Source organism: Crocodylus siamensis, chromosome 3 (genome assembly GCF_052110815.1).
Source record: "Crocodylus siamensis isolate JL-2025a chromosome 3, ASM5211081v1, whole genome shotgun sequence".
In the NCBI taxonomy this organism is placed as follows: Eukaryota; Metazoa; Chordata; order Crocodylia; family Crocodylidae; genus Crocodylus; species Crocodylus siamensis.
In genome coordinates, this window is record NC_143397.1 from 188,910,326 (window position 1) to 188,976,317 (window position 65,992).

Consider the following 65,992-nt stretch of genomic DNA (forward strand, 5'->3'; position numbering starts at 1 on the left):
ATCTGAGATGCTCAAAGATTTTTCTAAAGCAGCCCTTGCTGCCTTTTGTGGGTGTACCAAGCAAATCAGAGATGCAGTTGAATTTCTATGTCTGTAGGCTTATTTTTCTATCAGTATTTTCTGTTTTCCAAACAGGTGCTACTGTTGATGGTGCTGCTGCTCCTTAAATACCAGAAGGTAATTTTATATTCTGCTACTTCACCAGTGCTAGTCTCTGTTATAACACACACACTTTCCAAAGGAAATTAATGTATTGATTGTCCAAAGCTATTTTAGTTTGTAAATTCAACTGTGCTTTGCTCAGTTGCACCAGCAGCCCAAGCATACCGTGTTCCTAATACAGTATGAAGATGGATATATAGAACAGCACTTTCAATGCATACTGTCATACCCAGAGCTACAGGGAGCACAGGGCATGTCCCATCCTTAAGCATGACTTTTCTTGCTTTTATTGTCTTTTTAGTTGAGATTTGTTTTTCAAATGTTCTACCTAGCATGTGAATTCTTCCATTTCTTGGGGAGATGTATTATTTTGAGTTCAGAGACAACTTTGCTTTCGAAGTGATAAACTTATAAATGGCTAAAACTCCTTCCCTGAGCCATTCTGTGTCAAGATGACAAGTTGCTCATTGCTGTCAAGTCTGTGTAGGAAATCTACACAGCAACACTGAGAATGTTTATTGTAGAAAGGGAACTTTTGCCCTGTGAAGTCACCTCCTACTAGTCACCAGTAGGCTTCTGATATTCTATCACAGGAAATTCCTGGTGGACCACAAAAGCAGTCCCCTGAGTACAGCTGCCTAGAGGGGGGTGGGGAGGGGTGGAAAGTGCTGCACTAAATTGCAATGGCTGAAGCTCACTGTCCAACAAGGAACAGAGCACCTGTGCCCTGCAAACTGCAGTCTTCAAACAATGTTAAAATGAACTATACAGGGAGCAAAGGTCAAGTGAACCATTATTGTACTGCATTTTATGCAAACAAAAAAAATGTATTAGAGGATGTGCTTTGTATTCTAACAAGGTACTGTAAGATTATATTTAGGCTTTATGCCTTTGAAGCCCATGGTAACATTACTGTATAATCACAACTCTTGATGTTAATGAGGAAGTTATATTATAACATATTCCATCTATCTAGAACAGCATAGAAAGAATTAGAAACCTATAGGAAGGCAAATGACAGCAGTTGCAGAAGCCTTAAGATGTAGTTCTCTGAGACTGTTAGGCTTATTTTCAATATATGTACAGTATATTTTTGCAAATGAAAAGCCTCAGGAAGCAGAAGATTCTCTCTTCCAGTGTTTATCACAGGCTGGTCAGATCCAGTAGGTCCCCCTGGTAGGCTTCCCAGTGAACCCCCTCACTTCCACCTCCTCTGCTTATATACCATAGCTTCATGTACTTATTAGCCGGCCTTCTGGCTGAGGGGAGCTGGATGGACTCTTGAAGGTCTGTTCCTACAAGGTAACTAGCCTCTTCCAGGTCTGAGCATCCTTGATTTCCAGCAGAACAAGCTGGTGAAAAGGATACAAACCACTTTTCATAAGCTACTTGGCACTTCACAGATTATGCCCGTATCACCCAAAAAATAACTGCCAAGGTGTTGGCCTTTGCCCTTCAGGGCTATTTGTGCTACCTCTACAGCACTGCTTACTCCTGCTGGTTCAGAGTGTGATAAACCATATCTACAAATAAATCATAGATCTCCAAAGCATTATAATTTAGTTACTAAGCAAGGTCTGAACTTTGACGTTTAACTGGAAAACCCCCCAGTACCTTGACTAGGTTAAGGGGTCTAAATAAAATTCGAATTGACTCAAACAGTCCATTGCTCCAATACAATTGTAAACCATGTATTGTGTGGAAAAAATATTGTGTGAATCTTTTTTCCCCTTCTTGCTTTCTTTATTTTATTCAAAATACCTATTTCAACAGCATTTCTTATTTGGTTCAAAACCAAGGTGTATGATCTTTCAGAAGGGCCTTTTTTGTGAGTTAAGAGGCAAGACGGGTAGGGGAAAGTGTGCTGCAGGTGACATGGGTCACTCTGTGAAACAGGATTCAAGTCACGTTCGAGTCTAGGTATGTCATCCAAAACACTGTGATAGGATGACATTAACATGCTGCAACCTAAGCTAAAGCAGCATTGCTAGGGGCCCCATCTATAATTAGAGGGAAAGCTTTTCAAAAGTGCATAAGTAGCATTTCCAAAGATCATGTATAGGTGTCTAAGCCTCACTTGAAGTCAATGAACCATAAAGTCCCAAGTCATTTGGTTACTTTTGAAAACTTTACACGTTATCTAAAAGAAAGGAAAAGGTGTGAGGCAACTTTAGGCAATTCAGTGTCCGGCAGTTTCAGCCAAGCCACAATTTACCTCTTCCCTTCTCCCCACAAAACTTCCAGGAAAACCTGTAAAAGAAAAGACGCATATGGGTAGGAGGAGACCTGCTTTTAGTTTTTGTACCTCCTGTTCAACACAATGCCATACAATATACAGGATGCAAGGATCCCAAGGCACCTTACACAATAAGACCAATAAAAGCCTCAGAAAGAGAGAGAGTGCCAACACAGCAAAGCTATTAACCAAAATAAAAGTAAAACTGTTTTTAAAATGCTATGTAAGGGAGCATCTTAACAAAACTCTAGTTTGTAGACGGAGGGGGGGAAAGGGTATGCTGAGGAGGAACAAGAAGGGATTTTATTTTCATAAAGCACATTGAATTTATTGGCCAAATCCAGAGCAAAGGAGCATATGGCATATCTGAGCAGTCTGTGCTATTCCCAGTTCCTGTAGAAAAGCTGCAGTAGCTGGTCTACTAGTGCCGATAATGCAGCAAGAAGAACTGTACCAGCTCCAATGGACTATTATGGCACCTGGAAGATATTTCTCTATCTCAGAGCATTTGAGTCGGACCTTATTTCCCATGATGGCTTCTGTGAGGGAATAGTGTAGATGGCAACTCCGTATCACTTGAAGAATCCCCTGCTTAAGTGCGTTCATCCACAGATCAAACTGGAGACACACTGCCTTGTAAGCGTGAAAAGTGGCTGGGATGCCACCCAAGATGGAAACCACTGTCAACATTAAACATATTTTTAAAAAGCCCTGATCAAACATATCAAAAGTGTTCTTTAACCCCTTTTATGAACATTTCCACTGTATTTCCATTAGAACAGCTGCATTTTGGATGACATACCTAGACTCGAACGTGACTTGAATCCTGTTTCACACAGTGAGCAGCAACAGTAGCAGAGAAGGTTTGTGTAGCAGGTTCTACTCCAGGGGGGCCATGATGCCCTGGAGCCCCCTCTGCACATGAAGAGTCAGGCTGTCTCCCTTCTCCTCACCTGCTACACCTTGACAAAGTGATCCTTTCAGAAATAGGGAGGCCACCCAGGGCTTCCCAAATCAGACCACCTCAAGAGCACCAGTATTGCTGCTCATCACCTTAAAGGCCAATAACATAGGCTTCTTCCTCCCAGTACCCATGCTTATGCCTCTCAAATGTCACTCTTCCTTCTCTTCTCTCAAACTATGGCTCCCCTGGTCCTGACAACGTGTTCCCCTCCTGGGCTACAGGCTCCTTGGTCCCCCATAATCTCCAGCTGGGACCCTGGTCTTTGGTCCCTTTCTCTGATCTCTGTCTCTACTCCTAGGTCAGTTGAGATTAATGGGCTTCCCTGGCCTCTTTGGCTTTTGGCTCCCATCTCTGCCCTGGCCCTGCTCCTGGGCCAGTGAGACTCGAGGGCTGCCCGGCCCTCTTGATGCTCATCCCTCCCGGGGTCCTGTTCTCTCCCTCAGGTCCTCTATTCTGTGTTCCCAGGCCCCTTGGGACCTCCTCCTCTCCTTACTTCCATCCTCAAAGCTCCAGTTTTGCCTACCCCCAGCTCAGATATTAGCCAGGAACCCTGTTGCAGCTGTACTAGACAGGAGCTCCTCTCCCTAGCCTTCAGAACTAAACAGCCTTTCTCAGGCCCTAGGCTTCTATGCTTCAAATCTAGCTCCTTCTGATCTGGTGATTCTCTAATTTGCCCCTGTCATACCTGCAGGCTGGTTCTCACCCCCTCCTGCCTTCACTTAGAGTAGCAGGAACACCAAGCCTCCTGCTACATATTGCCTTAGGTATTTAGCACTGTCTAATTGGGTGAATTAAACAAGAAAATAGCAACACTGGAAAGGTTTTAGATGTTATAAATATGAATAAGAAGAAAAACAAAACCACAAGGATATAGGTATTATCCTTAACTGAACTAATTAGAAATAAATGCAGTACATTCTGGTTCTTTCACCAAATGTGATAATTTACCACTGTGTTTTAATTCACTGGTGTTTCAGTTCCCTGTAGGTGTCTGTCACTCTAAACTCCTGATAATGGGTCACCAGGACAATTTACCATTGTGTTAATTTGCCTATTGTGAGAAAAAGATTTGAACGCAATTAAAAAGTAAAGGCGGGTAGAACTGTGGAGTTAGATTTTTCTTCTGGAATATGTTCACTGGATAGACATCTACAAATTATGCATACATATAATGTTCTTGAGTTGTCCAAATCTTGAGTGTTCTTGAATGGCCATACATATCATTTGGATACCTTGATTGTAGTTTAATAGTTATCTGTGGTAAATCTGACCATTCTGAAAAATTTAAGTAGCCTCATTCCCAAGATCCTGAGTACACAGGATGTGCTGAAGGTTCATTGTAGAGTTCATAACACTAAATTTATTCCTACACCAACTTTACTGAAATCTATGGAATTACACACAGAATTTGTCCCAGTAGATCTCATTATAATTACAGCATAAACAAGAGTTTTAATTTTTATCTTAAGATGAGATATTACAGGACTGGACCAAAGATACAAAGTGACTTCAGAACCTTTGAGCATTGAGCCCCTTTACATCAAAAGGTAGAGTACAAAATCCATATACTTGTTCTGCTCACTGTTGATGCTAACCAGCAGCAGGCTAATTTTGTATATATTATGCCTATTTCCAGCATTCAAGGAGTGCTAATTTGGAGTTCAATGCAACCAGCAGCTTTATTTGAATATCTTTTATGTAAAAATGAAATCCCAAATTGTAGTTTGTGACTTGCATTATGTGGGTGATTTAACCCCCTTGCAAAAGAGTGTATAGAATAAAAATGTAATCCTTCTGCCAAGCACTGAATGGCAGTAAGAAGGGCTGGGTTCAAACTGAAGGGTGTAATACAAACTTTTAATACCTGACTAAAGTCCCTACTTTCAAATCTGGGAAAACAGTTTTTAATCGGGTGTCAATAGATTATAGAGAAGTAAGGCTGGAAGGGACCTCAAGAGATCATTTAGTCCAACCAGGAATCCAACCTGCAAACTTGGTGTTATTAACCACATGCTCTGAGCTAAGCTACTGAATACACTTCTCTACTCACAAGCAATGCTCAACTCAAACAGGATTTACAACAGGGCAAAAGGGAACCAACACAAACTTTAAAGAAAACCGTAACTACTGAAAGTTAGCTGAAATTCCAAACAATTGACAGATGTTTAGTCACAGGCCACCCAGCCCAGGGGAGCTACCACCTATTTTAGTCAATTGGGAACGGTGACTTACCTAGCGCTGCCATCTAATGCCTCAGCTACTTACATCAGCCAACCATGGCAGCAGCTAGGTAGGGAGGTGAACCATGGAGGACCCTGATGCTCTTTGCTGCCACAGCCTCTGTTCAGGTGCTTTGACCAAGTACATCCATCAAAGTAGCAGGTGCTGGGTAGGGATGGCTCACTTTAATCGCTGCCACTCTACTGCTGGGGAGGGCAGCTCTGGCCATCACCAAGGATACCACTATTCCCCCAAATGTCCTTTGGCTGCCTATGCAAGCCTAGTTTCAGACCCTAACCAACATCAACATCAGGTTAAAGGATTTTCAGCTCTTTTACCTACCGTAAATATCAGGTTTCTGTGCTTCGATCTGAACCCACTAAAGGGACTTGTGCTCTTTAGCACTTAGGGCACCTATACATTAGGAAATTTGTTTTGGAAGGGAGGGAAGGTAGACAAAAATCTGATCCACCTTCCCTTTACAATTGCATATTTTAATCCCAAATGGTATAACCCAGGTCCACAAACAATAAAAAACAAGAGTGAGTAGCCTCCAAACTTGTACGCTATGCTACTGAGGGCATGCAGAGAAAGAATACATAGCTACCATGATAGAACATAACTGTAGCCAAACATAAATAGGGTTATAAAAATGGATCTCCATTAGCAACATGGTATTTTTTATGAACAGATAAACTGAACAACTCATGCAGTCAACAACAATACATGGAAATTAATAAATGTATTTATTGGGAGAGGTCACTGGTGAAACAGGAAAATCATTCTCCCAGCTTCCAAGGCAAGTGTTCAAAGAGCAGCTTCTCTTGTTCGAGCCTGCAACATTTTCCCCTACCAGTAGATATGTAACAAGCAAAGGCAGCGCTTTTATCCAATTCAACAGGAATAACACAGTTGTTAGATAACCTGTCTCTTCTATAGATGGACATTGCAAATATAATCGCATCAAATTCAGCCATAAATTAAGACAGCAGTCTTGAGACATCCCTTAGCTCCAGGCAGCAGCATAGTTTTCTGCACAATATTTCTGAAGGGAAACTGTGCTGAAGACGCATTGTATCCCTGTGTAATTTCAATTCATGAGAGAACAACAATTGGAAGGAAATTACCTCTTAATTATTTTGCAGTCATTCTTATACCCTGGAACCTTCTTACAGAGCGTTTGAATTTTTGAAGCTTTTGATAGTAGAGTAGTTCCTGAACACAACAGGACAAGGCTTTCACCCCAGATCCAGTCTTGGAGGAAAATAAGACCTGTATCGAAACTCTGGTAAAAGATATAAACAAATAAAAGATCCACTAGCACCAGGGGGAGGGGGCTCCATCAGACTGTCATGGTCAGAACATACCACGCTCTGTAGTTAATAGCATACAGGAAGTGAGTAGAGAGTGAAGTGGCTAGCGTCACATCCATCCACGTACCATTTCCGAGCCCAAATAACTAGATATTCATTCACAGCTGAACTTTGAACTCATAACTCTGGATCTAGCGAGATGCTCTAACTGTTCCAAATGTTGGTCCTGGCCCTGCTAAAGATAAGACAGGACACTTTAGGAGGGCCCAAAACAGTGATTCTCAACCAGGGTGCCACAGCACCCTGGGCTACTGTGGGATCCTTTTAAGGATCATGTGCAAACATTGACACATGATTCACAAGACAAACCCAGGGATTTCAAATAGGAATCAATAGCATCAAGAACATTCTGACCTGCTGTGGTCTTTCCCTATTATTTTTCAAAGTTAAAAAACAAGCTAAAGCTAAGAGCTTGCATTTTCTGAATGTGTTGAGCAGAGGCATAACTTTACATTTTGGCACCCGGGGTGGTGGGGGGCAGGGATGGGAAAGCAAGCGTTTTCCTTTTTGTGTAGGGGCATTCCTTTGAACAAGGACCCAGGACTAGGGTCCTGCTCACTTCCTTCCAAGTTACACTGGTGACCTAACAAGGGGTATTCTTGAGTCTAAAACAGTTGAGAAGCTCCAGCCTAGAGACAATTGAACAATGATATGGTACTGACTTGGCAGGCTCAGTGGCTGTTTGAAGCTATTCAGAAGGTTTCCACTAGTGGCAAGCAGTCTAGCTTTTTCACACATTCAATTGAATCACTTGGAGCTTAGTGGGGAAACAGGTATAAACAGGGAGAATTGGATGTAGTCCTGTGGATCTGGCAACTAATAAGGGTGTGTGTAGATGAAACGGGGTCCCTAAATTGAAGTGGTGGGTTTTAAAAAACACTGCTTCAATTTAGGGTTGATTAAACCCCCATGTCTACTGATTTACCTGCCTCTCCAGCAGGGAGGGGAAGGTGAGCTGCCGGCAGGTGCAGCAGTCCCTGGATTGTGGGGGGGGCTGGTGCTTCCCTCCGTGGCAGCAGCAACCCCTGCCACCCCCAGGTGGCACCCGCTGGCTTCGGCAGTCCCAGGAGGCACCGCAGCTGTGGAGGGAAGCACCAGGCCCCCAGCTCAGGCAGCAGGCTGGCTTCAGGGGGTGGGAAAAAAAAGATCAGGCTCACCGCTTTTCTTGGGTGGAGCCTGCTTTCCCGGATTGCTGCACGGCAGCCTGCAGGGCTTCCTACAGAGCCCTGGAGCCGCACAGAGCCCAGTGCTTTGCTGCATGGCTGTAGGGGCTGCGCCCCAAGTCATTTAAAGTACATTATGCCGCCGAATTTCTGACAGAATTTCTGAGGCTAGAATTAATGTGCAATACATCGCTGAGACGTGTAAGTACTAACACCATTAAAGTGGTGCAACAGCATTTAGCCTGCTTTAAAGTGTTGTGCACACATGCCTCTCATTTCAGCATAATGAAGAAGTAAAGTGTGCCTGCTGTGAGAACTACCTTGCAGAACCTGGATCACTTTGGATCCAGACTGGAAGATTTGCCTGGAAGCTGAGGACATGGTTTGTATTTGACTCTGAGACTGGAATTGTATTGTAACGCACTCCACTTCAGGGTGTTGTGGTGCATCCTACCCCTGGTGCCTGGGAGCCAGCAGGGTAAACTACACATTTAGAGGCATTGGTGTAGGTATTCCAAAGTCTCTAGACCCAGATCCTCAAAGGCAATTAGGGACCCAGCATGGGGAGTGGAATTCACAAACCCAAGTTAGACACCCTATATAGTGAATGAGGTGACTTGGGATTTACAACATACAGCATGCTGAATGGGATGTCTAAAGTCAAAAGGAAACCCTGAAGAGAGAAGTGTATCCAAAATCCAGCCTCTCTGGTGGATTTAGGTGCCTACCTGCAGCCCTGAGTCGACATCTGTGAGAGGCTGGGATTTGTAGCCTGAAATCTACTCCTGCACTTAGGTGCTGGAATTGTCCTTGTGGGTACAGATGACTTGTTCATTCTTCTTATTCAAATATGTGAACCACCTTCCTTCATGTTCTCAAACTGCTAGGCCTGGCTGAGGCCCACCATCCCCTTTTCTTGTTGAAGCTGGGCCACGGTGGAGTCAAGATTGCATCGGGCCAGAGAGAAAACAAGCAAGAGGAAACCTAACCCTGTAGCTCACTGACAAGGGACCCAACAGCAGAGCAGGGTTCTGGGGTCTGGTTCCTGTTCCCAGGGCTGCTTATGCATTTTGTATGTAAACAGTCACTGAATAAAATATATAAACAGTCCTGGATTCAGAGTCTGTAATGCAGATTTTCTTCTAAGGCAGACAAAGTTCTTTGGGTAAATCTGATATCTCTTATTAGACCAACTCAAATATTTGGATTTTCTCCTAATGTGGTCTTGCCCCTCACTTGGTGGTTAGGTCATTCTTCTGGAAAGCAGGAAATCTAGGTTCAAGCCCTCTCTGGCTGAGGAGTACCTTGAACCAAGATCTCATACTACCTAGTTATAGACTCTAAGCACCATGCTATTACATAAAAGCTGTTGCTGCCTCTGTCTCTAGCCATGTTTCTGAATGAAAGTGAGCATAGCTGCTATGCTCTGTATTGTCAGAGTGCTCTTAGATCAAACTGAGTCCCTCAGAGCATTTAGGGAAAGAGATGTCTGCTTTGTAAATCTTAAATGGCCTTAGACATGAGTGAAGTTCCAAAATAATGACCGTAAGCATGCACAGAAGCAGAACTTCTGATGAAATATTAGGCTTCTATGAACTCTTCTGTGTTGTGTGCTCTTTTGGTTCTGGTCCTATATTCTTCCAGCTCAAGCCCTTGTTGAGTTCCCCAAAATATCTGTAGATAAGATAATTTCTTTTCCTAGGGCTATCACAATCAAACAGCACAAGTATCTTGGGCACCTTTTATTTACCAGCTACAAACTGTGAGAAATACACTTCTTTATCCAGCCCTGATGGCAGTCCAATATAAGATCTGATTCCTTTCTCACAATATTGTCCTTGAGCTATTGCCAATATTAGTCCCCTTCCAGGATGTCTTGACTCTCCTCCCAGTTCCTGCAAACCTCAGACTGCCTGCTATCCAGTCCTTTTTCCACAACTAGGCTGCTTTGGTTACTTTGGGGATGGTGTTCTTTAGGAATAAGGCTTGAGACCTTTCCTGCTTAACATTTTAATTAGCAATGCATGGCATTTGCAGATGGCACTAAACTGTGGCTGGGAATGCCTACATGAAGAACTAGATTATTTACCGGAAGATTTAGATAATCTTGCATAATGGAATACTAGACATGAAATGAAATTTGGCAATATGGACTTAAGTCCATACACTTAAGGATCTGTGAGGAAATGCTTGGAACCCAGATGCAGACGGTCAGTGGATAATAGTCTGCTTGGCTGGGAGGCCAGTAGCCCCCTGGATTTGATCAGTTAATGAGGAGTTGGTGGTTTGTTTTGTTGGGGGGAGAATTTCAGAGCCAAAACTATTCTTTTTCTTCTGTTTAGAAAGGAAAAAGGGTTTTGATTTGTTGTGAATTCAAGGTTGTTTTTGTGAAGTATAATATTGGGCTGAGAAAGGAGCTGATTTATCTGTTTAAGGCAGTAGGGTAAGGATCCTGCTTGCATATTGATAGCAAAGACTTCAGCTATAAAATGGGGATATGTAGGCTGTATGGCAACTAATGAAGAGAGAGACCACTGGTGCACCCCTGACAGGCTGTGCTCACTGCTTAGGTGACAGGCGGGGGGGTAGGTGGGAGTGCCAGTGCCCCCCTGTGAGAGCTGGCCAGGGAGTGGGATCTCCATGGACCCCCCCCATCAGCGAGATTGGCCACGGGGGACTCCCCCCCGGTTGGTGAGACTGGCCATGGGGAGACCCCTTCCCTGGTCACTGGGGGGACATGTGCTCCCCTGACTAAGGTGGCACCAGTTGCCCATGGACCTGAATCTGAACTCAAGTAGCAGAATTAAAACCTATCTCTGATTAAGTTTAGTTAGAACCAGACACTGAAACTCTCCATATTTCTGAGTCTTCAATATCTGGATCCAGACTTTTGTGACTTGAGCACAGATCCAGTCTTGACAAGTGCTTGTGTTTTCTGCTAATTGCCTTCAACTAACAAGCTCACTTCGCATTAGACATTGATATGGTAGCATGTAGGTCTGACAGGCTGTTCTAAAGACCCCCGTGCCCCCCATAGGGAATCACATGGACTTCTGCTGAAGAATAGCAAACAACACAGAGGGCTTCTTAATTCCTGCTATCCTGCTTATTACTAGGAAATAAGACATTTCACTATTGCACATTTTTATATCTGTCATGGATGCACAGGCAGGCACACTCTAGGTGATTCTCTTTCTCCCCTGAAGGTTGGTGGGGGCAGGGGAGGCTGGACAAAATGCTCTGGAGGTGGTGACCATCATGTGGTGGCTACAGAGCAGGGAATGGAGGTCCTTGTGTGAGGGAGCTAACTCTGATGGCTGACTCTGGGAAACTTTCACAGGGATATTTAGGAGGGCTAGGTGGTGGTCTGAATTTAAGGTAAAGAAGTAGTCAATATTGTTTTACTGTACTCTGTTATTAAGGCATTTGATCACTTTTTCATTTTTTTTCTTTTTTTTTATTACCATTTGCTTTTGTTTCTAATAAACCCTTTTGCTTTTCTGTTACACTACCAAAGTGCTCATGGTAAATCATGATTTCTGGCCAAATTAATTGCCTGGGCTGGGAATATCATTCAGCAGTGTGGGGGACCAACAAGTTTACACAAGCCCAGGGCACATCTCAGGGAGCACCCCGACACTTGAGGGTTTTGTCACAACCCCATTCTGGAATTCATCTCATTCAAAGCTAAACGATGGAACTACATTCTCCATGGTTACACATGTTGATAATTAACCTAGGGAATGTCATGGATAAGAATAGGAGAAATACCCCTTGTAACTTTCCATTATCAACTGAGGCCAGTCTACTTTTACTGCATATCTTCCAGTTTTGTAAGCTGCATCCTTTTTTCTATCCAACAAGTGCTGTAATATTTACATAGTTAAAAGAATAAAGTCAATCTACTGGTGTTTGAACAAGATGCATTGTACATTACTGTCTCAGTTATAAAATGACCTAATCTAATAGGAATGCCAGTTATGAAGATAGGAATCCTTTACATCCTACCCAAGGGAAAGAAGAAAAACCTCTAGCACATCCTTACACCCGGCTCAATAGGCCAGGGCTTCATGCAGCCGCCAGGGTCTAGTTTATGTAAAGGTAACCTGCACAGGACAGAAAAAGGGTGTGTGCTCTGTTTCTGGTGCTTTATAGTGTAGAAAGGAGAAGTGACAACTTTTTTTCAGAATGTTTTTCCCTGTTGGTTTTTTTATGTTAGAAAAATCAGGTCTTATCTGTCTTGGAAAACTGTGATTGAAGAACTAAAGTGAAATAATGACAACACAAAAGGGAAAGCTGAGAAACTGAGGGGAAGGGATTTTTGATTATTGTTTGTAACTTAATGGGTTTTTTAGTTTCTTTTGCTTAACACCTACTTAACTTAACAACTATTTAACAGGTTACAGGGGTGGGCGGATGAGAACAGGATGGGTTTCAACACTGACTAGTGCAAAGTGATGCACCTGGGGAGGAACAACCAGCACCATACCTACAGGCTGGGGAACGCCCTTCTCATCACTGCAGAGGCTGAAAAGGATCTTGGAGTCATCATTGATGCCAAGATGAACATGGGCCGGCAATATGGGGATGCGGTCAGGAAGGCCAAACATACCTTGTCACGCATCCACAGATGCATCTCGAGCAGGTCCAAGGAGGTGATCCTCCCCCTCTATGTGACACTGGTCAAGCCACAGCTAGAGTACTGCGTCCAGTTCAGGAGGGATGTGGACAGCATGGAAAGGGTCCAGAGGAGGGCCACTCGCATGATCAGGGGGCAGCAGGGCAGACCCTATGAGGAGAGGCTACAGGACCTGAACCTGTTCAGACAAGAGAAGGCTGAGGGGGAATCTAGTGGCCTGTTACAAACTAGTCAGAGGGGACCAGCAGGCATTGGGGGAGTCACTGTTCCCCCAAGCACTGCCAGGAGTGACTAGAAATAATGGTTGCAAGCTAGCAGAGGGTAAATTCAGATTAGACATCAGGAGGTGCTACTTCACTGTCAGGGCGGCTAGGATCTGGAACCAACTTCCAAGGGCCGTGGTGCTGGCTCCTACCCTGCTTGCCACACTACAAACACCAGTCTGCATCTGGGGAATCCACAGCAATGGCTACATGCCTGACCTCCTTTGTGAGGAACAACACCCCTCTCAAGGCTCAGAAACTTCTACTGCGATGCTGTCCCATTCCCTTTAACTTCTGTCTTACTGCAATAAATCTGTTGCTAAAAAGTAGGAATGGTTCATCTGCCTGGCTGGGTTGACAGCTTGGCACTGGCTGAAATGTAAGGAGTAAGGAACATGCAAAGCTGGAAGTGCTTACATATCTCCCATCCATCCAACATTGCAGGCCCATTCCAAACTGGAAATATTGGTAAGGCTGCTCTGGGCTTGTCCCTCTGTCTCTTTTATGAACACTTTGTTTCTAGCACACCTAAGAGGAGGCACAGAGCATGAGCCAAATAGCTTCTTAGGGGAACTTCTGGGACTGGACCATGCCTGTTGCCTCAGGGGCTAGAGACAGACATTACACATAAACTGATTTAAATGATCAGAAACTGGTTTAAACTGGTAACAGAACAGGTGTTCATTGCACATAAACCAGTTTGAAAATGGCTGAAACTGGTTTGAGATAAACCTGGCTGAATGTAGTATGAGCCTTAACTTATTTGGGTCAAACAGGTTTATGCAATATCTGTCCCAGACCCCTTCCTGGTTTAAGTTAAACCTGAGTCCCCCAGCATTCCAGATGCTTTGCCGTTCTGGGAGAGGCTCTGCTCCTTGCTCCCTGCTCCAGCACAGCATGGTTGGCCCCTCCCCTCTGCTCCCTGGCTGCAGCTCTGGCAGAGACTGCAGGTACAGTGGCAGCTGCCTGGCTTCCTCCTGCTCCCCCTCCCCACCAACCACTCCCTGCTAAATCAAGGATTGTCCCCTCCCCTCTGCCTTGCACAGACACCTCTCAGCATTAGGTAAAGGCAGACAGGACAGTGTCGGCTTAGGGCTTTTTGGAGCTAATCAACAGGTATCCAGTAATGTTTAAAAAAGCTTGAATTAATGAGAGAGGCTTTTGTTTTGTTTGATGGGCTAATATATGCTAATAACTCCCCATGTAACTCCTTGCTGTGTAACTCAATGCTCTGTTATTAATTGTGGGGGCTGGGGGGGAAGAACCACTCCCTAATCAGAGCATCGTGCTGGGGCCTGGCCCTCCTCAGCTCAGCAGTGTGGAAGGAAAAGGAGGGCTGCTCTAGTGCCCCCCCCAGCTTACAGCCTGAACCACTACAGGCTTCTTTACAACTAGGGTGTCCAGACTATGGAACAAGCTCCCTGCAGAGGTGGTGCAGTCATCTACCCTAGAGGTCTTCAAGAAAAGACTGGACAGTCACCTGGTTGGGGTTGTCTGACCCTAGATGTCTTTCCTGTTCATGCAGGGTGCTGGACCCAATGATCCTTCGGGGTCCCTACCAGCCCTATGATTCTATGTACCGTATTTTTCGGACCATAAGACGCACTTTTTTCCCCCCAAAAGTGGGGGGAAAACGAGGGTGCGTCTTATGGTCCGAAGGTGTGTGTCCTGGGGAGATGGGGCGGAGCTTGCCTGCGGAGGCGGCGGAGCCCGAGCGGGACACCCGCCGCTTGTTTATGCCGTGTCCCAGGGAGACGGGGTGGAGCTTGCCCGCGGAGGCGGCGGAGCCCGAGCGGGACATCCGCCGCTTGTTTACACTGGAAGCCGGCGCCCGTGCCAGTGGCCGGGAGCCGGCAATAAAAATGGCCGGCTGGAACAGACGGGGCAGGAGTCTGAAGGAGGGACTCGCTGCCGCGGAGACTGAGGCTCCAGGAGGGGTGCGTCTTATGGTCAGGTGCGTCTTATGGTCCGAAAAATACGGTACCTGCATTTCTGGAATGACAAGGGAATGTCTATCCACCTCCAAATCAGTTCAAGCTTTGCAGGTTAGTTTAACCTGCAAAGATTGAATCAATTTAGGTTCAGGCTTTTTGAATGTCAGGAGCATCAGATATGCTGGGATCCCCTTACTGAGCCATGCCTCTTCAGTGACGTAGACAAGCCAGCAGTAATTTGGAAAGAGAGACAAGTTTTTTTTCACAACCATAAAAATATTACTAGAGTAGCTCAAGATAATTAAGCATTAAGAGACCTCAGTATATTCCCCAGAATCTTAGTTCTGGCTTTAGGTACTGCACTTTCTAAGGTAAGTGGGCAGAGGAACCAGACGTAGCTGAGCTGCATCTGAAGGGGAAGCCCCCCGGATCCCTTTTAGCTGAGCCGGTAGGGTGCCGTGCTCCCAGGCCGTGCCATGCAAACAGAGCGTGCAAACAGGGGGAGTACTAGGGAGGACTGTCCCCCCAAGCCAGGTAGCACCCCCGGGTTTAACCCTTGGGAAGCAGGCTCAGGAGGCACCAGATCCCCGCAGTGGGGGAGCGTAGGGGGCAGCACTGCCGGCAGGCACTTCAGGGAAGACCGGATCACCTGATTGACTGTTGGGGCAGCTGTGGCAAATTCAAACCATGGCCCTTAAAAGCTGTGGTTTGACATAGCTCCTGGCACTTGGGAGCCAGAAGCAGGGAGGAGAGGAGGGATCCAGGCATACATGTGTCCCGCATGCACATGTGCCCCCTTACCCAACCCAAAGCAGAGGCAGACACAGCAGCAGCGGAGCCAGTGGCAGGGGCAGCAGCAGCTGATCCCCCTAAAGTAAGTGGGCAGAGGGACCGGACGCAGCGGAGCTGGATCCAGAGGGGAAGCCCCCTGGATCCCTTTTAGCTGAGCTGAGAGGGAGCCGCGCTCCCGAGCTGCGCAAACAGAGTGCGCAAAAAGGCACACTTCATAAGAGCGCACCTGTGTTTGCATCGGCTTTCATGCCGGCAGACAAGCAGAAAGGGCCAGGAGGGAGACTCCTGCTAGGGTAGGGTGAAAGCACAGCACTAAGTCATAAACAAGCAGCAACTCCTATGATGGTGTCAATATGGAGTGCTGCCAGGGCCCCTGCCCAGGGGGCGCAGCCTACCCGGGGCTTGTCTGAGGCCTCCACCCAGACAGAGCCCATGAGGGGGCTGGCCTCCCCTCACCCCCTGGCCTGTGGGAGTTGCCCAGCAAGACCTGGGGGGGCAGGGACCGGGGACCCCCCACACCTGTCCTGCAGGGGCCTGCCTTAGGGCCCTGGAGGCGCAGGTGAGGGAGCTTCAGGAGGATGTTAGCAGGCTGAGGGGAATCAGGGAGGTGGAGGATGAAATTGACAGCTATTTCCTTTCCCTGCAGGGCCACACACCGAAGGAAGAAGCACCTTGGGAAGTGCCCTCCACTGTAGAGTGGTAGACGGTCACCTCCAGAACCAGGGCTGCTCGTAACACAGCAGTACCAGTTCCTCCAGTCCAGCTGGAGAACAGGTATGAGGCCCTGGCGACTCTGAAGGAGAAGGAAGGAGAGTAGGCAAGCAGAGTGGAGGCAACTCCACGCTCTCCACGATCTGAGCAGGCCAAAGGAGCTAAGCAGTCCCAGAGGAAAAAGCGTTGAGTGATCATCATAGGCGACTCCATCCTGAGAGGGATAGAGGGCCCCATCTGTCGCCAGGACCCCTCAACATACAAGGTCTACTGCCTACCCGGAGCAAAGATTCAGGATGTGAAGAGGATGATCCAGGCCATGATCCAGCCCACCAATTACTACCCCATGGTCCTAATCCATGTGGGTACTAATGATGCGGCCAGGAGAAGCCATGATCAACTGATGGCGGATTATCATGCTCTGGGGGGCATGCTGAAGGAGATAGGCGCACAGGTGGTTTTCTCTTCTGTCCTACCAGTGAGCAGACGTGGAAGACAGCATACAATGTGCATTGCAGAGACCAACTGGTGGTTTTGGGAATGATGTCTTGAGGCAGGCTTTGATTTCCTCGACAATGACCCCCACATCACAACAAGAGACATGCTCGGATGGGATGGGCTCCACCTTTCCCCTAAAGGTAAGCGTATGTTTTTTTCTAGGTTGGTGGATCTCCTCCGGCAGGCTTTAAACTAGCCTCGTTGGGGGAAGGGGAAGTCAAGGGTGGAGGAAGCCTTGGATTGCCAAACCAAGCAACACCCACAAGTACAGCCCAGCCTAGACCAACGAGCGGAACATATACGCAGGTAAGCAGCAGGGTTCAGGGTAATACTGAAAGTAGGGGGCCAGTGCACATCCTCAGGAGACCTCAAAGCCTCTACACAAATGCTCGTAGTATGGGAAACAAGCAAGAAGAACTTACCCTCCTGCTAGCTGACACCAACCCAGACATAGCCAGGTCTGACTGCTCACATAGGTTCCTAGTCAGAATGCAGGACCTCCATCTAACCCAGGAGGTGCACAGCCCCACCAGGGGACACCTTGTCAGACCTGGTGCTGACCACGGGTGATGACCTGGTGAGGGGGTTGCAGGTGCTCAACCACCTGGGTGACAGTGATCATCACTTGCTGGAATTCACCATCCAGCGCAAGGTGGCAAAGGCCTACAGCAAGGCAGCAGCCCTAGATTTCAGGAGGGTGGATTTCAATGAGGTAAAGAGACTAGTCAGAGAGACACTGAGGTCCCGGAGGGGAAGGGAGCCAGATGTCCAAGAAGAGTAGCGCTCCTTAAGGAGACAATCCTCCAAGCCCAAAAGGAGGTAATCCCAACACGGATCAAAGGGGGCAGGAGGGCGCAAAAGCCCCAATGGCTCACCAAAAGCATCTGGGAGTGTCTCCTAGCTAAAAGGGAGGCGTACACCCAATGGAAGGGAGGGGCCATCACCAGGGAGGATTATACTGCGGTTGCTAGGCGATGCAGGGGGGCGGTCAGGAAGACCAAGGCGGAGATGAAACTGGGACTAGCTTCCCAGATCAAGGACAACAAGAAGTCCTTTTTTAAATACATAGGGGACAAAAAGAAGGTTCTGGATAACGTGGCGCCCCCTGCAGGACACGCTAGGAAATTTGGTCGTCACACCAGATGACAAAGCTAACATATTTAACAATTTCTTTCCCTCCATTTTACTGAGCAGGGGCCGGAACAGCCATACCCCCTCTGGGCCCCCCTTAGACCTCAGGGGAGGCGCACCAAGGCCAAGGGTTAGTGAGGAACTAGTTAGGGAACTTCTGGAGGGACTGTATGTATTCAAATCAGCTGGTCCGGACAATCTCCACTCTAGAGTACTAAGGGAATTAGCTGAGGTCATTGCGGGAGCCCTGGCACAGCTTTACGAGCACTCATGGTGCTCTGGTGTGGTGCCAGAGGACTGGAAGAGGGTCAATGTGGTTCCCATCTTCAAAAAGGGGAGGAAGGAGGACCCAGGAAACTATATGCCAGTTAGTCTTACCTCAATCCTGGGTAAGTTTTTTGAGAGAATTATTCCGGCACATGTCCACGAGGAGCCAGCAGGGGAGAATATGCTTAGGGGCAACCAACACAGGTTCATTAGCGGCAGGTCCTGTCAGACCAACCTGGTGGCCTTCTACAACCAGATCACCAAATCCTTAGATGCAGGGGCAGCAGCGGACATAGTCTTCCTGGACTTTCGGAAGGCCTTCGACACTGTCTCTCATCCCATTCTCATTAAGAAACTGGGGGACTGTGGTATCGACACCTGAACAGTCAATTGGGTCGCCAACTGGCTGGAGGGCTGCACCCAGAGAGTGGTGGTGGTCATTTTCGACCTGGAGGGATGTGGGCAGTGGGGGTCCGCAGGGCTTGGTCCTCGGGTCTGCACTGTTCAACATCTTCATCGGTGACTTGGACGAGGGGGTAAAAAGCACCCTGTTCAAATTCACTGATGACACTAAGATGTGGGAGGATGTGGGTATGCTAGAAGGGAGGAGTAGGCTGCAATTAGACCTAGACAGGTTACAGGGGTGGGTGGATAAGAATAGGATGGGATTCAACACAGACAAGTGCAAGGTGATGCACCTGGGGAGGAACAACTGGCACCATACCTACAGGTTGGGGAACTCCCTTCTTGTCAGTACAGAGGCAGAAAAGGATCTTGAAGTCATCATTGACTCCAAGATGAACATGAGCTGGCAGCATGGGGATGCAGTCAGGAAGGCCAACCACACCTTGTCACACATCCACAGATGCATCTCAAGCAGATCCAAGGAGGTGATCCTCCCCCTCTATGCGGCACTGGTCAGGCCACAGCTGGAGTACTGCATCCAGTTCTGGGCACCGCACTTCAAGAGGGATGTGGACAGCATGGAGAGGGTCCAGAGGAGGGCCACTCGCATGATCAGGGGGCAGCAGGGCAGGCCCTATGAGGAGAGGCTACGGGACCTGAACGTGTTTAGCTTCCACAAGAAAAGGCTGAGGGGGAATCTAGTGGCCTGTTACAAACTAGTCAGAGGGGACCAGCAGGCACTGGGGAAGTCCCTGTTTCCCCGAGCACTACCAGGAGTGACTAGAAATAACGGTCAAAAGCTGGCAAAAGGTAGATTTAGGCTAGATATCAGGAGGCGCTACTTCATGGTCAGGGTGGCTAGGATCTGGAACCAGCTTCCAAGAGAGGTGGTCCTGGCTCCTACTCTGGGGGTCTTTAAGACAAGGTTGGATGAACACCTTGCTGGAGTTGTTTTACCCCAATACTCTTTTTTGCCATGGCAGGGGGTAGGACTCGATGGTCTGCTCAGGTCCCTTCTGACCCTACAAACTATGAAACTTCATATGCAGATGTAGCTATATCGTTTGGGTTGCATATGGCTCTGAGGCAGACTTTGCAAGCTCAAGGGTATGTGAAACCCTGGAACCAAGGTACACTTTGCAATGCAGACATATCATTGAACATATCTGCAAGCTTGTTTCTCAGTGGCTTCTGTAGGCCACTGCTGTCTGGAACATATAGCACTGAGTTGTGACCCTGTACCCTCATCACATAACCTATAGAAGGGTTTATGAGGGAGTCTTCGGAGGACAGCAACATGCTTTTTGCTGAAGCTAGCCATGGCTTGTGCTGTTCTCATGTTGAGGAGAGCCATGGCTTTCAGAGCGGCTTTTTTTTTTGCCTCTCCCTGCTTCTTTTTCTTGCATGAAGGGGCCAGTGCAGGGTGAGGTTTTTGCTTTCTGTGGGATTGTCTACACCATTGTAGTAATGTGTCCTACAAGAGATCTGAACACTCTCCGCCATCCCATTCACCCAAGCCTACAGGCACATTCCAAACCTGGAAGTTAATGGGTGAGTCTGCTCTCAGGCATGTCAGTCCTTAGTCTCTGACATGCCTGAGAGCAGCTGCTAGGGACTCAACATCCAAAGGTATGCTAACAAAATGATTGAAGGTGGTGTGGCTTGCCATTATTAAGTATGTGGGAATATAACACTAGTAGGGATCCCTTGGGTTTTAAGGTCCAGCCCCCGATATTTTAGATACCATGTCATATAATTAATTTTTAATTATTTTTTTTAAATATCAAGTAAGTAAATAAATACTTATTTAAAATAAGTAAAAATAAGAGTAGTGTTAGGTTTGGGCTCTCCTTTGTACTTTTAAAATATTTAAAGGTTTTATGAGGAAGACTAGAAATGATAGCTGAAGCTTTAAAAGAATAATTAGGCATAACTTTTTTTTTTGCATGTATAGCATGGAGTGTTATTGGAATAAGTTGTGGACAAATATGATCACATGGTAGAACCTGACTGAAAAGCTTCCTAAAGTGGGGAATGAAAACTTGGAAACCCACAGGTAAGTGGCAACTGAATTATCTCAATTGCCAACCATGAATCAGACTCCTTCATATCATGATACTGGTGCATCTTTCCTTGCTTTTGGGCTTTTTCCATCATTCAGAGGAACCTTCACGCTGCCAGTCTATGTGTGATTTCCCCTTCCTCTTAATGACCCTACCTTCCTAACATCCTGTGTTGGCAACCCACAACTCCCTACAACTCTCATTTGCTTCATGCTCCCTTCATTATTCTGACTCCTTGTAACCATCCTCCTAGTCTCATTCCACTTTTGTTACCACAATTTTTTATTCCCTTCCTGACTCTGTTTAATAAGTAAGTGCTCCCCTCCTCCCTGACAGGAGTATAGGATGTTTTCCCATGTAAGTAATCTTTGCAAACCAAAATGCAATGACCTTAACTATGTCAACATGGTGAAACTCCCAACCCCACTGTTGATGTAGTTAGCCCAGTGCTTGTACTGGTATAATGTATTCCCTGCCAGAACGGGAGATTAGATATACCAGGATAGAGTCAAAGTCCTGGTTAAACCATCTTGTCAAATTTCAATGGAAGCAGTGTTCAGCACTTTCTTGAGTCCTAGCCTGTGTCTCTGGATTGAGATGGACTTCTGGACCTAATTAGGTCCATTTCTAAATTAAGATCCTTAATACCAAATGGGTCTTTTTCTTTTCCTTTTTTTTTTTTTTTTTTACCAAGTGAGACACGGCTGTCAGCCACAGGGTTGCACCATGCCCAGCCAGAACTGGGAGTCCTGCAGCCGAGGGGACTCAGCCCCAGCAGCTGCTGACTGGGTCCTGGTAGCAGTGGGATACAGTCTCTCACAGCTATGGATCCTGGGTGCCAGGACCCAGCTCAGTCCTGGCAGCTGGAGTTGCAGCTGGCTTGGGGGTTCATGAAACGCCTGGGGCTGCAGAATTATGGCTTCCATGATCCCCCACCCTCAGGGGTGTGTGGAGTATAGGAGGAAAGGACTATGGCAGCTGCAATTCCCCAGCCCCAAGAGTGCATGGGGTCCCCCTGCAGCTGGAAGCCCCTCAACTGTGGGGGCGCCCAGCTGGAGGAAATTGCTTCTTGCTGGTGAAGGGGAAGCCTAGGCATCAGCAATAAGGTGCAGTGAGATATAGTGCATGATCCCACAATTGCATCTCCTGCCATGGACATGTGACATGGCAGGAGACATGACTGTGTGGATCATACATTAGAACCCATTGTGCCTTTACCTGCATGTGTAGAGAACCCTTAAAGATGTAGATATATCATGTTGGTGCGTAGATCCATTAACAGTGTGTAATCAGTTTGTAAAACATATAAGGGTTTAAAATTACTTCGGTAAATATATTTTGGACACTCAAAATGGACCAGGTATAAAGATTTCTTTAACTTTGGAAAAGTGCTTAGCTATCATGTCTTACCCAAGTCCAGTTTACATTCCAACACTTGTTTTAACTAAGTCCATCTGTAATGGACCAGATTTTTAAAAGAAGCCTACTGTGCTGACTTAACTGTGGTTAGTATAAGCAAGCATCACAAGTAGGTATTTGAATTCCTATTTTCATGAACATCTATAGTTCTGCAACATGTGCATGAAAGATTTGGATATCCAGAATAAAATTTCCAGAATGGCTTCTGTTGCACCAAAATGAAACACTGGCAACTCTCATGGTGGTGTGGGAGTGCCATTTCTGTGTAGCTGGGCAGAGATGGTCTCTTTTAGGTTGTGGGAAGTAGGCTGGTGAGCATTAGAGCTATGTCCAGGCAAGCGTGAACGTTTGGTTCCCCTGGGACAACTAGTAGTGGGACATCTTGTGCTGCTGCTAGTTGTCCCCAGGGAATGCCCATGCCACTCACCCTCTGACACGTGGCAGGTTATCTTGGATGGGGTAGGGGAGGCTGGATCTAGCACAGTTGCTGGCCCCAGCAGCCTTACCTGGGGTTCTGGGGGCTGGGAAAGCTGCAGGTGCGTTGCTCCTGCAGCTTGGAGTCTGGCTGGCAGCTGAAGCATGGCTCCAGCTGGCCAGGTTCCAGTTTTGGGTGGTGCACACTGTCCCTGAGTGCACTGCCCCACTTTTTTTCAACGCAGGTTTTCTTCACTTCTGGATATTCAGGGGTCACCCCGCCCCCGCACTGCAAGGTAGCAGTGTAGGAAACTTCTGAATGTGAGATATGTGGCGCTGCAGACGGGTCTGTGGTGCCACACACAGACCTCACAACTGCGCTCATCTGGATGAGGCAAAGGAGTCTTCAGTGAAATGCCTTTCTCTTCAGTCAACACAAAAAGAAGGTTCCTCCCCTTCATGCGTCTGTTTTGCATGTTTTAGATCATTTCCTGAAATGCTCACTGCCTAAAAAAATTGCAAAAAAAAGGTGAATTATCCTGCAAAATCAGAAAACAGGGCAAAAACAGCTATTTAAAGTAACATAAAAATAACATAATTGTTAAGATAAACTCATGATTAATTTTTCATGGCCAACACTGCCATATGAATTATGAAATGAAACTCTGAGTGTAAAATAACAAAAACTAGAGTCTAGATACTTTTGTGTTTTGTACATCTGAGTAATAATCTTTTTTCTCTTCTCTGTACCTTGCTGTAGCTCAACTGACTTCAGCTGAGTTGAACATAATTTACATCAATATGAAGTAGAGGAGAATTGAGCGCATTGTTTCTATTGGTATTAATTACATTCATGTGGCAGAAGAACCTTTCATTTGGCAGTCACATTGTGGATAGTACACTTTTAACCCTAATTCCTCAGAAGGGGGCTACATTATTCATTATTACTTGTCTCTATCTAGTTCAAGTTCATAGTGATAAATCTAGCTTATAAGGCACTTACAAAGATGGGTGTGGTGTGCTGATAGCATTCATGATTAAGTGCTTTCCTGTGTCAAATATAGCCTGTAATATACTGCAAACAGGCAGTCGATTTTTATACAAACTGATTTGGCTGCTACCAGACTCTGACATTTTATACTAATACTTAAAATAAATCTAGAAACAGGAAAGAAAGTACAGAATTATTGTTTTAAGCTAACTGCAAGGGCTTATCTTCAAAGTGGCAGAGTTTCTATTGTATTTACAGAAACTGCTCACTGTACTGGCATAGAGGTAGCATGGAAGAAACCAGAGTCAAAATCTAGTCTTAATTTTCACTTCTAAAATACAGACCCTTTAATTACCTCTCTTTGTTTTATTGTGAAGACTTTAAAATGTCATTGCATTATTCTTCTGCTAAGCTTAGTAGCTTTAGACCTAACCCTAGCCCCTTGGGAGTCTTGCTGTTGATCATGAGGGATTGGCAGTATGTGTTCAAAATCTGTATGAACTGGATTGCAATACGTTTAGGGAACAGCTGAATATGTTTAAGATAAAAAATTTCAAAGGTCACTAGTGGTTTTTTTGTGAGTCTTAATATTTGACTGTAAACCTGAGGCTATTTTAAGGGCCTTGATTTTTGGAAGGTGTTGAATACCCTTAAAATCAGGTCTATTTCAGAACTTTCCATGTCAAGGGCAGAGCCACAGTTTCTTCCAAACCCCGCCTGCCCCCTTGTTTCCTCTGCCCCCACCCTTTCTTACCCTATGGTTCTAGCATACAGTATGCGTTTACCCCAGGCCCATCTGAGCCCAGCATGGTAATAGTGCTTGCGACTGTGGAAACTCCAGTTGGGTCCTGGAGTTAGAGCCTGGGCTAGAACTGCTGTCACCATCACCACTGCTACCAGGATGGGCTGTACCTTGAGCGAACATGTACTCTGTGACCTAGACTGGAGCAGAGCCAGAGCCCTGCCAAAGGGTAAGTAGCAGCAGGAGGGTAGGTACCACAAGGTGCAGGCATGTGGTGTGGGGGGGGTGAGAAGATGCTGGGGGCAGATAGCAGGGGGAACAAGTATGGGAGTGGGGGCAGGGGAACAGGTGGCATGGGAGGAAGGAGCAAGGTGGCAGGGGTCAAGCTGCTTGATCCTTCCTCCCACCACCTGCCTCCCTACTGCCTCTCCCACTTCCTGCCCCCCTGCAGCTGTTGGGTGGGGGTGGGAGGGGGGAAATGAATTTAAGATGACTCTCCAATAATTAGATTCGATATATGGAAAATTATAATGCATTTATAAATTTTCCATGTATAGAATCTAATTAATGGGGGAGATCATCTTCAATTTAGATTAGTTGTGGATTTGGGGAAGTATGGTAATTTGTGTATATATATATATATATATATATATATATGTATGAGAAAAGGATTGCTTGGTTCAATAAAGGACTTTTTAAAGGATAATTAAATCATTTTATAAGAAGATGCATGTAAAAGGTAATAGTATCCCCCACAAATAATTGGACACTTTCTATTTTATAGTGGAATCTTAAAATGTAAATCTTAATGTTTTATTCTTAGAAGTTGATTCTTTCCTCCTGTCTACCACCTCCTACAGTTAACTTGGTAGCTGATATTAGGGTTGGTTTCTTGCCCTAGATAGAGTATATTAGGGATAGTGGATGGCAATAATTTTGACCCTGTGTTTTTTCTTGTTCTTATCCATCCCCATCTTAGAGGAAAAAAAAGTTTTGTGTTATTAATTGGAGACTTTTTGTTCATATAACTCAGCGTCACCAACGATGTAAGCAGTATTCTGGAAACTGGTTAATGCCAGAACCATCTGGGACCTTGCATACAGGAAGAAAATTAGGCAACAAGAAAAGCTGATGAAAACCAAGATAGCGTCACTTTTTCTTGAAGCAGGAGAATTTTAGGTAAGTTCTTTCAGTAGGCTGGGTAGGTTGAACTTGATTGTCAGAAGAGTTAAAGGAAGAAACACCTGCCTGATGGAGCTCTGCACAAACTGGGCCCCCACTTAATAAAAACTTGGAGCTTCACAGTGCAAGCACCTTGCCAGCAATGCATACTCTGATGTGTACCGGATGCATTTTCAGTCCTGCAGACATTATAAGAATTGTGCTAAGAAGGTTGCATTATTGGTTAGATCCTGTAGCCCAGGAAGGCACCCATGCCAGACCTAACTGGTTCATGTCCTTTTTCTCCAGCTTTCTTTTTGATTTCATCCAACTAGTACAAAATGAGTACAATCATCAATCACTCCCCCAGTGCATTGACTTTTACAGGGCCCTGACCATTCTTCCTCAGTTCTTATTCTTGGTAACATGCCCGAGTATCCCTGTGGTACAAGCTGATTCCTATAATTCTTTTCCTCTAATCAGAAAGCTTGCTGTCAGCTTTCTGCACTAGATGAGCAGTTTTGAACTGACTCCCAGCTTATCAGTGTAAAGGGTCACCCTAGAACAGGTTACTGTAGAAGAGGTACAGAAAGGGAGCTTTGTTTAGCTGATTTTAGTCAGTTCCTGGTGGGATTGCTCCTTTTTTGCTCACCTTGAAAAGCCAGTTGATTTTCCTAAGAACTGCTGTTTGCTGTTCTGCAAGTCTGCAATAAGGTTGTTGCTTCCTTGTATGTACAAGGCTCAAGAAGAAAGAACACAAGGCTCAGCTCTAACGGTCCCCAGGAACAATATTTGTAAGCAAAATTAGTGTCCTTACGGTGGTGCTGGTGTAACAGTGTCAGGGGACACACAGATTTGAGATCTGAGAGTCAAGGGCTTTTAGGCCAAGAGAACTAGCCATGGTCCAGATATCAAGAAGGTTGATATTTAGTTATTATTTTTAAGTTCCTGCCCAGACTTCCTAAAGACAGCACTCTGGTCTAAAAGGCTAGTGTTTGCAGGGATAGTGAAGAGGGGCAGGGAAAACTTAGAAAAAGCTGACTATCAATAATATGAGGTGACAGAAATACCAGGCCAAACCACTGTTAAAGTCCTATGGGCTGGAATTTCCTTTAAAGAAGAAAGTGCTTTAGACATCAGAAATGAATTATGTGAGAGGCTGAAGTTGCAGCTTGGGTAGGGTGCAAAGTTGTATAGCAGTTGCCAAATTATCTTAATGGGGGAGGGATTAGAAATGCAACAGAAGAGAACAGTCAGTAAGGAATGGAGTTTGCCCAGGGAGAAAAAAGACCTTTCCCAGACACAGGTTCATGCTTTTGTTTGGAGCTCCTAGGTAAAGAGATGAAAGTGCTCCTGATTGTGTATGGACCCATGCTGAGATGAGCACATGAAGACCTTATTCTAGGATTTTGCTAGTCAAGAGGGGAAAATCTCATGCACAGAAGTGTCACAGATATGTTTCTTCCTGGTGCAGCCCCCAAAGGCAACAGAGACTGACAGACAGCACAGTGAACAGAAGGAAGTGGCTGTCCCCCTGGGGGAAATGGAGGAAACACCCATGGATTCATAGAATAATTTAGTAACCTCTGGGTCTATCAAAAGCAGGGGGATATTTGCCAATAGTTGCACCACACAGGCTTGAATGATTAAGCTCAGTTCAGTTGAAATTTGGGAACTGATTTGGCCCCAGAAACAATTTTATTTTTAAAAAAAATCCTCAAAAGCATTAGATAGCACTATGGATTCCAGGGTATGACATCTACATTTTTAGCCAGTGCAGCCACTTATTGAGACTACAGCAGGTCAGCTCCCTTACCACTGTATGCGCATGCAAGAAGGGTAGACAGTCAAAAAGCCCGAGACTGTATCAGTTCAGTCTTTGAAGGTTAGTCTAAGATTCATAGATTAAACTGAGAAATAACTGGACACACATTACTTTTGATTCAGGAAATGCAGCCACATGCCTGCAGTGACTCAGACCACAAGCCAGGGGGCACTACAGCATGGCTCTTTGGCATGTAGCCAGCATGGGCTGTGTGTTTGCTTCCTCCTCCTGCTGCCTCCAAGCTCTTTGGGATTTGCAGTCCAGACTTGCAACATCAGGACTCAGCAGAGTTGCTCATCACTTCTTCCTCTTGCTTCCAGGTGCCTCTGGGATTTGTAGTCCACAGTCACAGCCAGGATTAAGTTTGAGTGGGCCAGAGGGTGTTTAACCCAACTCCCAGGTCCCAGGTCCCACCTGGGGTTTGCCTGGGGGTGCAGGTGAGGGGGCAGTCCTTGCCTTCCTCCCGACAACCCTTCTTTGCTAGAGCAGACAGCACGGCACAGCTCAGGGCTGGAAAGCATGCTGGGGGACTGTGATTTATCTTGAACCAGGAAGGGGTCTGGGACAGAAGTTTCATAAACCAGTTTGACCCAAATCAGCTACGTCTAATACTACATTCCACCAGGTTTATCATAAACCAGCTTCAGCCATTTTCTGTTACAGGTTTAAAACAGTTTCTGATGACTTAAACTGGTTTATATGTAACTTCTGTCCCTAGCCTGACTGTTCCTTTGTGATGAAGAGAGTGGTTTCCTTGCAAAGGTCATATATCTGTCACTGGAGAATAAGAGGAACTTCTGGATCTGAGTGTGTGAGAAATTTGGACAAATGTAGTGTCTGTGACTATTTCTGAGATCCAGACATAAAAAAGTAGAGGGCTAACTGTCCTATAGACCAGTGGTTCCCAATCTGCGGTACACAGACAACCTGTTAATGGTACATGTTAATCGATTTATTATAATTACTTTATATGACAAAAATGGGCCAGTGGTACTTAAGGTTTTATCATTTTAAATTGGTGGTGTACAATCTGTCAGAGTTTGGGGACCACTGCTATAGAGCATAGTATTTGCTTTCTGTCTTCAGCAGTCTAAGCAGGAGCAATGGAGTCTATGGGGAAGGTATATTTTGGAGCTCAGAAACAAATCTGTTGAGAGCAAATCCTTTGCACCTACCTAGGGTGGTAAAAATCCTGTCAGACTCCCAATGAGAGAATAGATAATGAGTCACAGTACTGAAAATTCAGGACAAGGTTACTGTGAGACTCATGCAAGTTCCCAGACCTTTCAGCAAACTTCAAACAAATCTTGAACAGGTAGAGTTTTCTACCTGAAACGTTATTGTCCTTTGGCCCTCTGTCTTATTTGCAGAGAGGTAGTTAGCTGTGTAAGGCTGTCAGCTACTGCTTATGAAAGCTTATGCCTCTCTGAATTAGTCTAGAAGGAGCCACTCTGCCCTGCCTTCTCTTCATCTATGTATAATTTACAGCACCAACTTCTAGATGATGTACTCAAGAATGTGTAGAAATATTTGACATTATTTTAAAGGTCTTTTGAAAGACCTGATCACATAGGCTTACATCATCTGTAATTGTTAGCAATACGTGGTTGATAAGCCTAATTATAAAAGGCCCAATGCTTTTAAATACAGTGAAAGCTGAATCATTCTCAATCAAATAATGTTTTCCAAGGCTTTGGGAAATAGAATTGAGAGTTAGAATGAAAGTGCCATCTCAGTCATAACTAGGGCAATAATATTATGGTATTATGTTATATAGTAAAGCCTGAAATAAATAGCTTTACTGAGCCAAATCTTGATGTCCTCTGCTCATTTTGCAGGAAGGGTGATCTGAATGAGGAATGACAATAAATCTCAAAATAAGCCTTTATTTTGAAAGAGCACTGTGTATAAGATTTGGGATAAATTTGAAAATACAGTACCTATGCAGCACTGATAGATGTTCGTGGAAGGCATAAGGTAGAACACAAACATGAAGGAAAGTAGCTTGAAATCCCAGACTATGAGGTGACAGACTGATCTAATTTCTGTGATTTGACAAAACTCATATATCTTGCATCTCAGTCTTAAAAAGGCAAAGCCTACAAGGAAGGGAAAATATGGTTTAAAGTGTTTGGGAGAAATTTGCCAGACGTCTTCAACACTGCAATTCTCACTATTTGGGATCCCTCCTTTATTATCTTGAGTAAAGCCTTTTGTAATTAAGTTAATACTGATTTAATCATGACAATCATAGTTGGTAGATATCCAAGGCAATGATAAATTAAGCTATGAACAGACTGCATGTAGGGCAAGGAATTGTAGAACAAAACAGCAGCCTGGGATTCATATTTACTGCAATTGCTGTAGAAGAATTGTAGAAACCAGTGCTGCCTACTCAATAATTATTTAAACATGCTGTGTACAATACTCTTAGACTAGTTTGTTAACACAATCCCAGTTTGAGGTGATGATTCTGACAGCTAGTTCATTACATGGGAACTCAGCTGAAAAATGGTGGGAGACTCTTATTGTGTTTTAAATCATTTGTGTTCATTAGCAAGTGCAAAGGCATTAAAGCCTTGTTTGCCTTTTCCTGCTAAGCTAAGATGTCTCTCCCACTTTGACTGGGCATTATTCAGAGAGGCAGTTAGTAGAGGCAGCCAGGTTGTCCCATTTGCAGGCTCATGCCCCAGAAAGGATGACTTAAGGATCATGAGGTATTAGGAACTGTGTCAATATTCCATCAGTTCTTTTTTTAATTGCCTAATTAGCTGGCATCCTAACAGTAGCAGCTGATAGAGGAGGCATTGCATGTCTGAGGGACAGGCAGTGGAGCCACTACCTGCAGTGCCAGTACAATACTTCATCAAGTTTTGGTCTCCATCCTTAGACTGGTCACTGCCTAGATAATCTAGGAAGGACTAGCAGAGGGGAAACCTTTTAACATGATTCACACATTACCTGAAACAATGTTGCAGCCCAATTTCAGATTAGAAAATGTAATTACTCTGATGCATTGTTTACCAAGAAATTGTTTGAAGTTTTTCAAAGGCATTGTTTGCAGCTGGGGCAGTATCACTTCCCATTGTGTATTTTGTGAGCTGGGCTAAGAGATAGTGACGTGAACTCCTAGAAAATGACCTTCCCTCAGAGCATCAGAGTAAAGTTGTTATTTGGGGGGGGGGTAAGTTTATCTCACAGTTCTTCAGTCATATGTAAGTTATTGAAATGTAGGAAAATTTAAATCTGAAATAAATTGGGCTTGTAGTTTTTCAAGGATCTGTGGCCTGATCTTGCAATCACTGAAGTCAGGTCAGGGGTAATTTTCCCTTGACTTCAACTATGCCAGGAATGGGTCTTTGTACTGTACTGTTTAGTCTATGAGGTACATCCTGAGCCTGTCTTTTTGTCTCTTAGTAATGAATTAAAGAAATAGCCCCAGTTGGGGAAAATCCCATCCAGACCTGGATAAAATATTAAGAGCAGTTACAAATAATACAACAACATCTACAGTTTGGGGGAAGGCAGAGAGAAGACAGCAAATTCAGGACCACTTAATGGCTCAGAGTTTAGAAACAAACACACAAAGGAAGGGGAAAAAAACAAAACCAAACAGGTGGCATTTCTGTGGTAGAAGTTTCTGTCCTAATCAGAGTGGGAACTGTGCTAGGCCAGCCCTAGCTGGAGCAAGCCCAGGCTGATTTATAGTTTTGTACCAGAACCAGACATAACTCAACAGGTTTGAATGATTTCATCCTGAACCCGGATTCAAAGCTAAACTTGAGAATGGTGAATGAAGCCAAGTAAAGCTTATCAGGTGAAACTGCTGAGCTCTGTACAGCTGTAAAGAAAATAAGACTACGAGTCAGGTATGTATGTGGGTATAAATCAGGAAGCAAAATCTTTTGATAGCACTCCATTTTCTTACTCTGTCTGAAGGCTTTTGTGAGGGGTGGGGGGGGGGAAATAAGGTAAAAGTGAGAAAATGAAATTTAATAAAATTTGGCAAGTAGTACTTGGAGATGAAATTTATGACATGCCACTAATAGAATCCACTACACTATAGTCTTCCATTGTATGATGGTGTAAAGTAAGGGTGGTTGAACTGGGCCCTAAATATTTGCCATCACTTTTTTTTTTAGAAGGGAATACCCTTGCTATGTGTTTCATTCACATTCAGTTCAGATTGACTCCCCCCTCTTATTCTTCACTGATCATCATCATGTATGGTTATTTTAGAGTGAACTTCTATATATTAAAATTTGGTATTGTGGTCTAATGCTAGTCAAGGCCTAACAATGTTGTTACCATTGCTGTTGTTACTCTCAATAACCTGGCCAACTAAAATGGATTGTATTTATTGTATGGTTTCTTAATGTAGATCCACACCAAGAAAACTGCTTATTGCTGAATTTCTCTTATTGCATATTGTTAAATGCCTGAAGCTGAGCAAGTGCTGACTGTGGTTCAGCTACTATTATAGACTAAAGAAATTAGGGCTGTTTCTACTCACAGTTAACTTGCCTTAAGAACTGTACTGATTTTTGGCAATGGGCAATTTCCCTGATGGACATGAGGCTTTTGATCTAAAATCATATGTAAATCCTGGCTATTTAACATAGTTCAGAGTGGCATCAAGATACGTTTGGTGATGAAAATGTCCTCTAACCCCAGCCTCTACCAAGGTATTTAATAGTTCTGTAACACTGTCAAATTGTATTATGTTTTTCAAATGCTGTTAGTCTTTTGTAGAGACAGGAATCCCAACCCTTATTACTATAAAAATATACTTGAACATGCCCAAATGTACATCAGCAAACCTTTACATACTAATATGTAGCATCACTATTTTTCAACTTGTCTGGGGAAACCAAATGTATGTGTAAAATGTAGATTTTGAAAAGTACTTACACTGCCTGTGTTTAAATACATGATGCAGGACCAGAAACCAATGAGTCCAGCTCACAGACCTGAAGTCCTAGAAACCTCAGATGCATTCAATAGACCTTAAAGAAACCAGAGATTGTTTCTGCATTCTCGTGTCTTAATGCCAGTTTCAAATAATTCTTGTCACTGCAGTGATGGTTTGGAACCACGTGCACTCGATAGAAAGCTGTTTCAGACAGTCAGTTACAGAGTTTGAGGTGTGCTACTGGGAGTCCCTTAGATAGATGCCAGCTAGCTTAGGGAACTCTTTTTTGTCAAGTGCCCACATATTTTGTTTTATTGGTTACTGCTTTACAGTAATTGCTTTTCCTAGCTATATAAATATATTATTCATATATCCAATGGCCCTGCTAGCCATACTGTTCCTTTCTTAGAACCACTCAGCAGTCACACAAAACCCCTCTGGGACATGGTGCCTATGATGTTCCCCTTGGGGAACACCTGACACTCTTCAATCGGAAGAAAGGAAATTGTTTCCCCACCTTCCCACTCTGCTGCCTGCAAAAGAAGCAGTGATTTTATTTTCCCTTCTGCACAGAAGGGAAATATCTGTACAGAATTTTGGAACCCATCAGACACAAGGCCACTTTTCTGAAGCCCTAGGGTCTTTACAATGGCTTTAGGGGCCCCTTGTCCCCCAAAACTCCCCTTTCCTCCCTCCATGCTGCTATCAAAGACTTTTGGGCTGTGAACTGCACTACAGAAAGGAGACATTCAGATTTTGGTTGGATTTTCCACCTATGGCTGCATGAAATGACAATATGTGCTGTCCCCCCTTCCCCAGGCTAGCCCTCCACCAGGCTCATCCCGTGCACAGGAAATTGGAACTGCTGAGAATTGGAAATTTCTTGCAGTTTTTATTTCTTGGGCTTTAAAAGTCCTTTGCTAGATCTCACCTTCTTGGCAGCAGAGATTAGAGATCTCTCCACTGGCATTTCTGAACCACGATGCCAATATCTGTTGTTAATTTTGTTCTCAATATCCATTCGTTTTTAGCAAGTAGAAGGCAGCCTTTTCAGACACTAGTAGTTGCCAACAAGGACACAACCTTTTGTTTCTCTGTGCTCCTGTCTTCAAAGTAGTCTGTCAAAGTGAATAATGTCCACTTCACTCATACTGTCCCATGAACCAATGTTTTCCATTCTACAGAAGGCTGTATCCCACATTTTGCATGGTGAAACTGGATATCTAATGTGACTGTTAATCACAAGCGACCTGAAGCAGTGATCTCTGTCCTGGCTTCCTTGTGAAATATCCATCCAGATGAAACAGTAGAAGTCTGAAGCGAGTTTCCCAGCAGATCTCAAAAGTCCTAGGTCCAGGTTCCTTTGGGCCTGCCAGAACATAATTCATGCTGAAATAAAACCAATAATGAACTGTTTCCCTATCCATTTCATAAAGCTCTCATTAGCCATGCAGCCACAGATGAGCACTCTGGTATGTCTGTAGCAGGAATATGCCAGTGTTTGCAGCACTGGAGGACAGTGGAAATGGGAAAGGGTCTGAAAAACTGGTATTTAATGCACAGATCTTTGGAGCCTTCACAATGAAGCATTGTTAGGTATAGGATCTGTGAAACAATGAGTCCTTGATAGGACGTAATACCTATTCAGAGCTCAGCTTTGTACACTTGCTCTTAAAACATCCTTAGCTCAACTTAAATTTACCTTTGTTGCACGTAAAGCACATGTGACAGACTGCTGCATTCATTCATCTGTTTTATTCATATCACTGAGAGGCTTACCTACTGTCTGTGGTAAAGCTGACGTTGTCATGGGTTCTTAAATCAGGGGTGTTGATTGTCACTAGCTTTTGACATTGCCAGCATCAGCAAGATGGCTTTGGTGACTCTGACTCTGGAACAAGTTGGGTGAAAGCTTCAAAAAAAAAAGTGAAAGAGAATTCTGTGAACATCACCAATTATCGTTCAGTTGGCTTTATGCACATAGCTTATATGCATTGTTTGGATGCTTTCTCCTTTTGAATAAAAAACGCAGTTTACAGCACATGCTGTACTTTTTCTATCAGCAATTAAACTTTAAGATCCAAAAGTACTCTTTGTAATTGGTAATCAGTTAAGCACCTCCTATTACTGCAGGCTGAAAGCCAGGCTTTTGGGGCAAGAATGATATGAGAGTCCAGGACGCAATATCCACGCTGTACTTCATGTTCTGTCAGTTTAACAGATTTTTCAGTCATGAACACCTTCACACTTAAGAGTCTTATTTCTAGCATTTCATTCAACCATGGCTAAAAGTTGCAAACAACTGCAATATTTTGCCTAAAACACTTTTTTGTGTTGTTGGCATTTCATGTACCTAGATATTTTGTTAAAATTTCTCTCAAATGTTTTTTTCAAAAGTGCCTGAAATGTGAATTTTTATGTTTCTTCTTAAAAAAAAAAATTCTGTCCAAAACACATTTACCTATTTGTAAACCTCCCTCAGTATTCTGGGTTTAAAAATTGCAGAAATGTTCTTTGGTAGAAAAAATCTGAGCAATTTTCAAAAATTGATAATAAAAGCTACTGATGAAGTACGCTGTTGCCTATGAAAGCCTATGTTCGTTTCTAAGATGCTGCCCTTACCAGAAGGTATTCTGCCAGATTAACCTGGCTAACTACCTCTCACAAAACAAAATGTGAATTGGTAAGGTTGTTGGCTTCACATTTCACATAAAAAAACTCTATATTTTAAGTTCCAGCTGTTCAATGTACTTGTCTGAAGTATAAGCACTGAGGGCTGCACCGTGTCATTTAAGGCAATATTTCTTGTCTAGATGGAATGTTAATATTCTCCAGTTTTGTAGAAATAAGTCATGTAATTTATAACAAAGCACCACATCATAATCGCATTTGACTGAAATAGAGAAAGATACTCTTTTCATTCACCTGATATAAATTCTGCCTATGAACCCCAAGGTTCATAATTAAAGCTTCTGAAGTAGTAAACTGTAATACACTCATGGTGAATTGAATGTGTTGCAGTTAAACCACAAAGGAATGGAAAAGGAGACTCTTAACTCAAAACTGAATAAAAAGAAGCTTCATTTTCATCTCTTGGAAACCCTTTAAATGCTCACATTCACTGCTTTTCTGCATATCTAGGCACCTTATGCTTCCAAAAGCCTGAGTTTTGCATCTATTTCCAAATCCTTTGATAAAGTAGTTCTGTGTTCCCTTACCTCCTACAGAGCCTTAACATAATATCAGGTATTTACATTTTTGATAGTGAAAAATATATGTCTCTTTTTACTCATTAGGGAAGTTAAATGACCATTCAGCTGAGTTACCAAACAGCCTGCTCATCTGTGATTTAAGAAACAAACGTCATTGGTATGTAAATGTAAAAGTGCTTAGAAAGGTGACAGACACACATGTTGTATATTGGCATGCATGGTCTTGCACATGGCAATGCAGTATTGGGTGCAGTATCACCCATCTGTACTTTTGGGGGCATTTTTTGGATAGGTTTGATATGTTAGGAAGATTAAGAAGACTAAAGAAAATTAAGTAAGACTAAAGAAAAGTTGCTTAATTTTGGCCTACTGTACATCTCTTTTTTCACTACAAGACAGTTGTACCTGGAAATAGAAATACTGGTACAATAAAGTATTTTTATTATGGTGGGTGCAGTTCTCTAAGGATAACAGAGTCTTATCCAACCAAATTTAAAGCTGAATGGTAATGTTTGTTTTCCTTCTACAACAGCAATTTGCTTGTCTTGTGGAGTTAAAATGCATTTTGATTATTTCATGATGACAAGCATTTCAAGACTGGATGCCTAAAATAAAATGGTCAGATTTATAGATTTATGCTCACAAATTGAAGTCACGGACTACTCTAAGCTTTACCAGTTACAAAGACATCTCCCAGTAAAATTACTGAAGTGCCCTGTCCTGCAATCACATCTTTTTCCACCTCTGTATGCCCTTCATGCAAGTCTAGGAAAGTGTGGCCAAGGACTGGTTATATCAGCTTTGGGACACTTCTACCCTCCCATGGGGAAATCCCCTGTTATCTGTTTAGGGTAGCTATCTTTGCATTATCAGGGCAGGATGCTGTACAAATAATAATTCACTAGATATTCTTTTGTAAAGAAATAAACCAGTCAGAGGCATAATTGGCTAGTTCTGCATCCAGCAGGGTGGTAGCACATGGTGCAGCACAGTGGCCAGATGTCAGCTGCTATAGGGGGAGATGTCACCTATAGTTTTTAGCCCCTGAGGTGTATTTGAGTGACCATTTTTAAAAAAGGATTTTCAATGGCAAAAAAGGGAGAGAGTAATTTCATCCTCTCTAGGCATGTCTACATGTGCTATTAATGCAAAGCAATATACTCTGGTGTTTAATGCACTGGAGATTATTGCTCCCAGGTGTGCTGTTTAAATGTGTACCCAGGACTTCAGCACATTGAGATAAGTCAGAGCAGCCCTGGCTGGCAGGGCACCTTTGTGGTAAGCGTGCAAGCCTGGGGCTGCTCCTGCCCAACTCAATGTGCTGTGAAGTGACCGGCTGGGATGTGAGGGTGCTCCAGTGTGGGGCTAACTGGCAGGCAGCCCCCACTCTAAGGCACCCTTGTGCACCAGCCAGCTGCTTCAGTGTCTACATGTGCGGTGCTGTGGAGTAAAAAACTCTATGGCAGAATAGCAACTGTATTTATAAGTACTAACATGATGTGGAGCTAATTAGTTAACTCCTGTTTAATAGCACTGCACATGTAGATGCCAGGTATTTACCAAGCTAACTCTGCAGTAACTGCCAAGCTGACTCTGCAGTAAATGTCTTGGCTAGGGACAGAAGTTACACATAAACCTGTTTAAGTGATGAGAAACTGCTTTAAACCTGTAACAGAACATAAGTTCAGTGCACATAAACCAATTTCAAACTGGCCAAAACCAGTTTGAGATAAGCCTGGTTGAATGTAGTATCAGGCTTAACTGACTGAGCTCAAACTGGTTTATGCAACTTCCGTCCCAGACCCCTTCCTGGTTTAAATTAAACCAGAGTCCCCCAGCATCATAGCATGCTCTCTGGGCAGGGCTGGGCTTTCTGCTTCAATAGAGCAGGGCTGGCCCTGCCCGTTCCCCCATCTCACCAGCACAGACCTGTTAGGCATTTGTTTGCTGGCTGCTCCAGTGGCAGGGCCTTGGCCAACCCTGCTAGGAGCCTGAAGTGAATTGGCTAGGGAGGGGGTTCAATTCCCTGCTCCCCATCTCACCAGCATGGACCTGAGCCAGGGTCTGCTGGACACTCCCCACTTACTGCTGTGGGGGTGGGGGCATGACCAGATGCCAGCTAGCATGGTCCCCTGAGGCAGAGGGGACAGGGAGAGTGGTTATTCCCAGCTCTGTCTTCTCTGATCCCAGGAGACTGCAGCTGGGGCCTGCCAGCCCTGACCGCTGCTGCCACCACTCACTTCTTGCATGGAGTGAGTGATAAGCCCCCTTCTGCCAGATGCTGGAGGGAGGGGGGAATAACCCCCCCCCTTTCTTGTCCCCTTGCCTAAGGGGTCCTGCTAGCTGGCCTCTGGCTGCACCCCTGCCCCTGCCCCTGCTGCTGGATTGGCAAGGGGGCAGGGCCCTTGATGGGGGCAGCATCCTCCAACATGGTGTCTGGGGAGCATGAGTGTCTTCTTGGTGGGGGGGGTGGGGGACATGCTGAGGGCAGGGCGGGAGCAGGGAGTCAGAGTTGCCATGGATTGTGTGGGACAAGTGATGACACCAGGACTCGAAGCAGTGGCCATAGCCCCCTAAGCCCCCTAGCGCTGCCACCACTTGTCCCACATGGTCTGTGGCAGCTTTCCCCCCCACTACTGATTGCTCCCTGCATGGGGTGGGTGGTGCCACTATGATGAGGGGTGCTGTCCCCATCAAGGGCCCTGCCTCCTCACCACTCCAGCAGCGGCCCCCTTAGGGGGAGGGGCAAGGGGGGAGGTTATTCCCCCCTTCCCTCTGGCATCCAGTGGAGGGGGCAGGAGGGGGCTTATCCCGCCACTCGCCCCAAGCAGGGAGTAATAAGTAGCAACAGTCAGGGATAGCAGGCCCTGCTGGGGGCAGAGGGGGTGGAGTGGGGAATAATACCCTTCCCTTCCCCCTCTGCCTCTGTGCCATGCAGGCCAGCATCTGGCTGTGCCCTCACCTCTGCCACTGCAGCAGTGAGGGGGCAGTGCCCAGCACACCCCAGCTTGGGTCCATGCTGGTGGGACAGGGAGTGGTGAATTAAAGTGGCCACTTCACTTCAGGCTACTGCCCAGGATGGTCACATCCCCCTAACACAGTGTCCCTGCAGCCAAGGGCTGCTCTAGTGCCACCTAGCTTCTCACCTGAGCCACTGCAGGCACGTGCCTGCATTTCCAGAGTTAACAGTGACTGTCTACTCACTTCCAAATTGATTCAATCTAGGCAGGTTAGACTAACCTGCCAAGATTGAATCAATTCAGGCTCCGGTTTTTTGAATGTCTGTCCCTAGCCCTTGTCTAGGTTTGCCCTTTGACACCTCCCCCTCTCCACACCCTAACTTTTTTGGTCTGTGTCTCTGCCCCACCTGCTGCTGCCAAACCTGCTGAATGGATGGTGCAGGCTTCTAGAGTGAGGGATGGGAGGGTGAGATGCCCCACTGCCTCTATCCCAGCCCCCTCCTCTTTTGAGCAGCACTTGCGGCTCATGTCCCTCCTGTTCGCCTACCCCTAATTATACTACTAACTCCAGCTGTAATTAGGAATCCCTGTACTACATAAAGCTACTTCATGGGCATTCAGTCATTTCACCATCGGTTGGGCATTCACTCGTTTCTCCAAGGGTCAGCTGACATTGGAGGGAGATGTCTTTTTTGGAACAGTTTTGGACAGTTTTCTTTGCTAAAGTGCCAGATGCTTGGTGGAACATTTAACCTGCCTGTTGGGTCTGCATTCTTTAGGGCTGGAAAAATCATGTGGGGATGTAAGTTTTTTCAGATGTTGAAGTAAAAGAGCATTAACCTGGAATTTTTGATTAGATGACTCAGATATAGTGCCCTCTACTGTATCTGTGCAACTAAAGGTTTCCTTAATGCAGTGGGGCCAACCTTTTTGGCAGATTAAACCCCACAGCTTTCCTGAGTGCTGGTACAATCCCTTTCCTCTGCCTGATCTACTGTTCTGCCCTATCCGTTGCTGTGTTCCCTGCTCCCACTGAATCTGCTGCAGGCCAGGCACAGAGCCTGCCCGTGATAATTGTGGCACAACATGTCACAGGTTTAGCTACTTCTACTTCAATGTATTTATACTCAAAACAGTTCTGGGAAGGAGGACAATGCTATTATTATTTCTATTTAATACAGACGTATTTCGGATGGGTCACAGAGTCATAGACAAGCAAAGTAACTTGCCCAAGGTACAAAAGAAGTCTGAGATAGAATAGGGAGTTGAGCCTCCATCACTCAAGTTTTAGGTTAATGCCCTGAATACTGACTGAGTCCTTCCTGCTCTCTCCACTCTTTTGGCTAGCAGAACCTTCCCTTTCAACTGGGTACCTTCAAAAAATGGGCCTGAACTGGAACTTCTACTCTGGACACTGTTATATTATGAGAAAGCTGGAATTTAGATCTTGTTGTGAACTAAGCTGCTTCCTTTAGGTTCAAGCTTTTTTATTGGAGTTTAAATTTTAAAAACACCGAATAGGAAATTATTTATATTGGGGATAGGCAAACTTTTCCAGCTGTGGGCTGGAATGACCCACCCTGGGTCAGAGGCAGGCAAGACCTGGGTTAGAGGAGGCAGCAGGACCCAGCTGCTGCTGACACTTGTCTCTGCAGCAGTGCCGTAGGAAGGGTAAGGTAAGCGGAGTGACCACCCCAGGTGCTGAAGCAAAGGGGTACCGACAGGTGCTGCCCAGCTGGGGCAGGGTGTGGGATGGAGTCAAGTGGCTCATTTGTGGGGGTGGGGGGCATGGGGATAGGGGGAGGGCGGCTCCCACTGCTGTGTGCACTCCCAGGCAAGCATGGGGGGGCATGTTCCCCCAGATCTGTTAATGGGGTGAGGGTGGGCTGCTGTAGCGGGCTTTGCCCCAGGCACCAAACTTCCTTGCCATGATACTGCTATTTAGTGTCGCCATAAGAGCACCAGTACCTGCCATTGAAGCCCCAGGTATGTAGGCTCGTTCCAATGGTTTTGCAGGCTGAATCTGGCCCATGCAGAGTAGGTTGCCAACTCCTGATCTATATGACTTTCTCCCTGCTACTTGGCTTTCCTTTTTGAAAGTAACAGTTGGAGAGCTGAAGCTGGCTAGCTTTGTGTCTATTTACACTGTGCCTGTTTTGCTAGCTTAATTGTTCAGGGTGAAGAGTTAATGTTTATTTTTATGCATCTCTGTTTTTAGCTGCAAATTGACATAAGTGACTAGTGGTGGAAGCCTCTTTGTATGAAACATCCCTTATCGTATTTGTCCCTTGAGCATACTGTGTGCCAAATTATCATTCCTAATAGGCTGGCTGATTTTCTGGAGAGAGGAAACATCTTGATAAGTTAGTTAAATGTGTTATGTCAGAGAAAGTGTATCGTGGATCTTTGATCGTTTACACAAGGACATCATTAGTACAAGTCTGAAGTGCCAAATTCCCCAAGCTCACCTGTTCAGCAGAATGTTATTCACAGCATCTGATTATCCAACTGTGTACACTTGGCTGCCATTTTTTCAGAGATACTTACGCAGTGGCGTTTTGCAATGACGTCAATTCTTTTCCTGTCTGACCTAGAAGACTACTGTGACTAAATGCTGGCTGGACAACCTTAAAGATTAAACTGAGGACACTAGTTTAATTACTTTAACAGATTCTTTAAAGGATTTCCCAAGCATAAGCATCATGATCAATTGTAGCTCAGGGGATTTTAGTCACTCCAGAAACTGAAGCTAATGATGCAACCCAAGAGCTACTTTGCATTCACATAATATTGCAGATGTTTTCAAAGAATAATCTGGATTGAGGAATTTCATACTGCAAGACGTTGGGGCCAAGTCCTGTAATACATGTTTATTGGTATTGCTCTGCTGTTTTCACTGCACCTTCAAACCTGAGTAAGAGTTTTAAGGCTTGAGCACATTTTCAAATATGTACAAAATAACATTTAAGTAAAATTTAATCATTCTAATTCACAATTAGAGTTTAATATAAAACACATGGAAAATACTTAAGAGCAGAGCCAGTGTATTTTTTGTAATAGTTTATTTTGAAAAAATAGTTTTCAAACTGCTTCTCTAAAAACTATTTCAAAACTTTTGATTTTTTTTCTGAAGAAATTTGCCCTGTTGGATGAGAAGGATCATTTACGAAAGAGTTTTCTGAAGCCAGTACCACTTAGAAATAAACATTAATGTTGTAGGCCAGATATTGGTTTCAGCTATTTTACTTTAAATGAATATGTCTACTCGTTGCCCTATGGCAATGTAGCAATGCGCGATGTCGCTGTATGCTGTACTACAGCAACATAGCGATCACATGTGTCTGCACGTGATTGCCAACTACGTTGCTGTAGTGGCATACTCCCTCGGGATAAGTGCACTGCCAAAAGGAAGTGCTAAAGTATGGTGCCATAGCAATATCAACATGTGGACACTCCCAGTGTGGAATAACACTGTTGGCTTTTAACAGCTACTAATTAAGATACACCACAATTTGGCTCTTTTGACCAATAATACTCTTATTTTCTTTTAATTTAGTTTCATCTTACATTTTATAATTTGAAGGTAAATCACCTTTTTAAGCTTCATGTAATAAAAAATGTTTTATTTGGGGACCAGATCAGCAAGAAGTATTTGGGACCAAGTCCTGCTCTGTTACACTGATGTAAATCCAGCATCAATCCAGTCCAATTTGTAGAGCTAGCCTAGATTTACACTGGAGTAGAGAAAAGGATTTTCCTCTGTTATGGAAAATCTCCTCTGTTATAGCTGGGCCACAGTTTAGATTGAAGCTGAATATCCTTTACCAGTCAATTATCAGCTATCTGTTCTACTTCATTCATTTTCATGGGTCCCTAATGTTCCCAGAGGGCCCTCCCACACAGTTTAACATCTGCAGAAGAAAGAGAACCATACTCTAGTCGACTTCAAGTTTTGCAATGCCAGGGTTGCTGCTGGTGGAAAAGAAAGAAGAGACTTGGTGGAACGAGCCGTAAGAGGTGTTATGGCCTCCTTACTCACCATCAGATGAACGAAGCAATTTTCTTTCTTCTTGTGGGCTTTCTAAGGTCAACTGAATCAGAGTTTCTTTCCCCTGAACCTAAAAGAAAAACTGAACATTTGAAAGTAAAGGTGTTCCCAGCTAAGGTACAAAAATGCTATTGAAATCAGTGTTACTGAAGATGTAAGGGTGAAAAGAAGCATTTTCTTTTGCTAGTACCATAAATTTATATCAGTACAAAAACAGTTCCAAAAAAAATGGAAGTTTTTAAGGAAACTTCTAAATTTCTGTTAGTTTTTTCTAATTTAAGAGGTTGAAGTCATATATATAACAAACTATTAAAGTCCTGTGCTAATCTCTGCTATTAAAACCCATGGAGACGCTGTGCACCAGAGTAAAACTGGATCCTAGTAAACACTGGAAAGGTATTGGGGGTCTGCAGAGTTGACTGGCTTTGTTACAGGCAGAGAGACTGTAGTCTTTTCTCACTGTTCTGATAAATCTGTTTCAATATTGAGTTTACAATGACTAAACAGTGATTTATAATGATTTTAAAATCTGAATTTTTATTTTAAATTTGTATCAACTAACCAATTAAACTTATTTAAATAAAAAGCACCTATTACAATATGTCAGCTTAACAAGTGGTTTCTTTTGGCTCCCAGACCTGCCAAGAGTGCACTCTTGTGTCCGCATAAATCCCCAGGGTTGGGGCCTGATGGCTTGATCAGGGTTTTACAGAATATCCTTAAAAACCCTGGAGACTTTCAGAACGCCAGATCTATTTACCTTTAAAAGCAGCAAGAAGCACAAATAAAAACATTTACTCAGTGTGATATGTAGGGTTTGTGATCAGAAGTGTTTTAGAGCAAGGTGTGGTCATGGTACATCCTAGATACCAATGTAACTCATGTAACAAGATCTGAGAGTGAACATCAAACTTCTTTCTTTCCTCATGTTATCCACCACTTCCTTTTGGTTTGGCAACTGCAGTTGACCTTCTTAGCAACATTTCTATAAAGAGGCCAGTGCAAACCAAAGCATGGGAATCATGTTAAGCCATAGATGCATGTGATTTTTCTTTACTTTTTAAGGGGTTTGACTTGACTTGTTTTGAAATAAATTGTTATTTCATTTTAGAAATATCTATTGAATAAAATATAAATGGCTGATCTTAATTCCATTATGTCAGGTTTATATTTTAAATCTAGGGTAGGCTTTCAAAGGAATCCTACTATGGCCTCCGAAGAGAAATGCTTTTGATTTCAGGGGCAGAAAAATTAGGCCAGAGAGCAGCATTTTAACAAATATCCTTTATAGGTAGCAGGACAATAGCTTTATAGTGGAGGAGATGATTGAGGTATACAATTAATACTGAAAAAACTGTGAAGACAAGAACTACAGGGTTTTTTTTTCAAGTAACTGTAGGATTTAGTGGAAGTTGTTTATAAAAAAATTGCATCATATCATTGTATAATGGTATGATGAGGGTAAGTACTGTACTAAGTTGTTATCCATCTCAAGGCACATATACGTTTGTAATGTTGGAAAGAAGGTTCTGTTTGAAAAATATCTTTGCCTTTCTTTCTACCTCATTATGTTGATGGTGGATATTAACAAAGAGTAATCAGAAGGAACTTAAATCAGGAAGAAGCTGATATATGGCTCCTCATGAAATATTCCTATCTTCACAGCTATTGTGCACTTTATCTAATTTCCATAGCTATCAGATCAGGGCTGTTTATTTCACTGTTGAATTATTGCTGAAGTCTGAGAGGGCACTGCTTTAAACAATGGAGCTGGTCAGCAGTGTTAGCAATTAATTTCCATAATATCTAGCCCTGTGTGGGCTTTCTTTAATACATGATAACTTTTGTAGGTATTACAAAACAGGGCCAGACTTAAATCACAGCAAGGCAAATGACTGCTTGAGGCTCTGTGCTTTCTGTAAGTGCCTAATAAGTGTTTATTGTGATGAGCACATTATACTGGTGCTTTGCCATTTGCACTGGCTACTTGTGATTTCTGGGTAAATTTTGTCATTAGGTTGGAGCTCTGAAACTGTAAACGGCTTGGTTTCCAGTTACTTAAGAAGTTGGTGTGTCCACATGTAACAAATGCCGTATTTCAGCATGCATGATTAAATAGCACCCTCTTGGTTTATACAAGAGTGGACTCGCAACAGGACATTTTTGGCCGAGGTGTATACTTGGCTCTGGAAATAGCTTCCCTCATGGTTCCTTTACATTTGATCATCCTCAAGGTAGGCTACAAAATATCACCATTATAAGCATGGAATGAATAGATAGAAATGCTCAGTTTACTCGTTGTACTGCAGCTCTCTCTGTCACCTTAAATTCTAGACTAATTGAAGTTTCAGATGAGTCGGTTGGAACACAGTTACATCCCATCTATTCCATGACTTTTATTCCTGCTGTATGCAAAACAGGAGACAGCCATTTTGTAACTAAGTCTCCCATTCCTTGTAAACAAATCTTAATAGCCACATCTACCCTGCAGTCAGGAGGGGAGATTATAGCACACGTGGCACATTACAAGACACTTTCGCCTAGCTGGCTTGGGTAGCAAGAGATGCAAAGGTGCAGTGCACTGTTGACTAACCACCCAAATCAGTAACCAGGATCCTGGGTGGGTTTGTATACCCTGTGTCAAAGCCCATGCCACCCTGGCTTCACTGCAAAATTTAAACCTAGGTAGATTTTAGGTACATAGGATTATGTACATATGCTGTAGTTTTAGTTCCTGACTTAACTATAGACATACCTGAAGTGTAGGCTGAGTTGTGACCAGGTATGGGTTTTGTACTCCAGAACACCATGAAAGGGCTTTCAGCTTTTATAGATTCTTGAAAGGAGCACTACATTAGTGACACTTTGGAGGCTAGTGCCTAGTGGATGTCTATTTGAAGAACATGAGCACTACCAAAATCAAGGTACCAGGATTTAGCCTGATTTATGAGGCATCAGGCTAAAGATATCAAGAATAAAATTTAGAAAGGAACTTAGGTCCCTAGAAAGGGACTTAGGCAAAATGTACTGGTATGTGCCAAAGTCATAGAAATCCTGTCTAACTGCCCTACAACTCCTACATCCCAAAATGTTGATCTGTAAAATTACTAAGGGACCTAAGCTCCAGCCATTGCACACAGTAGAGTCTCCACTCGGGCTGGTAGGTGAGCTTAGAGAAGCCACAACAGCACAGAGTTCAGCACTCATAGCTGTTTCCTTCAGAAACAATGCAATGGTGTGTGGGTGACCTTTTGTCTAGTAGATTTCATAGATTTCATAGACATTAGGGCTGGAAGGGACCTCGGGAGATCATCGAGTCCAGCCCCCTGCCCAAAGGGCAGGAAGTCAGCTGGGGTCATAGGATCCCAGCAAGATAAGCATCCAATTTGCTCTTGAAGGTGTTCAATGTAGGTGCTTGAACCACCTCCGCTGGCAGACTGTTCCAGACCTTGGGGGCTCGGACAGTAAAGAAATTCTTCCTTATGTCCAGCCTGAAGCGGTCTTGCAAGAGTTTGTGACCGTTCAGCCTCGTCATCCCTTGGGGCGCTCTGGTGAACAGACGTTCCCCAGATCCTGGTGGTCACCCCTGATAAACTTATAGGTGGCCATCAGATCACCCCTGAGCCTATGCTTTTCCAGGCTAAAGAGTCCCGTGGTTCTCAGCCTGTCATCGTAAGATCTGTTTTCCTGAACTCTGATCATGCGCGTGGCTCTCCTCTGGACTCTCTCAAGCTTCTCCACATCCTTTTTGAATTGTGGAGCCCAAAACTGGACGCAGTACTCTAGCTGCGGCCTCACTAAGGCCGAGTACAAGGGGAGAATGATGTCCTGGGATTTGCTCGAGAAGCATCTATGGATGCACGCCAGCATTTTGGTCGCTTTACTAGCCGCAGCATCGCATTGCAGGCTCATGTTCATCTTGTGGTCAATGATGACCCCCAAGTCTCTTTCTTCTGTAGTGTTATCCAACGTAGCACTGCCGAGTCTATAGGGGTGCTGCAGGTTTTTCCTCCCAAGGTGGAGAACATTGCATTTTTCGGTGTTAAACACCATGAGGTTCTCGTCTGCCCATTTGCTGAGCTTGTCCAGGTCAGCCTGGATCACCCACCTATCTTCTGGCGTGGATGCTTTGCCCCAAAGTTTGGTGTCATCGGCGAACTTGGCCAGTCCACTCCTGACTCCAATGTCCACATTGTTAATGAAGATGTTGAACAGTATGGGTCCAAGGACAGAGCCTTGAGGGACCCCACTGGTCACAGGGCACCACGATGAGTGACTGCCATCAATCACAACCCTCTGGGTCTGACCACGAAGCCAATTTCCCAGCCAGTGGATCGTGGTGGAGCCAAGGCCACAGCTGGGCAGTTTGGCCAAGAGGTGATCATGGGATACCAGATCAAAAGCTTTTTTGAAGTCAAGATATATGACATCAATCTCTTCTCCCTTGTCCAGGTGATAGTAGTTAGAGCAGTCACCATGAAATGAAAGACCTGGATTCTAGGTCCCTTTTAGCCTGAGAGAATTCATGCCCACACTTCTCAAGAGTGCCTAACTACCAACCTAGGCTGTGGCAAAGGATTTTCTGTTCTTCCTGAGGAAACAGTGCCACTGGGCAGAAAGGTGTGTAAAATATAGGCCAGCAAGACTACTCTGTAACAGTGATGATCAGGGCACTCCCCTGAGAGCGGGGAGAAGTCCTAGGTTCTGATCCCTGCTCCTAATGCTGTTGTTATATGTATGTACCCAGTTTCATATGCATGTGCCTAGCTTCATCAGGGGTGCTGGGGATTGCCCTCAATTCACCTGCCCTCTACCTTGAAGGTTAGGGCACTTTCCTGGGAAGTGGAAGATGTGCACCTGAACCCCCTTAGACTGAGAAGGGCCTATAGTCATAATCTCCCACTTCCCGAGTGAACACTCTAAATATTAGGCTGCTGTGCCAAAGATCAGTAGTACAACCACTGCCACCAGTGGTCAAGACAGGTTTCCTTACATAGGCAACTAGATTTGGGAGAGAAGTGGAACAGCAAGACACCCAGTGCCTCCTGCAAACGCCACCTGTCTCCCCAATCCCTCCATAGAGGTTGCCTACCTCCCCTATTCTCTCATGGAGCCCACCTCCCCCAATCTCTCCATGGACCTTGCTTGCCCCTCTGATGACCCCTGAAGATGCCACCTGCCCACCAATCCTCCCCAATCCCTCCTGCAGACCCTGCTAGCCTCTCTGAGCCCCCAAACCCCGTTCACTAGCCCCTCATCCAAACTTACCTTAGATTGGGTGGCCATTTTCAATTTGCTCTAACCTCCCCTTAACCTCCCCAAATCTGTACTTGCCCTTAAAGGTTTTGGTACCTGTTATAGCAAAGTATAGCAATTTGCAGATGGTCTAAATGGCATTGCTACTTTTGCACTGTTGTCAAAGTAAATTCCGTGGAAATTTGCATGGGAATATTGCCTATCTTCAAATTTAGAAGTGCTGAGCCATGAACTGAAGGGAAATATTATGTAATAGGGAAGGTATTACTTATTGCATATATGAAGTAGGAGCTTAAACATATTTCAGAATCTCTATGAAATACTTTGAAAATCCATTCCAGGAAAGTTGTCACCATGATATTGAATTAATGTGCCAGAACAGGCTGTCACACTAATATATGTACAGTTTAGAAGAGAAGAACATAAAACACCAGCAGAGAAGCTGGCTTTCAGGAAGCACAAACAATACCACATAGGGAGACAGGGCCTTGCCTGAAAGCTCAGCTCTGCATGAGGTGCCTGGCGAGACCCACTGAGAACTCATCAAGTTGTTATTTTATCTTAGTGTTGATCTGACACTGTTTCTTGGTTGGGAGGTGGTGTTTCCCAGCTATTCTTAGGGATTTTGGCACCTGTTGTAACAGAATAGTAGTTCACAGGGGGTTTGAATGCTATTTTACACTGTTCTGAAAGGCAGTTTTATTAAAATCCAAGTGTGTTAAAATCCAAGTGTGTCAACCACTTCCTGGGCCACATTGGACCCTAGCAAATGTGGAGAACAACTTTCATTGCTTTCAAAAGGTGTCCCATCTCCTCCTTATTTTAAAGCTGATTTTGACCTCTGTCCTGTTATTAGAAAAACATATCTGTCATACCTATGCACAGGCACACCATTGCCCCCCCTCCTCCCACACATTCTTTGTTATTTAGACAATAGTTAGGCTTTAAATACTAAAGAAGACTTAAGTGGATTTACTTTGCAAATAAAGAGCTCTAGCTGGGTTTATGATGACTAGATTTGCAAGTCTGATTCCCCAAAGAAAATGGGTTACCTGAGTTCTAAAGTTAAGCAGGTTTTGAAGGAGCCCAAACAGAAGCAAAGAAGCTACGTCCACCACTATAAATGTTAACTCTGAATAGTTTGTACATAGTATGAACCATGTGGCATTGTTACATTACTTCTCAAGTGGCATCTTTGGGAAATACCAAAAAATGTTACAAGCAAATAGTGTCACTTGTTTTTTTTCTGACCATTATACAGCACAAATAGGAAACAAAGTATTATTATTGGCAACAAAAAAGGACAAGACTTTTTTTTGCTTGTACACAAACTTTTCCCATATTTCATTAGACTATGTAAGCCTTCTGCTTCTTTCCTCTCTTTGTGGAGAGCAGGACAAATGTGAATGCATTGTGTAACCCCCTGAATGCCATTCTTCCATAGCTTAATAGAGAAGGACCTTGGAAATATTGTCTTTTTTACTTCTGTGAAACTGCTAAATGTATCTGAGGAGCAATACACATGAATGTATATCTCACTTTATATTGATGCAGAACTCAAGAATGTATCTCAGGACAGGGATAAGGGCAAATCATTACAAAACAAGTATAGAAAAGAATGCGTTGACAATTGTGTAGCATCAGTTTAAGAGAATACAGCTTGTCTTTAGGTCTGACTGACATTTTCAGGATGAATGGACCCCTGTGCTTTCTTATTTACTTCTTTTAGTCTTCTTGAAAGGAATATGCTTTCCTTTTAGAGATATGGATATATCTTCTTAGATGGTGCAGAAAAGCAGCAGAAGTGAAATAGTTAATTGAATTACTGAAGTTTGTATACAGCTTACAAAATAGATTTGAAAATATCATTGAATAAATTTCAAACAGTTATTTCCACTGACTTTATACGGGCATCACTAATTTCTTTCTTGGGGATACAATCACTATCCTAAAGATGAACCTGAACAATCATCAAGTTTTAGAAGTCTGAATACAGATTAGATTTAAACTTCAGTGTTGGCTCCTTTCAGGTTGAAACAAAAACCTGGATTTAAATAATGCCACCAAACTCCAGTGAAGTTCGCATAAAGATGGAGACATATATCTGAACTTTGCAATTTAGTTGTCACAGGGATGAACACAGCCTGAATACACAGATAGAGAGGTAAGAGTATAATAATTGCCCTGCCACATGATGCCATTGAGCCACAAACAGACTTATTTTCTGTCTTCAATATTAACCTCCACTGGATGTTCTAAAAGAAACCTTTAGTAGACAATTATTGAAGCTTCACAGGGGAAGCTTCATCCTAAATGCCTGGAGTTAGTAGTTGGCTTGTGCCCTGAACTGTGAGGACATATAGGTTTTAGTGGACGCATGGCAACTGTTGATGATCTCATCCAAAACCTAATCCTTGTTAATCTCAATGACAGCAGCTCAGAAATATCACTTATAGCAATAACCAGTGAGTATTAAAAATCCAGGTTAAAAACATGAGACAAATATGTATAATAAAATAAACATATAATTGTTTGAGGTAGAAGAGCATTCTTATTGACATCCTTTTGGCAATAAATATTGGTGAGTAATGCACATGTGTCAGTAAACGTATATGTGTGCACCGCCCCTCAGCCCATGTGCACAGATTATTTCCCCCCCACCCATCCAGTATCACAAAGGACAGCTTTACAAAGACTTTTTTATAGCATAGGTTCTTATCTTTTGTGAAACATGGACCCACCCGGCACTTGGACTGGTCTTTGGGCCCCACCCATGCCCTTTTGTTTGGAGTCTGAGGTCGTGTGATGAACAAACTTAGCATGTTGCTGTTTATGCTACTCAGACTTGATCTGTTTTGATTTACAAGGGTATGCCCTTTTCCTATTGGCTGTATATGTGACCGTTGTAGGCTATGCGTCTGGGAAAGGTAGATGCTGGTAATATGATACATATCTAAAGTTAGAAAGATATTTTCAGTTTTGTGATCGTGTCAGCATGATGCTGGCACTTTCCAAGAGTAGGTTCTGAACTCATAGGAGTAATTTCACCAAGGTCAGTGGAATAATTTCAGTGGAAAGCCAGAGTAAGTGAGATCATAAAAAGTCCCCAGATTCCAGTTTAGCAAAGGTAATGAAATAAGATGTCCCAACCCTGCCTTGTGATATTTCAGGTGGTGTTTACGCAAGAAGGATTAAGTGAATAGCAGGGGCCCAAATCTGATCTTACTCTGGTTTTCTGCAAGTGGCAATCCTTTGATTGAAGTGGGGATATTCTTCATTTATATCAGCATTTTTGGGGTGCTCTTTGTAGGAAACAAATACTAATTTTATTTCCTTTTATGTGGGATCTGGATATTGTATTATTGTGATCTTGTTTTGGTATCGGTCACCTAACTTAGAGAGGGAAATGGACCCTGGAATCAATACAGTCAGACTTTGTGCTGGACAAACTAGCTCTCACTGGTGGCACTTTGAAGCCACACAACTCAGAGGGGGCCCTGGGAGTGCAGTGTATCTCAAAGGATATCATTTTTCTCAAATTTTGTGTCATACATTTGAGCAAATATCACTATCCCTTAGTATGGAGCAGCAGCTGTCTCTTTCCACAGCAAGTCCTATGGACAATGAAGTAATGTGGTGAGGTTATGGCCCACCTTCCTTATGCCCTTTGGGTAGCTTGCAGCTTAGGCAGTCTATGAAGGAGCACTTTTACAATCCTCTGGGCACAGGGTGCAAATGATAGTTTTTTGCACTTGCCAACAGGGCCAGGGGTGCTGACTAATGCTGGCCAAAGAGTGGGATTTCCAGTTCTTAGGTGGTGTTTTTCTCAAAATCCGAAGTTGGCTGAAACAAATATGGTCTGTAAACTCCAAGACAATTTTGTTTTGGAAATGCTGACATTTGCATGATTCAGAAACGTGCTCCCCTGCAACTCAGCCATGAAATGACCAGAATTAAATTTCACTGAGTAGCTTATTGGGATCCTGGGGCACATGACTGTGCTTGGAGTTGGGTCTCTCAGGGCTTTCAGGAGCCCTAATGCTGGGAAACGAATGTTTCCAAGGCTTTTAGGTGTCTTGCTCCATAGACAAGAGCCTAAAAGTCCTGGCTTATTTGGCTGTCTGGAAGCAGCTTCATTTAAAATACTAACACTAGCCTGATGTTTGATTTTTACAAAAAAAAAAAAAAAAGGAAGAACAGTGTATGCTAGAAGGAACAGGTTTGAACTGATTGAAATTAGGCATGCATGAGACTCAGTTCTAACACAAATGGGTTCATATAGTAAAATGACTAGAGAGCTGGAAAATTTTGAACAGCATCTTATTATGGATTAACTCTATGGCTTCCTAGTTTATAGGCCATCTTATCAAAATTTGCTCCAGTTAAGGCTAACTTGATTCCAGTCTGGCAGGATAACCATGGCAACAGTGTGCCTCAAGGTTTTCATATGGGTTGTGTGACAAAATGGACAGATTCCAAAATCCTGTTTTATTAGCACCCTGAAACTGGACTTCAATAGTGCTGGAGTATGTAGCATTAAGATTGCAGAAAGAGAAATCTGCAGTATATGAAATATTTCAGAACGTGATTGCAGTAACAAATAAGAGCTGAGGTTGTTTTCAAGTCAGTCCTTACGTATCTTTTCATCATGTACAATTTACATTGGCAATGTACTCAACTTATAGAAGAAGCTATGATCCCTACTCTGAGGGGTTTCTAATATGAAGACAAGCATATGATGACAGACCAGACATACAAAGTCCCGAGTAACCAGAAGATGAAACTGTCATATTGGTGCAGCATTTTGGTACACAGTATTCTTTAATTTCATAATCAGAGTGCTTCTGACTTTTGGTAGCTAGCCACAGAGCAGAAGGCTATATATTTGTCATGCAGTTTGCCTTAACTGTATTTGATGTGTAGAAGTATACTGTCATAAATATTTTATTTCATTAGGAATTTATAAATTGATATATACATTTTCTGTTGGGGAGCAATTCCTTGGTATGGTTAAACCTAGGTAATAATATCAAGTATGGAGTGATAGTATCTAGCCTTTTAACAGTTTTGGATGCTTTTTAATTGCATGTGAATAAAAAGCCCCATATTTTCCAGATCCCTAAAATGAAATTTATCTCACTGTACAGGGCTTACCCTAAGATTACGTCTGTTACAGGGACTGCTGTTCCTTTACATATGCTCCTTTAACTAGAAAAGCTATGGAATCTGTGGAAGTTTTCAAGAGCGGGTTAGACAGACACTTGGCCGGGATGATCTAGTCAGGGAAGATTGTGCCTTGAACCTGCCTTGCTAAGGCAGGAGATCTTGTGTGGATGTAGTTCTGCTGACAGAAAGAGTTATTTTACTGCCAAAGCTACACTACAGAAGTGTAGTGTAGTTCGCTTCAAGAAGGAAGGGTGGATTCTGCAGACAGTTATGCTGGCTATGAGGGATGATCTGTCTGCATAATTGTGTTAACGTAGAAAAGGCCTAGACCTGCTACATCATTTAGCCCCCACTCACTATTCAGCTATTTAAGGGCCAAATTCAGAGGCTAGTGCTCATAATGAATTGCTTATTCTGTCAAGGTGATGAGTAGATTTCCCTGCAAGGTGTATGAGTTTATAAAACTGCTTTGACAGTAAATCAGAGTCAAGCCTCCATTAAATCTTTTGCACGTTACCCCTTCTTCATGGTGAGGGGGCAGATGGGCTGAGAAGAGAGATAGATCCACACTGTTTTAGACTTGCCAGCCACATAGCCTGGTTTACCCTGCTTCTTGCTCCTATAGAAAGCTTGTGTGTTGCTGACTCTCATCCTGTGCAGAGGGTAAACAGTTCCTGCATCAAGTCATCTGTTTTATGCACATTAGAACTTGTGCTGTTCCACTGAGAAAAGCCCTTTGTGGCCAGAGGAAATGTGGTGGGGTTTATCCCACAATTTTAAGTAGCATCAGAGCCTTATGTAGGTAGGCATCTGTGGGGCAAATTTCTGTTTAATTCTGACTGATTATTCCTGTATAAGCCATGCAAGAAATGGCAGCAAAAAATGACAATCGTGACAAAAGAGGAAAGTTTTTTTTAAAGCACCAAAGGTCTGTAGACCTTAATTCATCTGCTCATGGGTCAATGAAACTTCCCTTACTAAGGCAAGCAGGATAATGGTGAAATAGAGCTCACTTATAAGTGATTACTCACAAGCTATCACTTAAATATTTAAGGGCAAAATTCAGTATCATCATTGCTGATATTCAAAAACCTGATTTCCAGAACCAAAATCATGAGTTGTATGGCTTGAAATGATGATCTAAGACTTCCTAGCCAGGACTGAAACAGACTGAGTATAGACATTGGGCAAAAATGGGTACCTCCATCAGGGGGTGACATAAGTCCTGATAATACAATCACCCTTCTCTCATCTATGCAACACTTCCAAAGAGTGGTTTAGTGTTTTTTTGACCCTAGTGCAATGACTGCTATATTCATAGGTGATGAGCAAGGGGTTATGGGGTGGGGCATGTGCCCCCCCTGAGAGCGCTGGTGCCCCCCCGACAGTGAGCACTCCAGCTGCTTGTGGGGGCATGGAGAGCACTAGTGCCCTCCCTGAAACTGGCTCTTCTGCTGTTGCTGTGCTGGCACTTTCGCTGTGCCACCAGCTGCCAGCTGGCTGCTGAGGGACCGCTCCCTGCCCCCCCCCCCCCCCCCAGTCATGCCCCACTGGTGCCCTGCCCAGACTTGGGAAGCACCGGTTGCCCATGGCTATATTAATAGTGAATTGTGTGTGGTGAAGGATTTGTATGAAATACTATGGTGGGAGTGAAGGGGGAATTCCCAATTTATCTTCCAATAGCACATGTATTATTGAAAGGTTTTTTTGCTAGCAATTTCTATTCTTAAATGCCAATTCCTATTCATAGAAGTGGGAGCTTCTACATACCTTTGTGTGTGTGTGTATGTGTGTAATTTCTTTCTTTCTTTTTTTAAAAGAAAGAGTGGGGGGAAAGTATCAATTGTTGGGTTGTGCTTTTTTCTTATAATGACTTATTTTCTTATACTAAAAAGCAGCACTGAATATCTCACAATGGATACATCTACACATTTATTAATGCACTGTGGTTACTGTGCATTCAGTTTAGTACCTGTAATTACAGTAGCCCTGTAATTAGTCTACTAAGCATTAGCGTCACAAAAAACCCATGTGCCGGCAGTTACTGCATATTCGGTTAGTACCTGCTATTAGAAGTACTAGATAAATACACAGTAACTACTGGCAAACATTTTTTGAGACACTAGATACTCAGTAGATGCTCAGTAGATTAATTCTATTGAGCATTAGCACAGCTTTTGCTGTGACATGCTAATGTGCGGTAGAATTAGTCTACTGCACCTTTAGTGTCTTGTGTAGATGTGCCCATTATATTCTGGATTGCTGCAAAGTAGACTAACTTTTTGATCATATTAGCCTAAGTTGGTTGCAAGAACAGATACACTTTATTCCTCTGGTTGGTCATATGTTTGACTGTTCTATGTCTGGTCACTTAGAATTTTATGAAGGGGGTATGACTTAATTATCATATTTTAACAGCTGGGCAGTTTTGCTTTTCAGTTGTATTAGTTTTACATATTTTTTCAAGGTAGCAAAATATGTATTGCTTATTTAGAACCTGATTTAGCAAAGGCATTTTCTCATGTTTAAAGTTAGGCATCCAATTTAGTCTCTTTGTCTTCACTGTGCAGGGGTAAGCATTAGGGATAGACCCAGCTAAATACCAAGGGCCAGTCCTGATAACACTGACTTTCCAGTCAGTTACTTATAAACGTAAGTAGTCCCAGAGAATCTCATTTTGATTTCAAATCCATTTTGAGACAGTGTAAACTCCAGTGGTAGTTGGCCCAAAATCTTTCTAAGCACAGAATTTGACCCACTGATTTTAGTGGGCCTTTGTCTAGTAACAAGGATTAATTTGCAGGGTTAGGGCCTCCCTAAATTTGAGTTGCTAAAATTCAGACAGTTTTTGAATAATCTATCTGAGAGGTAGCAAGTAGTGGTTCTGACATGGACTAAAAAAGCTGAAGAATTTTTGCACAAATTACAAAAGGTAAGATTAAAAAAAGATCTTTGGACGGAAACAACACATAGGATAGAACCATAGTACAACACATAGGATAGTACCATAGAAAGGTAGTAGTATTTAAAGGGAAGAGCATATAAAAATAGAGGTTTAGAAGAGGTAGTATTTTTCAGAATTATCAGTATCTGTAGCAACCAGTGTGACTGCCAAAATATATTAAAACTAACCTGCAGAGTCCGTTTATTTATTCACATTTTTAATTGTAGTCAACTTGAGGACTTAAAATGTTTTTCTTTTAATAATTCATAGGTGAGTTGAGTATTTTCTGGGAGTATAGTATGAAAAACCAAAGCATATTTTTAAAAATTGTCTTGCCTATTTATGCAACTGCAGGATTTTTAGGCTTTGCAGGATTGTACAAGGGGTTTATTGTTTGGATTACGTAACACTGAACTGAACAAAACACTAATAAATCTATCCTTGGGAGCATGTCTCCATGACCAAAACAGTGTTTCCAGCACTAACTCATTGATCCTGTATCCTGAGATTATCCAAGAAAGAGGGAAAATAAAGAGAGAGAGAGAGAGAGATATCATAGAATGAAGCTAAAATGTTAACCCAATCCATGGGCTAAAGTTTGGTTTCGTTGTGCACATAGGCACGTTTGAAGTTTCATAGATAAGGAGCCCCCAACCTCCCTCCCCAGCCATGGCTCATGCCAAAAATTATAAAGTAAGGGCCTGATGTAGCAATGTCTGTGAGTGCAAGGATCTGATCTGCTTGTTTGTGTATGTCTGCCCTTTAACCTGGCAGTGGGACCCCACCTTCTTCATCCTGATGAGATGGCAGGAATAAATGGCACAGAGGGGCTAGAGCAGGTATCAGTAGTGACAATCACAAAGATGTTGCTTTTGGTATTACCATAATTAAGAAGGGGTGACTGGTACAGCAGTCCTGGGTGCTGACTTGAGGGTGGAAATGGGGGTGGGGGGACATGTAAAAATAGAAGCTATCACACCTGCCAGCTATCTGCTACTCCCACTGCTGGCAACCTGTGTTGTGCACCACCATCTCACAGGGCACTGGATTGGTCTCCTACACACCTGACTTTTGGAGAGCCACTGGCATGATGAGGTGGACCTTGGTTCTGTTTGGGGTTCATTTTGTATGATACAGTTGTGGGCCAGCCTTCAACAGTTTAGTATTATAATAGTTCAGTAGTTAATTAAGCTACAGATCAGAAGAAGAGGTGACTGGATATTAGCTTTGCTTTTCTCCTATAGAGTCTAAATGTACCCTAGCATTAACATAAGCTGTGTTGCCACTATCTCTCACTGCAACCCTCTTCTCTGCTTTGGGGACCTGCTTGCTTTGTGGTTGTCTTTTGTTATTCTTGGTGTGTCTTCAGCAGAGATCAACTTTTGAAGGAGCCCCTTTTCCATCTTACCATGATGGGGGGAGGACTGAGGTGGTGGGGCCATTCTCCAATTGCGAGGCAGAGGAGTAGCACATTTCAGTATCAATCCCATACAAGTGTTATTTTTCTTGTCATGTTTGTTGGAGTTCTGCTTTTTGTTTGTTTTTCTTGCGGAAGGGCAGGAAAGAAAATCTGGAAAAAATACTGCTTACATGTCATCAGTAATTTCTTGGCTGCTGTACAATTTCAAGGCAGGGAGTGGGTGAGACCCAGCTGCAGCTAACAAGGCTGGAGAGAGGGAAAGAGATCTTAATCTGATTTAGGCTTTACCAACTCTCCCCATGACCACTCCTTGCTGTCTCCCCTCCTCCATCCTTCTCCCTGGGGAGCTATAGTCACAGCTTCACACAATTAGCTCTCCATTCTTCATGGAGCCTGCGGTTCTGTGGCCTTCACTGCTTTCTGTCCACCTTCCACTGGCTGAATGCAACATGTAAGGAAACAACTGCCCTAAGAAAAGGGGAGCTCAGCCAGGGGATTGAGACCTACAGATTTGCCTCACAGCCAGGAAACAGATCTTAACCTGAAAAGTTTGCATGATAGAGAGTGCCCAACATTTTCTCTGAGTTCTTTTGTGTTTTCTTTCATGCAATTTGTGAATATAAATCAGTTTAAGGGCTGAAAGTGGGTTATCCCCAAGAAGCAATAAAAAGTAGTGTCACCATAATAGTACACTAAGCCCTATTACTTTATATTGATCTGATTGGATCCAGAAACCTAGAAAGGCTGAGATGGAGCAGTCAGCACTCAGATGTGAGACCACCAAGAAAAATCCAGGGTATGGTATGTCATTGTGCTAGCACTGTTGTACATCTGGACTGCAGTGCTGCCTGTGGGTTTTAGACCAGCCCTTAGACCAGTCTGTCATATGTTGCATACCATTCACAGCACTGATCCATAGTGTGTGCTGCATGTGGTGCCTATGCCACACCAGCCCCAGGTCCTTTATGTAGCCCACAGGGCTGAATGAGTTTGATACCACTGCACTAAGCATTTCAGTTAAAAATGTTTTCTTTGTTATTGGGCTGATTCCCCCCTTCTTCCAATGCAATCCACAACAACTTCTTTTGACATTAGTAGCCATTATTAGTGGCTATAAGGGAATAGCTATCAAGAACTGAGGTCTGATTTCATTGCCTATTGGCAAGCTAACCGATTAGTTAGAGATGGAACAATCATTTTCCTCTTTTTTTGTAGTTTTCTCTGCAGCTTATTTGTATGGAAAGTTCTTGGGTGTCTATACACATGGGGGAGGGGGGCAGTGAGCTTTAATTAAAAGTGCCCCTGCTGCCATTCTGCAACATGGGGACATGGAATACACATGATGTGGAGGCTGCTGGAGCACACTAATTAGCACACTCCAGCAGACTTGCAGCAGCCTCAATTAATAGAGTCTGCTTGTCATGTGTATAGGTACCTCTTGATTCTACACAAATTATCTTAAGGTTCTTTCTAAAAAGTGTTGTTGAAAATTTTCAGTCATTCGTGAACGTGGAAACTTCACTTTCTGTCTAACCTGTTAAATATTTCTACTGTGTGATGCTAAATAACTGCTTCATTCCATCATAAATTGGATAAGATGAGCTCTACTCATAGGCTGGTGCAATGATGTGCTATGAGATGCTCTGATGAGACATGCAACTAGATCTTGTTGAGAGTTACGTGCAGCCAGCCCAGTGTTACACAGTGTTGTGTAATGTGGAGTGACCTATAGATCTCAAGATTCCACACTCGGGATTTGGAACAACTGTTTGAAATGGGTTACCTTCAGTCTAGGTTTTCCATTGAACCCAACACACTGTGGGGCAGAACCCTGGTGGGCAGCTTCCCTACCCACTCTTTGGAGGCAGTAGAAACAGCTATAGGGGATGAGCATGGGCAGATTCAAGAGATGGGAGTAAGGGGGTGCAGTGACACCCACCTTTGTCTGTGCAGTGTATGCATGGTGAGCTCTCTCAGCTCAGTGGCTCCTCAGTGAGTCTTTTGCTGGCGCTGCTGTTTAGCTATGGCTTTGGTACCCTAGAGGTGAACCTCAGTGCCACTTACCCTTTCACACTGTTGAATCTGGTAGCAGGGGAGAAGAGAGAGCAAGCAGAGGCAGTATTCACCTCTGAGATCCCAGAGCCATGCCAAAGCAGCTGCTTTAGCAGATGCTATGTTGAACCAATGAATTGAACAGCTAAAGGGGGGTGCAACCAGTACCATAGCAAAGGAGGGGTGAGCGGGGTGACCACCTCTGCGCTCAAGCAAAGGGGCACCAACAGGCACTGCTCAGCTGGGGTGGAGTGCAGGGCAGCGCTGCAAGCAGATTGTTTGGAGGGGGCCTGGGGATGGGGGGGGTGGCTTCTGCTGCTGCGTGCACCCCCGAACAAGAATGGGGGCACATGTAGCCCCCAGATCCATGTGTGGGGTGAGGGCAGGTTGCCACTGTGGGCTTGCCCCGGGTGCCAAACATCCTTGCTATGGCACTGGATGCAGAATTTCCCCTTGATCTATGCCTGCATGGCAGTGGGACAGCAAATGTTCTCACAGCAAACGTTCAGGTGAGGGCAGTGGGAGATGCCTGACAGACTATGCTGGGGCTGACTTAGGTGCAGAGCATGTATTTAGCTACCCAAAGAAGATCTGCACAGTTTACAAATAAACAAACAAAAATCTTCTTTGGGTAGCTAATTCTTCCAACACATTGTGAAATACTAAGTAGGTCATGTAGAGAAGACCTTGAGGTCAGGAGAAAACAAACGTTTGAAGATCATCCTGGATTTGGTTACTGTAACAGGGTTACCTCCCCCGCCAGGTCTTTGCCTCTAGTCTTCCCCCGTCTCTGGGCAGTCGGCCTACTCCACTTTTCTGCCGTGCCTCAATGAAAAAAAAGTTCAGCTGTTACTTGAGCAGGAGATTACTTTTTGTATGCCCGGATGACTAGGGCCATAAATACACGCTCCAACCATCCCTGTACATGCCCCATGCCTTGCAGATGTTCCACTGTGTGTTACCTCTCTGGCATAGGCCTGGAGCAAACTAGGCACAAAGTTGTAGCTCTACTATACCACCATGGAGGGCCGCTCTCATCCCACCCCTCTCTCACTCATTCTGCCGGCTCTCACCCAACCTCTTTCATGCTGCCCTCTCTTCTGGGCCACATTCATATAGCCTGACCTCACCTGGCTTCAGGCTTGTCTCTCCACATCTCAGTCACCCCAGCACGGTCTGTCAGGCATCTCCCGCTGCCCTCACCTGAATGTTTGCTGAGCAGCTCTACAACTGTTAGCCTACTGCGCTCCTGGCCACTTGCCAGGCCTCCATGGCTCACTGGGCCTCTTCCCTCTTCACTATGCCCCTCTCTCAGGATCTCTTACTTACTCATCCACTCCCAGGGCCTCTCTCTCAGGATCTCTTGCCCTCCATCGCCCCTCTCTCTCAGGGTCTCTACTTGTGGCTCAGGCTTTACCCTGCTGCCTGGGCACAGCTCCAGGTCCCTCCTCCGGCCTGGACTCTGCCTCAGGGCTCCTAATGAGCCTGGACTCCCCCTGCTCTGCTGGAACACCACCAGGGATGTGGGCCTGGGGTCATAAGGTGCCCCTTCCCACCCTTCAGGGAGGTAACTGGCATGGCATTTCCTGGGAGCTCCCACGCCACTAGGAGCCCCACCAGGCCACCTTTCCCTGGCAGGGTGCAGTTTCACATCTTTTTCAGGACAACAGGAGTCTCCACTTCCTTTACCTCCAGGTCCCCGAGCAGGAGCTCAGTTGGCTGATGTTGCTGCATCTCTTGCTAGCAGCCACCTGCCCTCTTCATATAGTTGGCTTGCATTTGAAAATGGCTGCTGCAATCAGCCACCTGGTGGCTGCCTGCTCCCATGTTCCTACAAGTTTTCTTCATGTTCCTATAAGTTTCTCAGAAAGATTTATTCTTAAGATAGGAGAATGTATTATGAAATGCATATGGAAAGCAAACTCCTCCCTCAGAGCCACCCCCACCCCCCCACTTAATTTGATATATGAACTCTTGCTGCCTTTTGTTCAGCATTATGCAAGCAAAATTAATTTTATATGAGTTTTTCTGAGGTGTGTAAGTATAGCCTATTTATCTTCAAAATTCTGAGGACAGGAAAGCCATAGGACCATCATTCATATTGGTATTTAACATTAAGCAGTACTCCAAATACAGTGAAACTAGTCTTAAGCCATCTACAGGATCAAAAGTAAGCTTATAATTGTTTTAAAAGAAAAGGATTTTCTAATATAGGTGAGTCAGAACTGTATTAATTATGTTTAGGGAATCTATGTGCTGAACCTTTTAAGAAAAAAAATACTTGATGTGATTCACGCAGGTTTAATCAATTAAGACAGATTGTATATTAACCACATTTAATTAGACAAATTCTTTTCTCCAAAAAATATATTTGGTTAAGATGCGAAAACCATCTTGTCAGTATCTGAAGAAGAAAGTTGTTGGCAGAGGCAGTGGTTGTGATCTCTCATGGTAGAAGATGATTGCTCCCAGATGTCAAGCAAAGGATTGTAAACGAGTCCATTGAGAGCTAAGAAGGCCAAACTTAGAGCCACAGATACTCTGGCAAATGCCACAGATGGTGATTAAAGGAAGGGTCAGACCACAGATTTCTTGATTTTGTTTCTTTTCCTTCTGTTTCTGTCATTTTTTTGCCTCCAGGGCAAGATGGTTTTCCTTGAAGTAAGATGTACCTTCTCTTACAAGAAGTTGCCATATAGCCCTATCCCAGGCTAGTTTTTCCCAATTTATGGTGTCAATGCCACACTTCTTAATGTTCTTTTTAAGAGTGTCCTTGAAGTGTTTCCTCTGGCCCCTGCATGTTCTTTCTCATTGGCTGAGTCGGGAGTATAGCAGTTATTTTGGTAAACATACATCAGGAATGTGCACACAGTGCCTTGTCCACCAGTTGATGTTGAATAATCAACACTTCCATACTGGTGGTGTTAGCATCGGTGAGGTCTCAGGCATTTGTGCAATGATCCTTTCACTTTATAGCAAGAATCTTCCAGAGGTAGTGCTGGTGATGGTGTTCCACGCTTTTCAGGTAGTCTCTGTAGATCACCCAACCTTCACAGCCATAGAGAAGAGTTGAGATAATAGGAGTTTTGATCAAGTCCTGATGTTGGGATTGTTGAACACACAATACTACAGTTTTCCAAAGGCCGAGCAGGCACATGGATCCTATTCTGGATCTCCTTCTTAAAGAGATGGCTGCAGAGGTATGCAAAGTGTTTCTCCAGATCTTGTCTGTTAACAAGGAACTTTGCCAAAGGAATTGTGGATTAGGCTGGTGAAGGACCTTTGTTTTTCCAATATTAAGGTCAATCTCAGGTATGCTTCAGAGAAGCAGTTAAGGGCCATTTGTAGGTCTTTCTCTATATGTGCCATGACAGCACAATCATCGGTGTACTACTGAAATTCAACAATTGAGGCCGAGGTGACTTTGGTTTTGTCATGGAGGTGGGAGAGATTGAAAAGGTTCCCATCTGTCCTGTACCCAGTGCTGATGCCATGTGGCAGATGGTCATGGATAAGCATCTTGATGACTGCAAGAAAGATGGAAAACAGAATTGGTGCAATCACGCAGGCCTGCTTGATGCCAGTTTGACTAGCAAAGGGTTCCATAGCAGAGTCACTGCATAGGATGGAAGCAGTCATTTGGTCATGAAGGAGTCTTAGGATGGTGATAAATTTCCCTGGGCAGCCAAGCTTCAATAAGATCTTCCATAGAGCCTCATGGTTAACAGGGATGAAGGCTTTGGTCAAATCAATAATCGCCATGTACAATTCCTGGTGTTGTTTTTAGCATTTTTCCTGAATGTTCCAGGCTACAAAAATCATGTCTATGGTGCCTCATGATGGTCTCAAGATTGAGACTTGAGAAGGATTTCCTCAGCAAAAAGGAGCAGTCAGTTTAGCACAATTTGAGGGAGGATCTTCCCAGTGGTGGGGAGGAGAGTGATACTTCAATAGTTTCTGCAGCCAGACTTTGCTCTCTTTTTTTTAAAATGGCAATGTCAGGGATATTATTGTCTGTTGTTTGTGATATAACCCTTGTGGGGTGTACTGGGTACTCAACAAAAAGCATATGAATAATGGTTCCTGGCTCCATTTAGCTCACTGTATAAATGAGGGAGCTGACAAATTAGGATCGGGCTCTATGCTCAGCTGGTGTAAAACGTTATCTTTTGATTGAAATGAATGATATTGCATTGTCTTACCTCAGCTGAGGGTTGGGCTCAATTGAATTTAATTAGTTTATTTCTGATGTTGAGTGGCTCAAGAAAGAGGCGAATCAGCATCAGGAAATGGGAATGTGGAGTGTGTGTGTTTGTATGTGTGGGGGCGGAAGGGGCAATGAGAGAGACACGAGGTATAGAAATAAGGTCACAGGTAATTTCAGTGTAAACACACCTGCTTTTTGTAAATGATGCTACCATATGGGTCTTTAGGGGGATTTAAATAAGGAGAGGGTGGAGGCTTGACAAATAGATTTTGGAAGGTCATTTCAGTTTCCCAAGGGGCAGAATGCAAGGAGGTGCAGATACCTTTGAAAGATAAGCAGATGAAAGGGGTATGTGAAGGACAATTGATGTCATTATCAAAACATTTGCAGTTGTAGCATTAAAGGATGTAGTAAAATGTGAATCACTTATTTTTCATCTTTAACTTTTTCTTTTTAAATCTTTTTTTTCTTGAAAACTCCAGAAATGTATCAACCTTTTCTTTATTTGTATTTCATGGGTTTTTCACAAATTAGGTGCTATATGCAGCCCTTTCCTCTATATGTTACATAATCTGCATTCTTTGCTCTCTTAGAAATTGGAATGAATCTCTGAACACTTATGAGAGGCAGGTATGGGAGAAGTAGTAAGAGAAGGGATAGAAGTGATCAAGAGAGGTACTGAGAGAGTCAGGAAAAGGGCAGGAGCCAATCTTTGTGATCATGTTACACATTCTCTTTGCTGAATTTTTTGGAAAATTTGTAAACAATATTAGGCTCATAATTATATCAACCACTAAAGCATTTAACTTGCATAACTAGGACTGACTTGATTGATTAGCACAGGTCTTATTGACCCTGGCAGAACTACAGAGGTCATATTTTTTGTATGGATAAAATGTTCTATAATTTCTCCACTATTATGTGCAAACGGGCTTTTCTTCAACAGCAAGCATGCATGTCTTCTCCTTCCACCCTTCTATTTATTTTATCAATAAGCAGATCTCATATGGACAATGTGAAAGATCATTACTTTCTATTCATCGTTGTGTTTCATGGTGTGGAAAAAGAATTAGGCATGTATATGGAAAATGAGAAAATCCAGAGTTATAGCATGAGTTTTAAACACATGTCTGTAGGTAAGATGTATTCATTTAGGGAATATGCCAGTCTCTAACTGATGGCTAATGGAAACCTTCAATGGATTTTCCTTATATTGTTCTTTCAAGCCTCTTACTAGTCACTGTCAAAAAACCAGATACCAAATGGATTATGGGTCTGATCCTATCTGGGAGTTCTTATATGTCTCTAAGACACATCTATCACAAATTATTGGACACAAGAGACTTTATTACTTAAGAGGCAAGAGGGGAAAAATAAAACAACAAATAACCAGTAGATTGCTGCTGAGTTTGGTGACCCATTTCCATTCTTCATGCAGTCTGAAAGGCTAGTAATAAAACTTGGAGCTTATTTAACACTTCCTTCCAAGCCACTCAAAGCAATTTATAAATATTTCAGTGAACGGCCTCTGGGAAAGTGAGAATTTGTTTTCTCTTTTTATAGGTGTCTAAAATCTGTACTAAGTCACAGTGTACTTCAACACGATGTACTTATCTATGTTGACTTCCTCCTAAACCTCCAAAACCCTAAGCAGTCTAGCTGCATTTGTGCAACTATGTTTGCAGGGTAGACCTCACCTAGCGCCAAAGAACCAAGAGATTTACCGAAAAGCTACTGTGGACAAAGAGTACTGAGAAATGATGCAGTCAGTGAGGAAGAGCATGCACAGGACTGGAGATTAAGTTACAGGCTCCTGAATAATGGAGTAAGAAAAGGAATTTTAAAAGGAAAAAGGGAGGACAGTGAGCAAAGACAGGAGTAATGAAGATCGTTTGAAAGAAACCAAATAGAATGATGAGAGAGGCATCAATTAAGAGAAGTAGCAATGGACTATACAAAGTTTTTAGTACATATACTTAACTTCTTAACTTAATTTGCATGCATTGTCTTTGTGACATATATTTTCAGGTTCATTGTGCTTTCCTTAAGATTTAAAAGTACATCTACACAGTTCCATATAGAGATACTTGAAGTAGGTCTGAATGAGTCAGCTGGGAGACCAGAAGCAGTCTAGTTTCATCAGCATAGTGCTCCACCCAAGCTATTGATGCCTGCTTTTCAGCAGATCTAATTAGCACCACTGGCTAGACTGTTTCCAGTGCAGGGTACTGCTTGTTCAGAGCTCATTTAGAGATCTTTCTGTGGCATTAAATCATGCCATAGATATACCCTTAGGCGCTGATTATGCAAACTTTTATGCGTGTGCTAAATTTCAAATCTATGAGAGCCCCATTGATTGCAATAAGATTGCTTATGTATTTAACATGAAACTTGTAAATGTTTGCATGGTGGTCTAAAAGACAGTTTGCTGATAAATGCAAA

The 65,992-nt window shown here is 43.7% G+C and overlaps 1 long non-coding RNA gene and 1 pseudogene across 1 annotated transcript; both read left to right on the forward strand.

The window, feature by feature from the left end:
- Nucleotides 1-13,352: 13,352 nt before the first annotated feature.
- Nucleotides 13,353-17,249, forward strand: LOC149869239 (uncharacterized; annotated as a pseudogene).
- Nucleotides 17,250-20,680: 3,431 nt separating this feature from the next.
- Nucleotides 20,681-34,587, forward strand: LOC149869240 (uncharacterized). Its single transcript, XR_016441090.1, has 4 exons — nucleotides 20,681-20,814; nucleotides 22,900-24,616; nucleotides 25,421-25,566; nucleotides 33,470-34,587. It is a non-coding gene; the product is annotated as an uncharacterized LOC149869240 (long non-coding RNA).
- The last annotated feature ends 31,405 nt before the right edge of the window (nucleotides 34,588-65,992 follow it).